The sequence below is a fragment of the Schistocerca nitens genome, chromosome 2 (assembly GCF_023898315.1).
Source record: "Schistocerca nitens isolate TAMUIC-IGC-003100 chromosome 2, iqSchNite1.1, whole genome shotgun sequence".
Lineage (NCBI taxonomy): Eukaryota > Metazoa > Arthropoda > Insecta > Orthoptera > Acrididae > Schistocerca > Schistocerca nitens.
The window spans coordinates 56,253,231-56,325,319 of NC_064615.1; positions in this window are offsets into that span (position 1 = coordinate 56,253,231).

A 72,089-nucleotide genomic window follows, 5' to 3' on the forward strand; every position below is an offset into this window, starting at 1 on the left:
TGACAATTATTTGGCTTTAGGAAAGGTAAAGGCACCAGGGAGGCAGTTCTGACTTTGCACTTGATAATGGAAGTAAGACGGAAGAGAAATCAAGACACGGTCATAGCATTTGTCCACCTAGAAAATGCGCTTGATAATGTAAAACGGAGCAAGACGTTCGAAATTCTGAGGAAAATAGGAGTAAGGTATAAGTAAAGACGATTAATATACAACATGTACAAGAACTAAGGGTGAACAATAACGCTGGAAGAGCAAGAGCGAAGTACTCGGATCAAAAAGGGTGCAAGACAAGGATGCAGCCTTTCGCCCATACCGTTCAGTCTATACATCGAAGAAGCAATGACGGAAATAAAAGAGAGGTTCAAGAATGTGATTAAAATGCAGATGAAAGGATATTAATGATATTCCCTGATAACATTGCTATATTGAATAGAATGAACGGCGTAATGAGTGCAGCATATAGGTCGAAAGTAAACTTGGCCAAGAGCAGTCTACTGGTATGAAACATAGGCCTTAATTTGAGGAAAAAAGTTTTGAGAATGTACGTTTGGAGCACGGTACTGTATAGTAATGATCAAGGACAGTGGGAAAAGCGGAACAGAAGAGAATCGAAGCGTTTGAGATATGGCGTTATAGAAGAATGTTGAACAGGTAAGGAATGAGGAGGTTCTCAGCAGAATTAGAGGAGAAGAGATTAGTGTTTAACGTCTCGTCGACAACGAGGACATTAGAGATGGAAGACAATCGGCCGTCCCCTTTCAAAGGAACCATCTCTACACTTGCCTGAAGTGATTTAGGGAAATCACGGAAACCCAAATCTTGATGGCCAGAAGCGGGTTTCAACCGTCGTCCTCCAGAATCCGAGTCCAGTGTGCTAACCACTGCGCAACCTCGCTCGCTAGGAACAAATGGGAAACGCTGACAAGAAAAAGGATAAAATGACAGGGCATGTACTTAGGCATCAAGGAATAATGTCCATGGTACTAGAGGGAACGGTAGAAGGTAAAAACTCTAGGGAAAGACAGAGATTTGAATATATGCAACAAATAACTGAGGACCAAGGGGCCGTATGAAACCAGTCAAGAAAACCAAGCTGGAGTCAGCCAGAACAAACAAGTCTCATCACAGAATGAAGTTTTCATTCTCCAGCGGAGTGTCGGCTGATACGAAACTTCCTGGCAGAATAAAACTGTGTGCCGGACCGAGACTCGAACTCGGGACCTTTGCCTTTCGCGGGCAAGTGCTCCACCGTCTGAGCTACCAAAGCACGACTCACGCCCCGTCCTCATAGCTTTACTTCTGCCAGTATCTCGTCTACTATCTTCCAAACTTCGCAGAAGCTCTCCTGCACACCTGCCAGAACTAGCACTCCTGGAAGAAAGGATATTGCGGAGACATGGCTACATGGCTTAGCCACAGCCTAGGGGATGTTTCCGGAATGAAATTTTCACTCTGCAGCGGTGTGTGCGCTGATATGAAACTTCCTGGCAGATAAATTGACTAAACCAGAGGTTGTACAGAGTTTCAGGAAGGGCATAAGGGAACAATTGACCAGAATGGTGGAAAGAAATACAGTAGAAGGAGAAGGGTAGCTTTGAGGGATGAAGTAGTGAAGGCAGCAGAGGATCAAGTAGGTAAAAAGACGAGGGCTAGTTGAAATCCTTGGGTGACAGAAGAAATACTGAATTTAATTGATGAAAGGAGAAAATATAAAAATGCAGTAAATGAAGCAGGCAAAAAGGAATACAAACTCTCAAAAATGAGGTCGACAGGAAGTGCAAAATGGCTAAGCAGGCATGACTAGAGGACAAATGTAAGGATGTAGAGGCTTATCTCACTAGGGGTAAGATAGATACTGCCTACAGGAAAATTAAAGAGACCTTTGGAGAAAAGAGAACGACTTGTATGAATATCAAGAGCTCAGATGGAAACCCAGTTCTAAGCAAAGAAGGGAAAGCAGAAAGGTGGAAGGAGTATATAGAGGGACTATACAAGGGCGATGTACTTGAGGGCAATGTTATAGAAAGCGAAGAGGATGGAGGTGAAGATGAAATGGGAGATATGATACTGCGTGAAGAATTTGATAGAGCACTGAAAGACCTAAGTCGAAACAAGGCCCCAGGAGTAGACAACAATCCATTAGAACTACTGACAGCCTTGGAAGAGCCAGTCCTGACAAACCTCTACCATCTGGTGAGCAAGATGTATGAGGCAGGCGAAATACCCTCAGACTTCAAGACGAATATAATAATTCCAATCCCAAAGAAAGCAGGTGTTGACAGATGTGAAAATTACCGAACTATCAGTTTAATAAGTCACAGCTGCAAAATGCTAACGCAAGAAGCCGGCCTCGGGGAAGATTCCGTAGAAATATGGCAACACGTGAGGCAATACTGACCCTACGAATTATCTTAGAAGGTAGATTAAGATAAGGCAAACCTAAGTTTCTAGCATTTGTAGACTTGGAGAAAGCTTTTGACAATGCTGACTGGAATACTCTATTTCAAATTCTGAAGGTGGCAGGAGTAAAATACAGGGAGCGAAAGGCTATTTACAATTTGTACAGAAACCAGATGGCAGTTATAAGAGCCGAGGGGCATGAAAGGGAAGCAGTGGTCGGGAAGGGAGTAAGACAGGGTTGTAGCCTCTCCCCGATGTTGTTCAATCTGTATATTGAGCAAGCAGTAAAGGAATCAAAAGAAAAATTCGGAGTAGGTATTAAAATCCATGGAGAAGAAATAAAAACTTTGAGGTTCGCCGATGACATTGTAATTCTGTCAGAGACAGCAAAGGACTTGGAAGAGCAGTTGAATGGAATGGACAGTGTCTTGAAAGGAGGATATAAGATGAACATCAACAAAAGCAAAACAAGGATAATGGAATGTAGTCTAATTAAGTCGGGTGATGCTGAGGGAATTAGATTAGGAAATGAGACACTTAAAGTAGTAAAGGAGTTTTGCTATTTGGGGAGCAAAATAACTGATGATGGTCGAAGTAGAGAGGATATAAAATGTAGACTGGCAATGGCAAGGAAAGCGTTTATGAAGAAGAGAAACTTGTTAACATCGAGTATAGATTTAAGTGTCAGGAAGTCGTTTCTGAAAGTATTTGTGTGGAGTGTAGCCATGTATGGAAGTGAAACATGGACGATAACCAGTTTGGACAAGAACAGAATAGAAGCTTTTGAAATGTGGTGCTACAGAAGAATGCTTAAGATTAAATGGGTAGATCACGTAACTAATGAGGAGGTATTGAATAGGATTGGGGAGAAGAGGAGTTTGTCGCACAACTTGACAAGAAGAAGGGATCGGTTGGTAGGACATGTTCTGAGACATCAAGGGATCACCAATTTAGTATTGGAGGGCAGCTTGGAGGGTAAAAATCGTAGAGGGAGACCAAGAGATGAATACACTAAACAGATTCAGAAGGATGTAGGCTGCAGTACGTATTGGGAGATGAAGAAGCTTGCACAGGATAGAGTAGCATGGAGAGCTGCATCAAACCAGTCTGAGGACTGAAGACCACAACAACAGAACTAATAACACGACTTTAATAGCGAAATCATACGAGCCCTTTCTATAGAACGGTCCAAGCTAGTCTATTGCGATATTCGTTTTAGCGATAGTGCTTAAGAAGAACAGTAATACACGAAAAATACCCAGTACTCCAGCAGGGATTACACCCACCTGGCCTGCGCTGACTGCTTCCACCGTACAGCGGTGCTGCTCAGTCACTGCTGCAGTACTGTTTTTCTTCGTCTGTCCTGTCGCTGTTGATACACATCGATAAAATGAATATCGCACTAGACTGAAGTGGGATCGTTCCACCGAGCTGGTACGTAAAATTCCGCTGTAAAGGTCATTTTGTTCATAAAGGGGCGGTCGTGTGAAAGACGCGAGGAGGAGTACTTGTGAGTGAGGAGGCATCATCTGGCATGTAACTTTCAATTACACGTCTTCTGCATAAGTGCATGGCACATTCGTGGAAGGCAGTGAAAGTACATCAAGTAATTTCTTTTCCCTCCTCGGAACATTCCTGTGTGACTAAGTACTGTAATATTATTACCGTGTGCAAAAAAGGGAGAAAAGTCTGCTCCTGTGACGTTGTATTTGACCCGCAATGGATTTGCGAATTTTATTTGCTGGTCAGTGACCACGAAAAGCGGTCGAGCAGGTGTACGTTAACGGACTCTGAGGCCGACAGCATGAATTTCGCATCGAGAACGAGCGCCGGAGCTGTGTGGAGCAATACGCTCGACCGCAGAGCCGGAAGCCTTCCCGCCGAACAGAACGCTGCGGCGCGGGTTACGGAAAACCGCAGAATCCCCCAGGGAAGTTAGCTCCGCATGGCACCAGTCCCAAAGGACAGAAGCCGACCGCGACGGCCGACGGTCTGCGGAGAACTGCCAATGTTCGGAAACTCGTTGGGGCTACGTGAATGATTAACACATTGCGAAGCTATTTCATTACATGTTATTATGGACAGAGGAGTGAAATACTGTACCTGCAAAGTGACACAGAATCAGCAGTCTTTACCTCCAGCCTGTCACATAATGCTCCACAATAGACTGTTATTATAGTATTTGTCATACAGTAACACTAAAAGCTGCAACATTAAAATGAACACATTTGACTACAGATGAACATTAAACTGCTGATTAGGTTTAGCGGATTACCACTACAGACTTGTACATGACCTTCCTGCAGCGCTGGATCGGAGAAAACGCCATGTCGTGGAATCAAAGAGAGCCTGGATATGTTCTCTGGGTATCGACCTCCACGTCGTTTGCATATAATGCCACAAAATACGCAGGAGGACCGTGGAGAATAAGTTGCCAGCTAGTCATATAGCAGACACATTTTTAACGCGGCAGGTCAGATGTATAGAAAAGAAATCCGGAAGGAAGATCAGAACTTAGGTCCCCATCAACGACGTGGTGATTAGAACACAACTTCTCAGCCGGTCGGTGTGGCCGAGCGATTCTAGTCGCTTCAGTCTGGAACCGCGCGACCGCTACGCTCGCAGGTTCGAATTCTGCCTCGGACATGGATGTGTGTGATGTCCTTAGGTTAGTTAGGTTTAAGTAGTTCTAAGTTCTAGGGGACTGATGACCTCAGATGTTACGTCCCATAGTGCTCAGAGCCATTTGAACCATTTTATGAGCTATTCAGAAAATGTTGAGAATCGTCATCTGATCCTGGCAGCCCAATGACTCTACTGCGTAAGGACAACGAATATAAGATACAAGAAATTCTGGCTAATACGGAGGCATATAGGGCGTCGTTTTTCCCTCGCTCTATTTGCGAATGAAACAGGAATCGAAATGACAAGTAGTGGTACTGTGTACCCTCCACCACGCACCGTACGGTGGCTTGCGGAGTATCTATATTGATGTAGATGTGAGAGTGTGTCTGCGATATTCTCAAGTCACCCACAAAAGAAGAAGTGGACGAGCCGATTCACTCGAAGCATTAAAACGAGACTGAAAACTATCGGCGCCTTTTTTGTTCTTCAATATACAGTGGACTCGTTTCCCTAATTCTTCTTCTTGAAGGAATATTTGGGGAATTCGATAGGTGGGCTAGTGGACCCTTCCTCGATCTTGTCTGAGATGCAGATTTCGTGTCCTCCCATTCTTACACACTGACAGATCTCACGCTATTATTCACATACCTTGAACAGCACTATATCGTTTGAAGATAATCTGTAATGTCATTATGTAATGTAAAAAAAACTGCCAGATGATAAACACAGTCTTCTAGCACTGTTTGCTCCTGTTTCTGATAAAATAACATCATTTCTCAGTACTACCTAAGTAGGACAGTGTGGCAGATCATAAGAGTCCGAATCCAGTAGACGCATGGCGAGATAAAAACCTTTCCTTAAAGAGCTAGACATTCAGTCACTAAGGATCTAAACCTTAAGTAAACATGTTTCTTTTCAATCAGGCAAAGAGTCTTAGGTCTATTCGTAACACTCAGGAAGTTTGTTAATTATATCTCGTATTCTGTTTGTATCGATGACGGCAAGTGCTGTGTTAAGGGACGTGGTGAACTTTCCAACAAAACGAGTACGTCAACTGCCTCACAAAGAATGGATGCCCAATGGCTACCTACTTATCCTCGATTGCAATGCATTCGACCACACTCAAGAAATCAAGGCGAGAAAGTATAACACATGGAAGAAAAAATGGGAAGAAACACGGTGGCAGAAAGACCACTAATACTACAACGTGCAACCTGCTTTCTCCAAAAAATACTGGTTTACTTATTGGATATGAAGTAAGCGATGTATATCCTCAATCACAAGGGTGCGGTTCCATCACGAAAACTTTCCCAGTCGTTTCTGCAGTATAGGTGCCAGAGATTCCACTCATCAGAAGGCGATTTCGTGTGATTGGTGTGGTAATTAGGGTACAACTTTTTGTAGAAGTCTAAGCAGATTGAAATAACAATTTATGTAACGTATAATACTTTGTGCTCTCCGAGTAAAAAAATAAATTAAGTTGTCGCCAGTTCGAAGGTTGGTTTGAACACCACAGAGCTTGTCCTCTTGGAGGTGGTATGCCATTCTCCCACCTTTAATCGGACCTTCCCAGTGAGTTACACGGGGACCTACAGTCTAACGTGGACACAGTACCACGGATAACTTGGCATCTTTCAAGTAGCTAATGATCTCAATGTCGACAGAACGCTAAACCGTAATCTTTCTTCTTTCGGCATTTTTCTCATTAAGAAACACTGCCCGAACTGAAGGAATTGATAAATGACAGGTAAATGTTCTAGGACTGAGCAAACCCGAGACCCCTGGATCGCAGCCAAGGAGCCACTGCCTACGTGCTAATAGTACATTTGTGTCCGTGGGAAGTATTGCTAAAACAATATAATGCTGTCTGCATGGAATGTATATCGAACGGCAATGAAATAAAAATAATACAAAGGATGGAATGATACAAGTACTTAAACCAAAAATAGAGTTACAAGAAAAATGGAGGCTGTAGAAGTGAGCAAAATGTAAATGTTGTTGTTTCCTCTCAGAGGCACACTCACCACAAATGTAGCTTCAGAACCAGGAAGCCACAGTTTCCGGCCTCGTGAGTCACTGCGGCTATCGGGGACATGAACAGCAGATAAAGCTGACCGAGAATTCGCCTCTGTGCGCATATTAAACGCTCCTCAGCGGAAATAAATATGAAATGTTAATATGGATAGGTACGTGTCGTAGTGCCTTCGTTTATAGCATAGAATGCTAATCATCTCAAATAATGGCTTCCACTCTGTAATATAATATGCAGAGAGATTTATTGACACAATATGCCGTAAATAAGTGAAGGAAGGGGGATCAGTACAAAAGATAAAAAGAAAAATATGGGCTAAAGAATGACCATTTATAAGTACTAAATGTGCTAAGTGAACGCTATGCACAAATGAGTTAAGAAATTGAGCCGACAAGTAACTTTCAATCGGATATAGAGCTTATAAAGATAACTATACTGATGTAAAACCATGCTTACAGTCAGCATCTTTCAATGTAAAAGTTTAGTTTATCAAGGCGTATAAAATGTTCAAATAATTTATGGGAATCAAAACGGCTTTTTTGAACATTTGAATTTAGTCCACCCGATTATTCGCCTCACAGTGGAAGTGGAAAAGGTTTGCATGCCTTCCCTTTCTTGATGTGTTGGTCAAGAGGAAGGTTGACGGTACGTTGAGACAGGAAGCCAACCCAAACTGATTTGAATCAACAGGCTGATAGTTGTTGCCGTCCGGCTCTGTATCATCCCATCTTAAAGTCACATTTAGTCAGAATGGTTGTAGTGAAAGACAGACCTGATGCGCGTTGCACTATCGACTAACAGTGAGTCGGATCAGATGTGATAATAACGACGTGGCACGCAAGTCAACGGCCATTTTGCCTTAAGCAGGAAGAATTTCTAACAGTATTGATCGTATTATGCGGAGATATGATATGAAAAGTGTTTTTCGACTTGCATCGAAGATTAGTACCTTTTTAGGATCTTCGAAGGACGACCATTGTTTGCGTAAGGCGGATGTCTGCCGTATTCCTTAGGTCGTAGTTGTGGCCCTTCAGACCATCAGGACCGTGGAGGACCGTTCTACTGAACACAAGCGTCACACACGCGCACAGCAGCCGAGCAAATCTGCTACTGCAGAATACTGCCTTGGCACGGGTCATCCTACGGAATATAACACAGATTCCGCCATGCACTTCCAACTATTGGGATAGTGTTATTAAGGAAGCAGTTGAAATTAAATTAGCAATGACATTATGAATAGAAATGGAGGTTTCTTGCTTAAAATCTGAGCAGACTCCTGCTGTCTCCACGATCAAACAAAAGAAGGGGACAGTCTATGCTACAGGGGATGGACTAAAATATGGAAACACCAAAAACGCAACACATTACCACGTCTAATTCGGTACAGAAAACCCGTTGGCATTCAGAATGGCAAAGTGTGCACCTGTTGAAATATCGGAGGCTACAGAAGTCGTGGCACGGCTTCATTTCCGTGAGTTGTTTGAACATTATGCTTCATATCAGTACAACTGTACTCCTTGCATACTGCAACGTTATTCCGTCTTTTCAAAAGCCAATAAAAATCAGCACCATAAAATCCGTTGGTTTGTCTGCATGAGTTTAGTCTAGAATATGTTCGCCCAAAATACACTCCTGGAAATGGAAAAAAGAACACATTGACACCGGTGTGTCAGACCCACCATACTTGCTCCGGACACTGCGAGAGGGCTGTACAAGCAATGATCACACGCACGGCACAGCGGACACACCAGGAACCGCAGTGTTGGCCGTCGAATGGCGCTAGCTGCGCAGCATTTGTGCACCGCCGCCGTCAGTGTCAGCCAGTTTGCCGTGGCATACGGAGCTCCATCGCAGTCTTTAACACTGGTAGCATGCCGCGACAGCGTGGACGTGAACCGTATGTGCAGTTGACGGACTTTGAGCGAGGGCGTATAGTGGGCATGCGGGAGGCCGGGTGGACGTACCGCCGAATTGCTCAACACGTGGGGCGTGAGGTCTCCACAGTACATCGATGTTGTCGCCAGTGGTCGGCGGAAGGTGCACGTGCCCGTCGACCTGGGACCGGACCGCAGCGACGCACGGATGCACGCCAAGACCGTAGGATCCTACGCAGTGCCGTAGGGGACCGCACCGCCACTTCCCAGCAAATTAGGGACACTGTTGCTCCTGGGGTATCGGCGAGGACCATTCGCAACCGTCTCCATGAAGCTGGGCTACGGTCCCACACACCGTTAGGCCGTCTTCCGCTCACGCCCCAACATCGTGCAGCCCGCCTCCAGTGGTGTCGCGACAGGCGTGAATGGAGGGACGAATGGAGACGTGTCGTCTTCAGCGATGAGAGTCGCTTCTGCCTTGGTGCCAATGATGGTCGTATGCGTGTTTGGCGCCGTGCAGGTGAGCGCCACAATCAGGACTGCATACGACCGAGGCACACAGGGCCAACACCCGGCATCATGGTGTGGGGAGCGATCTCCTACACTGGCCGTACACCACTGGTGATCGTCGAGGGGACACTGAATAGTGCACGGTACATCCAAATCGTCATCGAACCCATCGTTCTACCATTCCAAGACCGGCAAGGGAACTTGCTGTTCCAACAGGACAATGCACGTCCGCATGTATCCCGTGCCACCCAACGTGCTCTAGAAGGTGTAAGTCAACTACCCTGGCCAGCAAGATCTCCGGATCTGTCCCCCATTGAGCATGTTTGGGACTGGATGAAGCGTCGTCTCACGCGGTCTGCACGTCCAGCACGAACGCTGGTCCAACTAAGGCGCCAGGTGGAAATGGCATGGCAAGCCGTTCCACAGGACTACATCCAGCATCTCTACGATCGTCTCCATGGGAGAATAGCAGCCTGCATTGCTGCGAAAGGTGGATATACACTGTACTAGTGCCGACATTGTGCATGCTCTGTTGCCTGTGTCTATGTGCCTGTGGTTCTGTCAGTGTGATCATGTGATGTATCTGACCCCAGGAATGTGTCAATAAAGTTTCCCCTTCCTGGGACAATGAATTCACGGTGTTCTTATTTCAATTTCCAGGAGTGTATATTGTTTAATAAAATTGAAAAATGTAAGTCATCAGTAGCAGCGTGAGTACTACAGGAAAATTGTCAAGGATGTTACGCATGAAATTATGCACATCTCTCTTCTTGAAAATAAATTACGAGCGTTGTCGTGAAAGTGTGAAATCCCTTTGACGATGTTTCCAGGTCTTTCCGTCAGCTGGGTACACTACAGTAGTGGTCATCAGTTACGACTTGTCTTTTCTGGCCACGTCGTCAGCACAGTGCCTTCCTTAATCCCACTACTTTTTCTGCACATGGTGTCACCTTAAAATTCTTTTTCATCGTCGTCGCAAGATATTTCCACTTCATTGATCAACGTAAGATGTTTGCACTTGACTAATGCACGTTGGTCTACGGTTATAATGAGAAAGCTGAGAGGTGTGTCCATCAGACACGTGATCAAAACGTTGCAGTGCCAAACCTTGCTTCGTGCTTTGGGTCAGAATGCACTGCATGCCCTTCATGCTGGGCTGCAATGCAGCCAAAATAAACCTGGAGCGGACGTTGTTGACAAGTTTGATAAGTAATAAGTTACTGTGCTCAAAACTTGGAGACCTTTTCACAGCACATGTAAACTGCCATAACCGACATATTCTTCACCAGAAGATGATGAGTATGAAACTGATCGAAACGTAGCGGCAAGACGACGCCACCACTCGGCTGATAACCCGACAAGAATTCATCTGCCATAATTGGCATCCATAGACAAAGGTCTTTGCTATTTAGATTACTTTATCACAAAATGCCGTAAACATTTTTCAAGCTAGCTTCTTTTTCGCTATTCCGTATAGTGTTCGCGGGACAAATGTTAGCGGTGTCAGTAGTATCAACAAGTTTTCAACACATTGCCTGTTCGCCCATGTGGCAGTCTTCATTTGTCCACTGCTGTAGCTAAATCCATTCCACCTAAACTGATTTGTATAGTTTCTTGATGCCTCCCTCCTTCTCAACTGGATGGATACCATATTCCATCTCTTACTACTTTGTACTAATCTCTGCGTATCTACTACTCACAAATTTATCGATATACGGTTTTATTTAGTTTGGTAACGACTTGTGTATAACATTCTGATGCATCAAGTTTACTCTAACCTTTACGTGTGTAAAGCTGAAAATTTTTAGGAATAAAGCTAACTGCTACTACCTGTAAGGAATTTTCGCAGACTTCTTTCATCGATTTATTTTCTAGTATCCCCTTGTTTCGTACTTTATCAAATGGTTCAAATGGCTCTGAGCATTATGGGACTTAACTTCTGAGGTCATCAGTCCCCTAGAACTTAGAACTACTAAACCTAAATAACCTAAGCACATCACAAACATCGATGTCCGAGACAGGATTCGAACCTGCGACCGTAGCGGTCGCGCGGTTCCAGACTGAAGCGGCTGGACGTACTTTATCTATCGATGTAATTTCTCAAAATTCTTCCATAGTCCCAACTATCTAAAGTTTACAGTATTCTCTTCTCTAATTTTCTCACGGTCTACATTTCAATTTTATGTGGTGTTAATGGTCAAGACGAATGCACCAGACATACAGTTTCGGAAACACATTTCACAGTTACACGTCGATACTTATCCTCAGCACCGCTCTTTTGCTGGAGGAGTGTTAAACGATCTGATCCAATCCGCTTCTTCTGTTATCTTATGTAACCTTATCCGCTACAGAGTGTAGTGTTCTTTCATTTTTTTCTAATATGTGTGCTGCAATTTTTGTCTTAAAATCGTCCATAGAACTTTTTTCCGAAACTTTTGATCACTTTGGTCAGTAGCCTGTTTCTCCTATTGAGCAGCTCATTCAAAAGATCCTTAACGTTTTCGTTAACCGTTATTCTTCAAGGTGTTGCAGTTGTACCCGTCAGCAATGTATAAAAAAGACTGCTTTCGACGGTGTACATTAAAGGAAACACGCCTGCGTAGTGAAATAAAGGAGAAACACTTCGCACCGTTAATCGCAGTTTACCCCTCAGCCTACAGACAACTGAGAACAGCAACCGTCATCGGGACGTCGGGTGGGTTGGCTTGTTTCCAGTCTACTAATTACACGACTTTTGTAAAAAGTTGCCCTCTAGCCATGTCTATTGTTTTAACTCACAAAGCCGCTCCACGACCGTTCTAGCGTCGCTATTCAGCAGCTGCAAATGGAGGACCCGCAAGTTTCGTACTGTAACAAGCATCGTGGAAGAACACCTCCGCCGCTGCTACGGCATTCGTTGTTGCATACTGCGGCGTACATTACCTAGTTCTCATCCAGATCAGTCCAACATTTTATTTTCATTCCTTTACCTAAGCCACTCTGTATATCTCCTATTCAACGGCGTTCAGTTCTTCAAAAACAAATTAATACACTACTGGCCATTAAAATTGCTACACCATGAAGATGACGTGCTACAGACGCAAAATCTAACCGCAGGAACAAGATGCTGTGATATGCAAATGATTAGCTATTCAGAGCATTCACACAAGGTTGGCGCCGGTGGCGACACCTACAACGTGCTTACATGAGGCAAGTTTCCAACCGATTTCTCATACACAAACAGCAGTTGACCGCCGTTGCCTGGTGAAACGTTGCTGTGGTGCCTCGTGTAGGGAGGAGAAATGCGTACCATCACGTTTCCGACGTTGATAGTAGCCTATCGCGACTGCGGTTTATCGTATCGCGACATTGCTGCTCGCGTTGGTCGAGATCCAATGACTGTTAGCAGAATATGGAATCGGTGGGTTCAGGAGGGTAATACGGAACGCCGTGCTGGATCCCAACGGCCTCGTATCACTACTAGTCGAGATGACAGGCATCTTATCCGCATGCCTGTAACGGATCGCGCAGCCACGTCTCGATCCCTGAGTCAACAGATGGGGACGTTTGCTAGACAACAACCATCTGCACGAACAGTTTGACGACGTTTGCAGCAGCATGGACTATCAGCTCGGAGACCATGACTGCGGTTACCCTTGACGTTGCATCACAAACAGGAGCGCCTGGGATGGTGTACTCAACGACGAACCTGGGTACACGAATGGCAAAAAGTCATTTTTTCGGATGAATCCATGTTCTGTTTATAGCATCATGATGGTCGCATCCGTGTTTGGCGACATCGCGGTGAACGAACACTGGAAGCGTGTATTCGTCATCGCCATACTGGCGTATCACCCGGCGTGATGGTATGGGGTGCCATTGGTTACACGTCTCGGTCACCTCTTGTTCGCATTGACGACACTTTGAACACTGGACGTTACATTTCAGATATGTTACGACCCGTGGCTCTCCCATCATTCGATCCCTGCGAAACTCTACATTTCAGCAGGATAATGCACGACTGCATGTTGCAGGTCCTGTATGGGCCTTTCTGGATACAGAAAATGTTCGACTGCTGCCCTGGCCAGCACATTCTCCAGATCTCTCACCAATTGAAAACGTCTGGTCAATGGTGGTCGAGCAACTGGCTCGTCAAAATACGCCAGTCACTACTCTTGATGAACTGTGGTATCGTGTTGAAGCTGCATCGGCAGCTGTACCTGTACACGCCATCCAAGCTCTGTTTGACTCAATGCCCAGGCGTATCAAGGCCGTTGTTACGGCCAGAGGTGGTTGTTCTGGGTACTGATTTCTCAGGGACTATGCACCCAAATTGTGTGAAAATGTAATCACATGTCAGTTATAGTACAATAAATTTGTCCAGTGAATACCCGTTTATCATCTGTATTTCTTCTTGGTGTAGCAATTTTAATGGCCAGTAGTGTAGTTTCGGAGAAACTGCAATATATTTACACATGAAAACGACTGCTGTCTTCTGCGGAAATTCGTGTTGTTATACGGACCTAAGGCGTCAGGCGGATAGCGTGCTCTGTATTGACACAGTTAAGAGAGTTTGCTTACATATGCGAAGTAGAGGAGAAAAGTTTAAACTCACAGTTGGCTACATGTGTTGGGCCAACACGTCAACCTGAAGACTAAGGGTGTTGTGTTGGCATAAGAGCCAATACCGTGTTACTAAAGGAGGCCGAAATGCACACGTTTTAGCTCACGCAGGCTGACGTGAGAAGGGAAGAACTGTACTGACGTGAGGTCTGGAACATGACAAGGAAGGAGAATTCAGAAAGCGGACATAATTAGTTTGATACTTAACTTTAATCCATTAATCATGAACGTCGCTCTTGACGGTACATGATTCACAATATCAATAGTAACTGAATATGGCGCCTTGCTAGGTAGTAGCAAATGACGTAGCTGAAGGCTATGCTAAACTGTCGTCTCTGCAAATGAGAACGTATGTAGATAGTGAACCATCGCTAGCAAAGTCGGCTGTACAACTGGGGCGAGTGCTAGGGAGTCTCTCTAGACCAGACCTGCCGTGTGGCGGCGCTCGGTCTGCAATCACTGATAGTGGCGACACACGGGTCCGACGAATACTAGCGGACCGCGGCCGATTTAAAGGCTACCACCTAGCAAGTGTGGTGTCTGGCGGTGACATCACAAAGGGCGTGGCGTCTAAGGATGAGTCAACGGTTAACTATGGTAACAGTTCTACTCTGGTTTCTGCAAGTGTCTGGAAAGGAGAGTACACGTCAAAAAGTGAATCGATTTGTAGAACAGGAAACTGGGGTATAAAGGTTTTTAAATAATAACTTCGCATCCTGAGTTGTCAACATAAACATTTACATTCGGAAATAACAAAAGCAGCAACAAGTACAGGGAAATCACAAAACAACACTTCTCTAAAATTCCATTTATGTCAGCAAGTGTTCGATATGCCCACTGTCTGATGCGATGCACTTTTGCTATCGCTGCTGCAAGGACTTCTGTACAGACTGAAGAGATTTCATCGTCATCTTCGTAGGCTTAATCTGTTAATTTATTTCACAGAAATAAGTCCAGAGACGCCAAATTATGTGAAAGTGTAGGCAAGCTGGTACCGCCTTCAAGTCCCATCTAGCGATCAGGAAAGAGATGGGCAGTGAACTGGGCTCTAATCGTGCGGGTACTACATACATCTACGTACTTCAGGTGGTACTTTCCCTAGGACAGCCGGTTGTACTTCAATAATAAATTACGCGTACCTTTCGTCCTTTAAGATTTCATCAGTGAAGTAAGTATCAGTCACGTAGGTTCCAATTATCCCGCAAAAACATCACACTCCACCGCTTATGGGCTGTCTACCTTTGTCAGATGCCTAATAGTGCATCTTTCTTATAGTCAGGCTTCTGTCTTTTGTAAAGGTAGCTTCATCAGTAAAGAGAAATCTCAATAAAGAAGCTACTGTCCTGACGTCACATCAGAATCGAGCGACAGAATTCCGTGCGTCGTCTGCATTTCCGCTCGTTAATCAGCTAGTGAAGTGACAAATGATACGGATGGAAACTGTTTATGCACAAAATGCGAACAACGCTGGCAGAGCTATTAGCAAATTCTTCAGAGCTATCATGTATGTTATAAGCAACAGGTTCCAGAAAGACTACTGGATGGTTATAATTAAAGTGCAATTACTCATGGAGGTCCAGTATGGGCTGTAATTAACGTATGTCAGCGAAATTTGGTGGATACGCTAATGCAGAACCGCTTTACGCTGGAAAAAATTAGTTCCAATTTCGGCCACCAGGTGCAAATCTGGCGCTGTACAATATCCCATCGACGTCTGCAATGGTCATATTGAATAAGTCGTGTGGTTAGCGGTTAATAATAAAACCAACATTATGCCTTTCTCACTTGTTTGACTGTTTCTGCCCGCGTCCCGTTCCTAATCCATTACATATGGAAACATTTCTGTACATCTTTCTTACATTGACAGCGCCACATTCACACATAGTGGCCGAAATTGGAATAAATTTTTTTCCAGCGTAAATTGGTTGCCCGTTTACTTTTTGGAATATGTACCAGGTTTTGCTGCCATACAATAAATACAACCTTCTGTGAGCAGCGGACTTTAATTACAACCACTCAGTATTTCGTTCATACCGCTCATTGCCGGCTAGCTCCTTCCAGCGTCCTTCAAATAAGAATTTTTTGCACTTTTGTTCTATTGTCATTCTTGTTAGAGACCGTCTGGCGGTATACTTTCTTGTGACAGCTCAGCTATTCTCCTAGCGCTCCTTCTGCATACCCCATAAAGAAGCAGCTCATCTGGTTGCTCTTAGTTTGTGACAGACATTTAGTTTTTGAACGTAGCCTGCAGTCGACACACGTGAACGACACAGGTACAATAAATGATACGTTTCCTCTGTGCCCCTTTTATATCGGTATTTTTTGTTGGTACAACAATCAGCTTTACGTACAAAAGAAAAATTCTTGATTTTAAACAGTATTTTCTCTCCGGATTTTGACGAGTGAAATGCGTTGAATTTGTCTCTCTTCGAACTAGTAGCAGAAATTACTAAAATCCATTTGAAAAAGCGAAGTTGGTACCGATAGCCCTGTAATTAAGCTGCTATGAAAAGAGATTGTACTTCATACGGTTGAAAACAGAATTAAGATGTGTTAGAGGATTGTAGAAATATCTGAGATGAACTATTCAGTTGAATCATCGTGTAAATGCGCACAATGGATAGGGGCACATCTGGCGCTTCAGTATGGTTCCTTCTGAATAATACGTACATTAAAATTGCACTGCAGAGCTCTTCTTAGAAAAATTACACTGCAGAGCTCTTATTAGACATATGAAAGGGCTTCATAGGATCGTCACGAAACTTCCGTGGGAAAGTTTTTAGTAACTCACTTCAGGCATCTGAGTCGACATTATAGCTCCTCAGGAGTAAGACATCAGTCTGCCCTAGAGCTTCTCAGACACCTTTTGTAAAGATTACGAACGCCTCTAGGACAACCAGACTCTATGCTTATACTGCGTTCAAATTGTAGACGTAATTGGCTATTGTTTAGAAACCATTCTTTTTTTACAATTAGCCGTCATGTAGCGCCACATATGTGTGTGTGTGTGTCTGCGAGCAATAAATATTAGGAACCGAAATCAATGCAAGAGGACCTGCTAATGGGTATCAGAGGTACCGGTGTGTACAGCAATCTGGACCACCACCTCTGAAGGTCTCGCTGTATGGTGATACAACATGCAATGTATGGATTTCATGAGCAATAAAAAGAGCGGAAATGATGTTTATGTTAAAGGATATTGCGGAGACATGGCTTAACCACAGCCTGGGAGATGTTTCCAGAATGAGATTTTCACTCTGCAATGCAGAGATAGTGGCAGAAGTAAAGCTGTGAGGACGGGGCGTGAGTTGTGTTTGGGTAGCTCAGTTGGTAGAGCACTTGCCCGCGAAAGGCAAAGGTCCCGAGTTCGAGTCTCGGTCCGGCACACAGTTTTAATCTGCCAGGAAGTTTCATATCAGCGCACACTCCGCTACAGAGTGAAAATCTCATTCTCGATGTTAATGCTGATCTCTATTCCAATTTTCTGAACAGGTTCCAGAATGCTCGAAACCGAGGTGATGCAAAACTTTTATTGATGTGTGTATGTCTACACATCCAGTAATTTTCTAAGATATACAACAATGAGCACAGGAGAAATAATTTATTGAACTGCTTGAAAGTGCATTTGCTTTTAGTTATTTTTCTTTCAATGAGAAAATTTATTTTCGAAATGATGGATTAGCAATTGGGAATCCTTCATCCAGGACTTTATAAGACATTTTTGTCAGTCATGTTCAAATTAATTTATTTATCGAAAATCCTCACATTATCACTAAAATCATGTATCAAAGGAGATATGTTGATGATACTCTGTTGCTTTACAAAGCATCAAAAGACGAAACAGATACTTTAGCTGCACTATTAAATATTGTTCATCCTAAACTTTCATTCACCATGGAACGACAGAAAAATTAATTCTCTTGATATTACCATTTCTAACCATGATACAAACATTGTTTTACCATTTACGGAACACCAACTGCAACATATATTGTCTTGAAGGCTGCTCCTTGTCAACCACGCAAATATAATAAAGCATTCTTTTAGTCAATGATTCACAGAATACTGAAACTGACGCAAAATTCAAAACAGGAATCGTTATTTTTAAACAGATTGCTAGGATGAACCCTTTCAATACTAATGAATTTGCTGTTTTATTCAATAATCAACGGATTATCTTGACACAATTAATTTAAAATTCCCAAAATGACCTATGTGGGTATTATTTCTGAGAGAATAAATAAATTGCTTAAGTAGACTGACGTTGTTGTATCTTTCTCTAATAATAACCTTTTGCAGAACAGGCTCAGACATACGACTGGCAGTTGCAATAACAAATACTCCGATTCTCGGGTTTACAATGTTCTTTGTGATGACTGTGACAAATAACGGAGAGAAGTCTTCCGAAGTAAGAGTGATTTCAGGTGTGCCGCAGGGGAGTGTCGTAGGACCGTTGCTATTCACAATATATATAAATGACCTTGTGGATAACATCAAAAGTTCACTGAGGCTTTTTGCGGATCATGCTGTGGTATATCGAGAGGTTGTAACAATGGAAAATTGTACTGAAATGCAGGAGGATCTGCAGCGAATTGACGCATGGTGCAGGGAATGGCAATTGAATCTCAATGTAGACAAGTGTAATGTGCTGCGAATACAAAGTAAGATAGATCCCTTATCATTTAGCTACAAAATAGCAGGTCAGCAACTGGAAGCAGTTAATTCCATAAATTATCTGGGAGTACGCATTAGGAGTGGTTTAAAATGGAATGATCATATAAAGTTGATCGTCGGTAAAGCAGATGCCAGACTGAGATTCATTGGAAGAATCCTAAGGAAATGCAATCCTAAAACAAAGGAAGTAGGTTACAATACGCTTGTTCGCCCACTGCTTGAATACTGCTCAGCAGTGTGGGATCCGTACCAAATAGGGTTGATAGAAGAGATAGAGAAGATCCAACGGAGAGCAGCGTGCTTCGTTACAGGATCATTTAGTAATCGCGAAAGCGTTAAGGAGATGATAGATAAACTCAAGTGGAAGACTGCAGGAGAGACGCTTAGTAGCGCGGTATGGGCTTTTGTTGAAGTTTCGAGAACATACCTTCACCGAAGAGTCAAGCAGTATATTGCTCCCTCCTACGTATATCTCGCGAAGAGACCATGAGGATAAAATCAGAGAGATTAGAGGCCACACAGAGGCATACCGACAATCCTTCTTTCCACGAACAATACGAGACTGGAATAGAAGGGAGAACCAATAGAGGTACTCAGGGTACCCTCCGCCACACACCGCCAGGTGGCTTGCGGGAGTATGGATGTAGATGTAGATGTAGATGTAGATGTATCAAAGTCGGAAGCGTGATGGTACGCATTTCTCCTACTTACACGAGGCATCATAACAACGTTTCACCAGGCAACGCCGGTCAACTGCTGTTTGCGTATGAGAAATCGGTTGGAAACTTTCCTCATTTCAGGACGTTGTAGGTGTCGCCACCGGCGGCAACCTTGTGTGAATGCTCTGAATCATTTGGTTATTACAGCATCTTCTTCCTGTCGGTTAAATTTCGGTGTCTGTAGCACGTCATATTTGTGGTGTAGCAATTTTAATGGCCAGTAGTGTAACTTATGTTCAGATCAACACACACACCCATTCCCGAGGGAGGACTCAAACCTCCGGCGGGAGGGGCCACGCAGTCCGTGACATGGTGCCTCAAACCGCGCGGCCACTCCGCGCAGTTGATAGGATATCATCTAAAGGTTTTCACTTTGTTGTGTGCTTTCGAGATCTTTCAAGCAGTCAAGAAATATTAAACTCGTCCGAAATAGCTACTCCCTCCCCACCAGCAACAGCTGCTAGCAGTCGTAAGACCTGCAGTGTCACGTGCTCTGATGTACGCTCCACGGGCTGTCTTTCTCGGGGGCCTCGGTTCATTGTGTGCACAACCTAATCCTGCAAGGATAAAGTCAGAAGAGCGCTGCGCAAAGTAAGGCAGACTATAGTGAAACGCACTACACTGAAGAGCCAAAGAAACTGGTACACCTTCCTAATATCGTGTAGGGCACCCGCGAGCAAGCAGAAGTGCCGCAACACGACGTGGCGGGGACTCGACTAAATTTTGAAGTAGTGCCGAAGGAAACTGACATCATGAATCCTTGAGGGCTGTCCACAAATCCGTAAGAGTACGAGAGGGTGGGGATCTGTTCTGAACAGCACGTTGCAAGGCATCCCAGATATGCTCAATAATGTTCATATCTGGGGAGTTTGGTAGCGGAAGTGTTTAAACTTAGAGGAGTGTTCCTGGAGCCAATCTGTAGCAATTCTGGACGTGTGGGGTGACGCATTGTCCTGGTGGAATTGCCCAAGACCGTCATAATCCACAACTGACATGAATGGTTGCAGGTGATCAGAGAGGATGCATACATACGTGTCACCTGTCAGAGTCGTATCTAGACGTATCATCGGTCCCATATAACTCCAGCTGCACACACCCCACACTATCACAGAGCCTCCACCAGCATGAACAGTCCCCTGCTGACACGCAGGGTCCATGGATTCAGGAATTTGTCACCATACCCGTACACGTCCATCCGCTCGATACAATTTGAAACGGAACTCGTCCGAACAGGCAACATGTTTCCAGTCATCAACAGCCCAACGTCGGTGTTGACGTTCTCAGGCGAGGCATAAAGGTTTGTGTCGTGCAGTCAAAAAGGGTACACGAGTGGGCCTTCGGCTCCGTAAGTCCATATCGATGATGTTTCGTTGAATGGTTTCGCACGCTGACACTTGTTGATGTCCCAGCATTGAAATCTGCAGCAATTTGCGGAAGGGTTGCACTTCTGTCACGTTGAACGATTCTCTTCAGTTGTCGTTCCTCCCACTGTTGCAGGATCTTTTTCCGGCCGCAGCGATGTCGCAGACTTGATATTTTATCGGATTCTTGATATTCACTGCACACTCGTGAAATACTCGTACGGGAAAAACCCCACTTCGCCGTTACCTCGGAGATCTTGTGTTCCATCGTTGGTGCGCCGATTATAGCACCACATTCAGACTCACTTAAATCTTGATAACCTGCCATTTTAGCAGCAGTAACCGATATAACAACTGCACCAGACACTTGTTGTCTTACATAGGTATTGCCGATCGCAGCGCCGTATTCTGCTTGAATTCATGTATCTGTATTTGAATACGCATGCGTATATCAGTGTTTTTGGTCCTTCAGTGTGCATGTCCATGAGCACAACAGAGCTGCATCCCCGCCGTAATCATTGCTCAATACTGAACTTCCAAAGGACTCCTTCCACGTCCCAGCTTCACACGAGGAAAAGAAGTATTATGCAAGTGCTGTTATTACTTTCTAAATATGTTTATTTCCATGATTTGTTCATTGAGGTATTTGTCCTTTGGCCGTCAATAAAATAAACTTTTATTAGTTGTGTACCAATTGTTTAAATTTAACATTTCTTTGGATGATTGTCTTGCCATTTTAATTTATTGAAATATAATAACTAGCCATCGATATAACGATGTCTACTTCTACATCTACATCTACGGGATTACTCTGCAGTTCACAATTGAGAGCCTGCCAGAGGGTTCAACGAAGAGCGCGGGAAAGACGAACCCTTTAATCTTTCCGTGTGAGCTCTGATTTTAATATGATATTCATTCCTCCCTATGTAGGGGGGCACCAACAAAATATTTTCACACTCTGATGACAAATTTGGTGATTGAAATTTCATGAGAAGATCCTGCCGCAGCGAAAATCGGTTTTGCTTTAATGATTGCCACTCCAATTCGCGTATAATATCCATGGAATTCACTCCCCTATTTCGCGATAACACAATACGAGCTGCCCTTCCTTAAACTTTTTCGATATTCTCCGTCAATCCCACACCGCACAGCAGTACTCTAGATGAGGGTGGGCAAGCACGGTGTTAGCAGTCTCTTTAGTTGACCTGTTTCGTTTTCTAAATGTTCTGCCAAAAATGGCAGTCTTTGGTTCGCTTCCCCCACAACATTATCTATGTGATCGTTCCAGGTTAAGTTATTCGTAATTGTGATCCCTAAGTATTTAGATAATATTACAGCCTGTCTTATCCTGTAACCGAAATTTAGCGGATTCCTTTTTGTACTCATGTAGATGACTTCACACTTTTCATTATTTAGAGTCAACTGCCACTTTCCGCACCATGCAGGTATCTTGTCTAAATCGTTTTGCAATTTGTTTTGGTCACATGATGACTTCATCAGACGGTAAATGAGAGTATCATGTGCAAACAGGCTAAGAGGGGTGGTAGTATTGTCTCCTAAATCTTCATTTTGACGGTTACTACTTTAGTGTGGACTTTGTTATTTTTATAGAAAGATTAAATGTATTTTGTGATTTATGCTTTTTTTATATTTTTGCTGTTTACAGAAGTGTACCTACAGATTACTATATCTTTGTCTGTGTGTGTGTGTGTGTGTGTGTGTGTGTGTGTGTGTGTCCTTTTTTTGTTATTTCCCATGATTCGTCATTCACTGTGATTGTCATTATCGACAGATGGTATCGCTCTTGCTTGTCGGGTTCTATGAGTGACATTTGTTGTTTACATCATTAGATATTTCTTGAAACCATTCTTGTTAGTTGAATACTGCAAGTGTCAACTTCGTGCCGTTGGTGTGGTTGCCATCTAGGATGAGGCTACTAGCAGTACTTCAAAGCACGCAGGCGATGGAGTGTAAGAATATTTTGGTAGCTATGTAAGCATAGATGGGAAGTATGGGAGTAGATTATGAAACAAGAATCTCGAGAAACGTAAGGCAAAACGGAAAGGCTGTCCCTAGGATAATCATCACCCCCCCTCCCACTCTATCCCCTTGTCCCAATTTGGTCAAAAATGATACACAATGACCCATTGTCCTGTTGCCATAGGTGAACATTCTGCTGCATCGCTGGCTGACAGTGCTGCGGCGTCAGAAAGCGTGCACCAGTCCAACAAACGGCACCACACTGTGTATACTGCCAACAAACAGCAAGTTACGGGGAACCTACATCTACATCACTGCTCTGCAATTCACACTTAAATGCTTGGCCGAAGGTGTAATTAATCACTTTCAAACTATTTCTTGACCATTCCACTCTCGAATAGCTCGTGAAAAAAATGGGTACTTAAATCTTTCCATGTGAGCTCTGATTTCTCTTATTTTATTACTGTGATCCTTTCTCCCTATGTAGTGGAAGTCAACAAAATATGGTGACATGAGGAGGAGAAAGGTGGCACTAAAATTTCGTGAAAAAATCTTGCCGCAACGAAAAACGATTCTTTTTTAAATGATTACCACCCCAACGCGGCTATCATATCCGTGTCACTCTCTCCCCTATTGCGCGATTGTACGAACGAACTTCGCTTCCTTGAACTTTTTTCATGTCCCCCGTCGATCCCACACCGTGCAGCAAAACTCGAGCAGACTTTTTGCATCTCGTAAGTGATCTGCCAGTAATACGCAGTCTTTGGTCTGCTTTCCACACAATATTTTCTATGTGTTGCTCCTAATTTAAGCCGTTCGTAATTTTAATGCCTAGGTATTTCTCGAAAGAAATAATTCACCGTTGTAGACCGTAAAATTTTCCGTTTATTTGCCGGCATTGGCCAATTTCTACTGTGAAGTCCCTGCCGCCGTTGGATAAGCAGCTGTAGCAGCAAGTCGTATACTCCTAGCTCACTCATTTCTTACATAGTTTAATTCTTAATTTCTTTGCGTGTTTTTGGTACTTGCATTGTTTGGTACATAAATTTCGGGCGTATTATAGTATTTGAGAGTTGTAGCATCGCGTTTTAATACCTGAATAGTGTAAATTCGCGTAGTCGTTTGTCTTTTGTTTTTGTTTTGAACGGCCAGTGTCGGTTGGTCACAGTCAGTGTGCTCCCTGCCGCCGTTGGATAAGCAGCTGCAGCAGCAAGTCGTATACTCCTAGCTCACTCATTTCTTACATAGTTTAATTCTTAATTTCTTTGCGTGTTTTTCGTACTTGCATTGTTTGATACATAAATTTCGGGCGTATTATAGTATTTGAGAGTTGTAGCATCGCGTTTTAGTACCTGAATAGTGTAAAATCGCGTAGTCTCCTTCCGCTGCCGAGCAGTGTGTCAGCAGTGCGCAAGTAGCAGCATTACTGCATTTACTAGGCAATCTTGTATTTTAATAACCGTTTAAATTTTGTCGATTTGTTTGCGCTCTCTGTAGATTAGTTCAGACGTTCTTTGCAAAACAGTTTTTAGCATGGATAGGGACTGCAACTGCTGTGTTCGGATGCAGGCTGAGTTGGCATCCCTTCGCTCCCAGCTTCAGGCAGTGTTGGCTTCGGTCACACAGCTTGAGGCTGTTGCCAATGGGCATCACTGTGGGGGTCCGGATGGGGGTTTGTCGGGGACGGCCAGCTCGTCCCTCGCATCCCCCGATCGGACTAAGACTGTGGTTGCCCGGGATACTGCCCGCATTGAGGCTGATCCCTCACCTGTGGTAGAGTGGGAGGTCGTCTCAAGGTGTGGCAGGGGGCGAAAGACATTCCGGAGGGCTGAACGGAAGGCCTCTCCAGTTTGTCTGACGAACCGGTTTCAGGCTCTGTCTCAGGCTGATACTGATCTTCGGCCTGACATGGCTGCTTGTCCTGTTCCAGAGGTTGCCCCTCAGTCTGCAAGATCCGGGCGGTCGCAGAGGGTGGGCTTACTGGTAGTTGGGAGCTCCAACGTCAGGCGCGTAATGGGGCCCCTTAGGGAAATGGCAGCAAGAGAGGGGAAGAAAACCAATGTGCACTCCGTGTGCATACCGGGGGGAGTCATTCCAGATGTGGAAAGGGTCCTTCCGGATGCCATGAAGGGTACAGGGTGCACCCATCTGCAGGTGGTCGCTCATGTCGGCACCAATGATGTGTGTCGCTATGGATCGGAGGAAATCCTCTCTGGCTTCCGGCGGCTATCTGATTTGGTGAAGACTGCCAGTCTCGCTAGCGGGATGAAAGCAGAGCTCACCATCTGCAGCATCGTCGACAGGACTGACTGCGGACCTTTGGTACAGAGCCGAGTGGAGGGTCTGAATCAGAGGCTGAGACGGTTCTGCGACCATGTGGGCTGCAGATTCCTCGACTTGCGCCATAGGGTGGTGGGGTTTCGGGTTCCGCTGGATAGGTCAGGAGTCCACTACACGCAGCAAGCGGCTACACGAGTAGCAGGGGTTGTGTGGCGTGGACTGGGCGGTTTTTTAGGTTAGATGGCCTCGGGCAAGTACAGAAAGGGCAACAGCCTCAAAGGGTGCGGAGCAAAGTCAGGACATGCGGGGACCAAGCAGCAATCGGTATTGTAATTGTAAACTGTCGAAGCTGCGTTGGTAAAGTACCGGAACTTCAAGCGCTGATAGAAAGCACCGAAGCTGAAATCGTTATAGGTACAGAGAGCTGGCTTAAGCCAGAGATAAATTCTGCCGAAATTTTTACAAAGGTACAGACGGTGTTTAGGAAGGATAGATTGCATGCAACCGGTGGTGGAGTGTTCGTCGCTGTTAGTAGTAGTTTATCCTGTAGTGAAGTAGAAGTGGATAGTTCCTGTGAATTATTATGGGTGGAGGTTACACTCAACAACCGAGCTGGGTTAATAATTGGCTCCTTTTACCGACCTCCCGACTCAGCAGCGTTAGTGGCAGAACAACTGAGAGAAAACTTGGAATACATTTCACATAAATTTCCTCAGCATGTTATAGTCTTAGGTGGAGATTTCAATTTACCAGATATAGACTGGGACACTCAGATGTTTAGGACAGGTGGTAGGGACAGAGCATCGAGTGACATTATACTGAGTGCACTATCCGAAAATTACCTCGAGCAATTAAACAGAGAACCGACTCGTGGAGATAACATCTTGGACCTACTGATAACAAATAGACCCGAACTTTTCGACTCCGTAAGTGCAGAACAGGGAATCAGTGATCATAAGGCCGTTGTAGCATCCCTGAATAAGGAAGTTAATAGGAATATAAAAAAAGGGAGGAAGGTTTATCTGTTTAGCAAGAGTAATAGAAGGCAGATTTCAGACTACCTAACAGATCAAAACGAAAATTTCTGTTCCGACACTGGCAATGTTGAGTGTTTATGGAAAAAGTTCAAGGCAATCGTAAAATGCGTTTTAGACAGGTACGTGCCGAGTAAAACTGTGAGGGACGGGAAAAACCCACCGTGGTACAACAACAAAGTTAGGAAACTACTGCGAAAGCAAAGAGAGCTTCACTCCAAGTTTAAACGCAGCCAAAACCTCTCAGACAAACAGCAGCTAAGCGATGTCAAAGTTAGCGTAAGGAGGGCTATGCGAGAAGCGTTCAGTGAATTCGAAAGTAAAATTCTATGTACAGACTTGACAGAAAATCCTAGGAAGTTCTGGTCTTACGTTAAATCAGTAAGTGGCTCGCTACAGCATATCCAGACACTCCGGGATGATGATGGCATTGAAACAGAGGACGACACGCGTAAAGCTGAAATACTAAACACCTTTTTCCAAAGCTGTTTCACAGAGGAAGACCGCACTGCAGTTCCTTCTCTAAATCCTCGCACAAACGAAAAAATGGCTGACATCGAAATAAGTGTCCAAGGAATAGAAAAGCAACTGAAATCAATCAACAGAGGAAAGTCCACTGGACCTGACGGGATACCAATTCGATTCTACACAGAGTACGCGAAAGAACTTGCCCCCCTTCTAACAGCCGTGTACCGCAAGTCTCTAGAGGAACGGAGGGTTCCAAATGATTGGAAAAGAGCACAGGTAGTCCCAGTCTTCAAGAAGGGTCGTCGAGCAGATGCGCAAAACTATAGACCTATATCTCTGACGTCGATCTGTTGTAGAATTTTAGAACATGTTTTTTGCTCGAGTATCATGTCGTTTTTGGAAACCCAGAATCTACTATGTAGGAATCAACATGGATTCCGGAAACAGCGATCGTGTGAGACCCAACTCGCGTTATTTGTTCATGAGACCCAGAAAATATTAGATACAGGCTCCCAGGTAGATGCTATTTTTCTTGACTTCCGGAAGGCGTTCGATACAGTTCCGCACTGTCGCCTGATAAACAAAGTAAGAGCCTACGGAATATCAGACCAGCTGTGTGGCTGGATTGAAGAGTTTTTAGCAAACAGAACACAGCATGTTGTTATCAATGGAGAGACATATACAGACGTTAAAATAACCTCTGGCGTGCCACAGGGGAGTGTTATGGGACCATTGCTTTTCACAATATATATAAATGACCTAGTAGATAGTGTCGGAAGTTCCATGCGGCTTTTCGCGGACGATGCTGTAGTATACAGAGAAGTTGCAGCATTAGAAAATTGTAGCGAAATGCAGGAAGATCTGCAGCGGATAGGCACTTAGTGCAGGGAGTGGCAACTGTCCCTTAACATAGACAAATGTAATGTATTGCGAATACATAGAAAGAAGGATCCTTTATTGTATGATTATATGATAGCGGAACAAACACTGGTAGCAGTTACTTCTGTAAAATATCTGGGAATATGCGTGCGGAACGATTTGAAGTGGAATGATCATATAAAATTAATTGTTGGTAAGGCGGGTGCCAGGTTGAGATTCATTGGGAGAGTGCTTAGAAAATGTAGTCCATCAACAAAGGAGGTGGCTTACAAAACACTCGTTCGACCTATACTTGAGTATTGCTCATCAGTGTGGGATCCGTACCAGATCGGGTTGACGGAGGAGATAGAGAAGATCCAAAGAAGAGCGGCGCGTTTCGTCACAGGGTTATTTGGTAACCGTGATAGCGTTACGGAGATGTTTAGCAAACTCAAGTGGCAGACTCTGGAAGAGAGGCGCTCTGCATCGCGGTGTAGCTTGCTCGCCAGGTTTCGAGAGGGTGCGTTTCTGGATGAGGTATCGAGTATATTGCTTCCCCCTACTTATACCTCCCGAGGAGATCACGAATGTAAAATTAGAGAGATTAGAGCGCGCACGGAGGCTTTCAGACAGTCGTTCTTCCCGCGAACCATACGCGACTGGAACAGGAAAGGGAGGTAATGACAGTGGCACGTAAAGTGCCCTCCGCCACACACCGTTGGGTGGCTTGCGGAGTATGAATGTAGATGTAGATGTAGATGTAGATCAATCATCTACAAACACAAACCAACCACGGTAGAGCGGAAGTCATACCTTGTATAAAATTCCAAAAAATCTTAAATAATGCATAGTAGAGTCGTGAATTCGGCGTATGGCATTCAGTTGAATCGACAACCTTTAAATTTATGTGATTCACTGGGTAACTACAGACGCACTTGTGGACGAGATATTGCTGTTACTTAGTGTTTTATCAACCACTAAACTAAAGCGACCAATTCTCAATGGCCATTTCTCAATTGGAAAGCCGAAGGATTTATCAGAAAAGAGGTAACCATGCAACAAGTGTGGAATATCGCAACGTTTGCGTAGATTCGACAGACGTAGCGAAATCGAGGCTCTGTTGTCGGTATATGGGCGACATAATAACATCAGTACATATGATTTTTTTCGTGATCTTATACTTTCGAGTCAAGGAACAGATGAATATCTGAAAATGCTCCTAGTGCAAAAAGAGAAGTTTAGGAACCAGCTGTCATATACATAACAGTATGTGGTAATGCCGCCATATATGAATAATTTCAGAGGAAGTTACTCGCTACGTGCTGGTTGACATCCTCACCGTGTTATCAATCTTCCATCGGCATACTGGGTTTGCTGCTGCTGACCACGCCCGTCTGTCCTGTGCAAGTTTCTTCATCTCTGCGTAACTTCAGCAACCTACTCCTGTTTCAAGCCAGTTATTATAGTCAAGCCATGGTCTCGCTCTATAATCCGACCCCCTCTCCACAAACACACTTTCCTCAATTGTCAAAAACGCGATTTCTTGATGCCTCAGGAAGTGTCCTATCAACCCTCACTTTCTTTTAGTCAGACTGCGTAGAAAAAATTCTTTTGTCTCCAGTTCGAGTGAACACCTCTTCACTACCTAGCCGTCTAATCTTCATCAATCTTCTGTAGCACCCCCTTTCGAAGACTTTTATTATTTTCATTCTAACCGCAACTGTTTACACGTTTCATTCCTTACAAGGCTACACTCCAGACAAATATTCTACGTCAATGATTTTTTTCTTTTTCGGAAATGTTTTTCTTGCTATAACCAGTATGCGTTTTACATTCTCTCTACTTCGGTCATCGTCAGTTATTATGATGCCCTAGCAGCAGAACTCATCTATTACTTTGGTGTAATTTAATTCACTCAGTATTGACTGATTTGATTCGATTATATTCCATTACACTTGTTTTACTTTCGTTAATCTTCATCGTGTAACTTTTCAAGACACTGTGCATTCCGTTCAGCTGATCTTCCTAGATCTTTGAAGTCTTTCACAAAATTAGAATATCATTGGCGAACCTCAAAGTTTGTATTTCTTGACCCCTCCAAATTCCTCCTGAGTGTCCTTCATTGCTTGCTCAATGTACAGACTGAAATAACAGCGGCTAAAAGCTAATCCTGCCTGGCACCCTTCTCACCTACGTCGCATTCAACTGTTTCTCAATGACACTGGGTATAAGATAATCAAGTCTCACTTCCTTCTCACGTACTACCCATTCAACTGTTTCCCATTCATGTCTTTCGACTCTCTTCTCTGTTTAATTTCTCGGTAACAGCCGTGAAACTGTAAATAATTAATGGCCTGTACGAAGTCTTTCATGAATTTACGTGTCTGGACATGGATACTTGGCGGACACCTTGATAGTGAGATCGAGGTGGTAGCGTGGTGCTAGGCAACGAAGACACTCTTCCGCACAAGTGCAGAGCGTTTATTCATGATAAAACCAAGTTCATAGAAACATTCCAAATACTCGATGAAGTCCAGGAACGAAGACTACTTCATCACAAAGGCGGAGGCAGGCAGAGCACATGAAAATCTCCTTTTGAGAGATCCGAAAAGTAAAACCACCCGCAGAAGAGTAGGAATGGCGGAACAGATGACTGATCGTAGCCGCTTGGAGTAAAACTTCGTCAATGAACCTTTGGTTAACTGTGGACGTTGCTGATGTAAAACTGATGTCTGTAAGACCTGGCCCTAACATGAACATACCGAACAACGGTTCGATATAAATGTAATAGGCTACGGGCTTCGAAATCGATCACGTTGAACTAAAATGATAACCATTTAATTGTAGTTCGAGGCAGCGTCTTTTTCTCTAAAACATATATCAGTTTTTCTTTATTCCCTTCACGATTTGAGATCTTATATACCAGTTGTTACGTGTTTGTCAGTAACACAGCAGCCATCAGTAATACTTGAGTTTATTGCTGGAGAGAGAAACGCTCCTGTAAATGAAATAATAACATTAGCCGCATTCTTAACATACCATTAACAGCAATGTGTGACGTGGACACATACCACACATCTACAAGGCGGTGACCCGAGAAGGTGACGGCGAAACTTCCGAGAGCGTGTTGCGCCATGCCATCTGAGGGAGCCGGAGCTGTGTTTTCTGGGGTCACGGGTGTTTCAAAACGTCCAGAGAGACTGGTTCCGAGCGCGACACCTACTGTGGGCCAACCACACGCACAGGTCTGTAGGCTGTCGTCCGTAGATCCGTGTGCACGAGTTCACTATGATTTCTGCTAGATTAGATAGCTTCTACATCAAACTCCTGTCTTCAACTTCTTCTGAAGCTACAATTAAGTATACAGTCGTGGTCGTGCGGTAGCGTTCTCGCTCCCCGCGCCCGGGTTCCCGGGTTCGATTCCCGGCGGGGTCAGGGACTTTCTCTGCCTCGTGATGACTGGGTGTTGTGTGATGTCCTTAGGTTAGTTGGGTTTAAGTAGTTCTAAGTTCTAGGGGACTGATGACCATAGATGTTAAGTCCCATAGTGCTCAGAGCCATTTGAACCATTTTTTATAAAGTACGTAAGTTTGGTGGTCCCTCGTTTTTTGTGCATGCACCATAATTCATTTTCGAAATGCTTTATTTCTTCAGCTTTTGCTATTGCTATTGCTGTTGCCGTGTAAGTTTTTTTCTTGGCGTTGCTTTCTCTTGATTTTGGTCATTACCTACAGAAAACAATTTGATATGTGAAATTTTTTTCGCGTACCGGTTTTCCAATTCAGTTTTCCATTCGAACATATCTGTATTCAGAGTATAATAATTTTGCAAGTAATACAGGTTGTGTACAGATTTTTGCAGCTGTAACAAAAGTCTTATTAACGCCATATGCGTTACGTTTTATTTCAGAGCTTCTTTCTTTAGTAGGCACATTTTTGCTTTCTGATTCATTCCAAATGTTCTAACACATATAGGTCATCGATTTTTACCGCATTGCACTTCACTGACACTCGATATATTTACGTTCTCATATTGTATAGAAATGTAAAGATGTAGAGGCGCAATTCACTAGGGGTAAGATAGATACTGCCTACAGGAAAATTAAAGAGACCGTTGGAGAAAAGAGAACCACTTGCATGAATATCAAGAGCTCAGATGGAAACCCAGTTCCAAGCAAAGAAGGGAAAGTAGAAACGTGGAAGGGGTATATAGAGTGTCTATACAAGGGCGATGTTCTTGAGGACAATATTAAGGAAATGGAAGAGAATGTAGATGAAGATGAAATAGGAGATATGATAGTGCGTGAAGAGTTTGACAGAGCACTGAAAGACCTAAGTCCAAACAAGGCCACGGGAGTAGACAACATTCCATTAGAACTACTGACAGCCTTGGGAGAGCCAGGCTTAACAACACTCTACCATCCAGTGAGTAACATGTATGAGACAGGCGAAATACCCTCGGAATTCAAGAAGAATATAATAATTCCAATCCCAAAGAAAGCAGGTGTTGACAGATGTGAAAATTACCGAACTATCAGTTTAATAAGCCACGGCTGCAAAATACTAACACGAATTCTTTACAGACGAATGGAAAAACTGGTAGAAGCCGACCTCGGGGAAGATCAGTTTGGATTCCGTAGAAATGTTGGAACACGTGAGGTAATACTGACCCTACGACTTACCTTAGAAAATAGATTAAGGAAAGGCAAACCTACTTTTATAGCATTTGTAGACTTGGAGAAAGCTTTTGACAATGTTGATTGGAATACTCTCTTTCAAATTCTGAAGGTGGCAGGGGTAAAATACAGGGAGCGAAAGGCTATTTACAATTTGTACAGGAACCAGATGGCAGTTATAACAGTCGAGGGACATGAAAGGGAAGCAGTGGTTGGGAAGGAAGTGAGACAGGGTTGTAGCCTCTCCCCGATGTTATTCAATCTGTATATTGAGCAAGCAGTAAAATTTGGAGTAGATATTAAAATCCATGGAGAAGAAATAAAAACATTAAGGTTCGCCGATGACATTGTAATTCTGTCAGAGACAGCAAACGACTTGGAAGAGCAGTTGAACGGAACGGACAGTGCCTTGAAGGGAGGATGTAAGATGAACATCAACAAAAGTAAAACGAGGATAATGGAATGTAGTCGAATTGAATCGGGTGGTGCTGCGGGAATTAGATTAGGATATGAGACACTTAAAGTAGTAAATGAGTTTTGCTACTTGGGGAGCAAAATAACTAATGATGGTCGAAATAGGGAGCATATAAAATGTATACTGGCAATGGCAAGGATAGCATTTCTGAAGAAGAGAAATTTGTTAACATCGACTTTAGATTTAAGTGTCAGGAAGTCGTTTCTGAAAGTATTTGTATGGATTGTAGCCATGTATGGAAGTGAAACATGGACGATAAATAGTTTGGACAAGAAGAGAATAGAAGCTTTCGAAATGTGGTGCTACAGATGAATGCTGAAGATTAGATGGGTAGATCAGATAACTAATGAGGAGGTATTGAATAGAATTGGAGAAAAGAGAAATTTGTGGCACAAGTTGACTAGAAGAAGGGATCGGTTGGTAGCGCATATTCTGAGGCATCAAGGGATCACCAATTTAGTATTGGAAGGCAGCGTTGAGGGTAAAAATCGGAGACCAAGAGATGAATACACTGAACAGATTCAGAAGGATGTAGGTTGCAGTAGGTACTGGGAGATGAAGAAGCTTGCACAGGATAGAGTAGCATGGAGAGTTGCATCAAACCAGTCTCAGGACTGAAGACCACAACAACTACAACATTGTATAGATGCAGTTATACCTCGTGTAGCACACGAGGGTGCATTACGTGTTCACACTTCTCGCCATATGTGGGTACGTCCAGCATTTTCGAACACGATCGTTTTGATGGTCCAGATGTTGTCGTGTGGGGGACGTAATGTTGCATGAGCGTAATGACATCTAAATCTTTGAATTTGGTACATCTGCCGGTCAGCATTATTGTGACATTGTACCCCTTCCCCATGTGCGTCTCCTCAGGGATGCGTTCGGTCCTAACCGTCGTTTTTATGCACGACAGTGCGCGAGCGCATCGAACGGCTCAGGTGGAGGACTTTTGGGACGAGAGGTTATTCGGCGAGCAGACCCGTCCCCCCGACTTAAATCCCATCGTCTACGTGTGGGATGCGTTGGAGAGGTAGACTGCAGCAACGTCCACGTGCACTAACGACCCTCCAGCAGCTGTCAGTCGCACTGATCTCGAGGAACAGAACGCCCTGCCACAAGGCTGCCTTATCAATCATGTGGCCAGCTTGGGAGCACGTTGCAGAGCATGCATTTCCGTCTGTGGTGATAGCGCACCCGGTTAAGAACGATGTCCTGCCTTCTGTAACATCCAGGGGACCATAAAAATCGCTGTGGCTTGAGAGTAAGTACTGTATTTGAAGAAAAAGTCTCGTTCCTATTCGTTTCAATCTGTATTTCTTTCAATTAAATTATGTACTATGCTGCAGCAGTTCTTTCTGTGTATGGTCCGAGTTTCATCGAGTGATGTTACCTGGTACGAGGGTCACGCCAAAAGAAATGCACACTATTTTTTTAACTCCTTCTTTTATTCTACATGTTTGAAAGTTTTACAGTGTGTACATACATCCTTTAGGAACAATATTTTTATTTCTCCACATAATTTCCATCCCTCTCAAATGCCTTACGCCATCTTGGAACCAGCGCCTGTATACCCGCACGGTAAAATTCTGGACCAACCTGTTGGAGCCACTGTTTGGCAGCGTGCACAAGGGAGTCATCATCTTCAAACCTTGTTCCACGAAGAGAGTCTTTCAGTTTCCCAAAGAGATGATAGTCACATGGAGCCAGGTCAGGACTGTAAGGCGGGTGTTTCAGTGTTGTCCATCCGAGTTTTGTGATCGCTTCCGTGGTTTTTTGACTGACATGTGGCTGCACACTGTCGTGCAACAGCAAAACATCCTGCTTTTGCCGATGTGGTCAAACACGACTCAGTCGAGCTTGAAGTTTCTTCAGTGTCGTCACATATGCATCAGAATTTATAGTGGTTCTATTTGGCATGATGTCCACAAGCAAGAGTCCTTCGGAATCGAAAAACACCGTAGCCATAACTTTTCCAGCAGAAGGTGTGGTTTTTAATTTTTTTCTTGGGTGAATTTGCATGATGCCACTCCATTGATTGCCTCTTCGTCTCTGGTGAAAAATGGTGGAGCCATGTTTCATCACCTGTCACAGTTCTTCCAAGAAATTCCTCTCCACCATTCTCGTACTCTTCCAGAAGTTCGCAGCATACCGTTTTTCTTGTTTCTTTGTGAGCCACTGTCAACATCCTGGGAACCTACCTGGCACAAACCTTTCTTAACGCCAACACTTTCAGTATTCTGCAAACACTTGCTTCCCCTATCTTAACGTAGCGTGACAATACATTCACTGTTATGTGTCTGTCAGCAGTCACCAAATCGTTAACTGTCTGCACATTGTCTGGAGTGTGTGCAGTACGAGGCCTGCCGCTGCGAGGACAATCCTCAATATTGCCATGCCCGCTTTCATCACGTAACCTGCTTGCCCACCGACTAATTTTACTGCGATCGACAGCAGCATCCCCATACACCTGTTTCAACCTCTTGTGGATGTTTCCCGCTGTCTCGTTTTCACAGCACAGGAATTCTATGACAGCACGTTGCTTCTGACGAACGTCAAGAGTAGCAGCCATCTCGAAGACATGCTGTGACGGCACCACTCACGGGAACAGGTTGAACTAGTCATACAATGAAGGCTTTCACGACCGGATGGTACTGTTGTTGATAATTCTTCCGGGTTATATGCCCGTGGTCCATGGAATTCTTCTATTCCAAACGTTTCGTCCAATACTACGTTGGACATCTTCAGAGATATGGCTGGTCCTGCTCAGTCCTGCCGACTGACGAGTCGGGCGTCGGAGAGCGGCCTAAATACCGAGGAAAGTGGGCGTGGTCTAGCTTGCATATAGTAGCAGAGAGAAAACTAGTCAATGATAAAATGTAACTATCGATAATAGTCCGTCATAGATAAAAATCACTCATCGATTCTCTAACGCCACTGTCCATATCTCGCTTAATTTAAAGGCCTCTTCTTTTCTATTAAAATTATCTTCATGTGTATAAATTTCAAATCAATGGAGTCTATAATGGAAGTGACCACCAATAGGCATAGGCATAAGAAGAAGTTCAATATAATAAGATCTAATGTACAGAGTACTAATAACACTGTAATGGCAGAGACTGTTATTAACAAATCGTCGAGAGCATTGTCTCAGGATGAGATTTCAGTTCTCGCAAAAGGAGGTAATTATGCTGTTACTCCTACGCATGTACCAGTGGAAGAGATTATTGCGAACGTGGAAGCAGGGATTCGAACCCTCCCTTAAGCAACTGCTAATGCAATTCGTATTGAAATCACAAGGGTCTTATGCCATAATAAGCCATTGGAGAGTAATTTAACTAAGGGGGAGAGAAAGGCCCTCAGGGATTTAAATGCGGACGAAGGGATAGTTGTTCTTCCATCTGATAAAGGCAATGCCACTGTGGTACTACAGAAGTAAGATTTTGGATCTATTATTGGCGGGACATTACAATAAACTTAGAAGAGACCCGACGGCTGTTATTTTGAGGAAAACTAATACGTTGATAAAGTCTTCTGCATCCATTCCACAGAAGGTTCAAATGGTTCAAATGGCTCTGAGCACTATGGGACTCAACTGCTGAGGTCATTAGTCCCCTAGAACTTAGAACTAGTTAAACCTAACTAACCTAAGGACATCACACACACCCATGCCCGAGGCAGGATTCGAACCTGCGACCGTAGCGGTCTCGCGGTTCCAGATTGCAGCGCCTAGAGGCCGGCCGCGGTGGTCTAGCGGTTCTAGGCGCGCAGTCCGGAACCGTGCGACTGCTACGGTCGCAGGTTCGAATCCTGCCTCGGGCATGGATGTGTGTGATGTCCTTAGGTTAGTTAGGTTTAACTAGTTCTAAGTTCTAGGGGACTGATGACCACAGCAGTTGAGTCCCATAGTGCTCAGAGCCATTTGAACCATGTTTTGCAGCGCCTAGAACCGCGCGGCCACTTCGGCCGGCTCAACAGAAGAATAAAAAAGTTTTGCTACGGAGTGAAGCTAAGTGTCCCAGACTTTATGGTTTACCTAAAGTTCACAAAATAAATCTCCCTCTGAGACCCATTGTTAGTGCGATTGGTTCCCCTAGTTATCAAATATCTAGGTATCTAGCGACTCATCTACAACCATACATTGGTAAGACTGATTCTTATGTGAGGGATTCACGTCATTTTATTGAGAAAATTGAAGGTCTAACCTTGGCTCCTGAAGACATTCTGGTCAGTTCTGATATTTTATCTCTGTTTACTATGATTCCGGTCAATAAAGTTATGGTTTACATAACGGAAGTTTTCCCTGAAGATTTGACCGCTCTGTTTAGACACTGTCTCACATCTAGCCAGTTTCAGTGGGATGAGGAGTTTTATGAACAAGCGGATGGTGTTGCCATGGGTAACCCTGCGACTGCCAATTTTTACATGGAGAAATTTGAACAATTAGCGTTGAATAACGCAAATAAGAAACCATGTTGTTGGTATCGTTATGTAGACGACACATTCGTGGTTTAGACACACGGTAAAAAAGCCTTAGGCGAATTTTTTGATTATCTTAATAGCATAAACCCTAAAATTCGGTTTACCATTGAAGTGGAAAAAGACAAGGCTATTTCGTTTCTCGGTGTCTTAGTCATGAGACAGACCGATGGCAGTCTAAAACATAAAGTGTTTCGGAAGAGCACACATACTGATAGATACTTACATAAGAACTCCAATTATCACCCACAAAAAAAGAGGTGTAATCAAAAGTTTAGTGGACAGGGCAAAACGGATTTGTACGCCGGAACATCTAGATACGGAACTGAATTATCTGGAACAGGCCTTCGAAAAGAATGGGTACTCAAACAAAGAAATAAATAGAGTTTTAAGACCTAATTACAGCAGGCCAAAGGACAAGGATGGTACACAGCAATGGAAAAACACGGTGTCTTTACCTTTCATTAGTAAGGTTACAGATCGAATCGGCAAAATTTTGCTGAAACATAAAGTGAAACAGGTATTCAAACCTACCAGAAAAATAGGACAAGTACTTCGTTCTGGTAAAGATGGAAAGCCACCATTATCATCTAGCGGTGTGTATAAAATCCCGTGTACTTGTGGCAAGCTCTATATTGGTACTACGAAAAGAAGTGTGAATACGTGGGTAAAGGAGCATAAAAGTCTTTGCCGACTGGGAAAAATAGATAAATCGGCCGTTGTGGAACATGCACTTCAGTCCGGTGACCATGTAGTTAAGTTTTCTGAAACTACAGTTTTAAGTGCTACCACGAACTATTATCCACGACTGTATAGGGAGGCTATTGAAATTTATAAACATGAAGATAATTTTAATAGAAAAGAAGAGGCCTTTAAATTAAGCGAGATATGGACAGTGGCGTTACAGAATCGATAAGTGATTTTTATCTATGACGGACTATAACCCGTCCATATAACCCGGAAGAATTGTCAACAACAGGTTGAACTAAGTTTGAAAACAAGCGGTAAGGATGTATCTACACACTGTAAAACTTTCACAATTTTACAAAAATAGTGTGCATTTCCTTTGGAGTGACCCTCGTATAGTGCGGAAGATACTTTCGTACTTAAGTTCCGCACACCACTGTAAATACACCGCGTATCCTTCCTAAGAGTCATCAGCAGGATTTTCTCTGGTAGTTCGACACATCAGCAGAATTTCACGTGCCCGTTCGATAGAGCGGTCCGATATCAGTCTAGTGCGATATTTGTTTGATCTATGTATGTTAACAGAGACAGTAAAACACGAAGAATAACTACACTCCTGGAAATGGAAAAAAGAACACATTGACACCGGTGTGTCAGACCCACCATACTTGCTCCGGACACTGCGAGAGGGCTGTACAAGCAATGATCACACGCACGGCACAGCGGACACACCAGGAACCGCGGTGTTAGCCGTCGAATGGCGCTAGCTGCGCAGCATTTGTGCACCGCCGCCGTCAGTGTCAGCCAGTTTGCCGTGGCATACGGAGCTCCATCGCAGTCTTTAACACTGGTAGCATGCCGCGACAGCGTGGACGTGAACCGTATGTGCAGTTGACGGACTTTGAGCGAGGGCGTATAGTGGGCATGCGGGAGGCCGGGTGGACGTACCGCCGAATTGCTCAACACGTGGGGCGTGAGGTCTCCACAGTACATCGATGTTGTCGCCAGTGGTCGGCGGAAGGTGCACGTGCGCGTCGACCTGGGACGGGACCGCAGCGACGCACGGATGCACGCCAAGACCGTAGGATCCTACGCAGTGCCGTAGGGGACCGCACCGCCACTTCCCAGCAAATTAGGGACACTGTTGCCCCTGGGGTATCGGCGAGGACCATTCGCAACCGTCTCCATGAAGCTGGGCTACGGTCCCGCACACCGTTAGGCCGTCTTCCGCTCACGCCCCAACATCGTGCAGCCCGCCTCCAGTGGTGTCGCGACAGGCGTGAATGGAGGGACGAATGGAGACGTGTCGTCTTCAGCGATGAGAGTCGCTTCTGCCTTGGTGCCAATGATGGTCGTATGCGTGTTTGGCGCCGTGCAGGTGAGCGCCACAATCAGGACTGCATACGACCGAGGCACACAGGGCCAACACCCGGCATCATGGTGTGGGGAGCGATCTCCTACACTGGCCGTACACCACTGGTGATCGTCGAGGGGACACTGAATAGTGCACGGTACATCCAAACCGTCATCGAACCCATCGTTCTACCATTCCTAGACCGGCAAGCGAACTTGCTGTTCCAACAGGACAATGCACGTCCGCATGTATCCCGTGCCACCCAACGTGCTCTAGAAGGTGTAAGTCAACTACCCTGGCCAGCAAGATCTCCGGATCTGTCCCCCATTGACCATGTTTGGGACTGGATGAAGCGTCGTCTCACGCGGTCTGCACGTCCAGCACGAACGCTGGTCCAACTGAGGCGCCAGGTGGAAATGGCATGGCAAGGCGTTCCACAGGACTACATCCAGCATCTCTACGATCGTCTCCATGGGAGAATAGCAGCCTGCATTGCTGCGAAAGGTGGATATACACTGTACTAGTGCCGACATTGTGCATGCTCTGTTGCCTGTGTCTATGTGCCTGTGGTTCTGTCAGTGTGATCATGTGATGTATCTGACCCCAGGAATGTGTCAATAAAGTTTCCCCTTCCTGGGACAATGAATTCACGGTGTTTTTATTTCAATTTCCAGGAGTGTAGTACTCCATCAGCGACGGCAACTCCCTGGCTCGCGCCTTCTGCTACTGCCAAGCAGCAGCGCTGCTCAGTCGTTACTGGAGTACCAGTTATTCTTCGTGTAAAATCGGTCCCTGTTAACATACATCGATAAAAGAAATATCGCACTAGACTACCCACTCTACTGAAAGCGCAAGTAAAATTCCTATTTAAATATTATTTTGTTCTAACGGGAAACAAGCCAAAGGTCTCTGCCAACATTGGGCGTCGCGTGAAATACGTGACGCGCAGTATTTGTTTGGGGGTGACTCGAGCTACACAGCGTACAAACGGAAGTGTATGTATGTGATGAAACACCAGAGAAAATGCGGCTGACGACTCTTAGGAGGGACATCCGTTGGGCACAGGGTATAAATGATAAATGCTCACATCGCGCCACCTTCCTTTAGGGGAACTCGAGATGAATAATTTCATATAGGACAATTGCGGACTATCAAGGCGGGAAACAATCTAAAATTAGCCTCCAAAAGCCACCGAAGTCGCAGTGCATATCCTCTCACTCTTTTACGCCACCGGCTTAGTCGGCTATTTAGTTAACATTGTTAATTCAAACTTCCCCGGGACGATAATGAAAGTTAAAAGACTTTGGCAAACGTTATACAAAAACCACTTAGGTTTAAGATACAATAGCTGTATTAATTAACACACAAGTGATCCAGAAAATTCATGCACACCAAATGTAAATGTATTTACAAAAAGAAACTACCTGTTGTTCGAACTAAGGGTGCACATAGTTTTATAATCATTTAACAAAAATGTTCACATTGCAGAATAAATAAAAACGAAAACCCACTGATGATGGCACAGTGGTGCCGAAACATGTTTGGGTACTGCGAGAAAACGGTGTTTTGCATAACTGGCGTACCTCACATCCAACAGTTTTAAGATACAATGTTGCTGTGGTCACACAGACGAAAGAACATCTAGAGAAGGTCCTCAACACAGTAAAAAGGATTATCTGTAATCAGTATGGTATGAAAATAAGCAAGCAAAAGACTAAAGTAATGGTATGCAGTGCTGAAGAAGAATATGAACCTTTAAGAATAAGAATTTGAAGAGAGAAGCCAGAAATGACAGACGAATTTACTCACTTGAGAAGCAGGATTACAAGGAATGGTAGAGGCTGAAAAGAAATTGTGAACAGAATACAGTCCAAAATTGCATTTAATTTAAGTAATAACTTATTCACTAGCAAGGAAATCAGTCTGGAAATAAAGAAACGGGCTATGAAAGCATTTGTTTGGGATGTGGCCCTATACGGGTGTTGAACTCGAACAAAAGGGAAACAAGAAACGGCTAGAAGCCCTAAAGATTTGGTGCTGCAGGAAGATGAAGATTAGCTGGACATATAGAGTTACCAATGAAGACGTGCTGAGAAGAGTGCAGGAAATTGGATCTCTGTGAAGGCACATCCAAAGAAGAAGAGACAAACTCGTAGGATACCTTTTAAGACACTATAACATCATTGTAACAATAACAGAGGGAGCTACTGATGGAAGGAATCGCCAGGGATGACTAAGGATGTCATACATGCAGTAGGTTATCAACGATGTGAGATGCACTACTTCGCTGAAATGAAAAAGAAGGCACACAGAAGAAGGCACTGGTGTGTTGATGCAGACCAACCTCAGGGATGAACACTAATGACAGAGATTTCAACTAAACTTAATCCTTACAAGAACAGTATGTCGTAGTAAGAAGTCCAGAAAAACAAAACAATTTAATTTTATGTTGTTATAATTCATAATATTTTGAAGTAAAATGTTTTCAAATGTCAATTTTACATCTTGCAAGTGCAAGCGCAATGAATTTTTAATGTACAGTTTCGAGGAAGATTTTAGCGAAAATCTAGCGCAGCACATGAGCCCCGTGGCTTAGGTCGCTTTTGTAGGCCAAATGAGGTTGTTTCCAGGCTTGATAAACTGCAAGTGCCCCCTATCAATTTATTCGTCTCGAATTCACCCGCACCCTGGATATAATATCTGTAAAATACATAGAGTGATTCAGCTACCCCTACCGCGCCGGCCGTTGTGTCCGAGCGGTTCTAGGCGCTTCAGTCTGGAACGACGCGACCGCTACGGTTGCAGGTTCGAATCCTGCCTCGGGCATGGATGTGTGTGATGTCCTTAGTTTAGTTAGGTTTAAGTAGTTCTAAGTTCTAGGGGACTAATGACCTCAGATGTTAAGTTACATAGTGCTCAGAGCCATTTGAACTATTTGAACCCCTACCGCTGTCGCTTTATGACGCAATGTCGTAGCTGGCCTTCAGAAGCCACGCGCGAGACTATCACATTCACTCGCTGGTTACGCGCAGGCTACTGGTACTGCTGAAAGAAATCAAGAGGACGTTTTTGTAGTAAATTTAATGTAGTTAAGCTTTGTAGCGGGGTACGTTTCCGCTAGAGGCCGTAGTTATCGAGTTATCCAAAAAAAAACATAAAGAAGTGATCTTCATACGCGCCACCAGTTCCACACTCGGCCTCACCCATCAGGAATTCCAGTGTGTGACGCTCCCTCCAACTACTGCACAAATATTTGTGACTGCACGGATTATTTCCCACATTCGACCTTTTTTGGTAGTCACTGACTGGCCTTACTACGCTACCGGCTTAGTCGAGCCCTTACAAATTGCAAAACTGACGTTTGTGTACATTTTATATAACAATTTTGTGAATTTTAACAGCATAAAATAAACGATTACATCACTGTATCCATCAGGTCTTCTACTATGATACCACTGTGCTTGTAACGGTTACGTTTAGATCTAGTTGTCGACGCAGTTATCTTGGCGTAACATTTACAAAAGTGGTTTTTCATTCCTAGCCCTCAAGAGCACGTTTAAATTGAGTATGTTAACTAAGTAGCCGACTAAGCTGGTGGAGTAACAGTCAAATGAATAGAGACTAAAAAATCTCCAATATTGGGAATAGTTTGAGTAGTAGGAAATTTTTGTACAGTGGTAGTAAGGAGTTCCACAAACAGTACACTAGGAATCCCGAATGATGAGGGATGAATGTGGTGTGGACGTGCCTTTGAAGGTCATTTTTGTACATTTTTCTGAAATAACTCGAAAACCGTGGCCTCCAGCGAAAACGGATCCTGGTACAAAATCTGACTACATCAATTTCCTACAAAAAAGATCATGTTCATTTTTGTTGTAGGACTAATAATTTTCGCGTAGCGAACGAAAGAAAATGAAAATCTCGCGTCTGGTTTAAGTACTGTTATAACACTGCGGGTTGCGTAAAAGACAACGGTAGGGAAAGGTAATTCACCTTTTTTTATCTACTCCTATCTTCTTTATACGGTTACGCCGAAATGTTAATGATTCGACGGTAGATAATGGAAACCTCGTAACTCCATTTTGTTAAATTTTGCAGGAGAAGCAAAAATAGTGTTTTTAAACATAATATAAACTGATAGAGATACGTTGCTACATGTATAACTATATAGGGACAGAAAGCTGGCTAAAGCCGGAGATAAATTCTGCCAAAATTTTTACAGAGGAGCAAACCGTGTTCAGAAAGCACAGATTAAATAAAGTAGGTGGTGGTGTGTTTGTGTCTGTTGGTAGTAGTTTATGTTGTAGTGAAGTTGAAATAGATAGTTCCTGCGAATTACTATGGGTAGAGGTTATACTCAACAGCCGTACCAAAATAATAATTGGCTCCTTCTGCCTACCCCCCGACTCAGATGATACAATAGCTGAACGGTTCAAAGAAACTAGAATCTCATTACAAATAAGTAACCCACTCATACAGTTATAATTGGTAGAGACTTCAATCTACCCTCGAGTTGTTGGCGAAAATACATGTACAAAGCTGGTGGTAGACAGAAAACATCTTCAGAAATTGTACTAAATACTTCCTCTGGCAACTACTTTGAACAATTAGTTCATGAGCCCACACGAATTGTAAATGGTTGCGAAAACACACTTGGCCTCTTAGCCACAAATAATTCTGATCTAATAGAGAGCGTCATGACGGATAACGGGATTAGTGAACACAAGGTCATTGTAGCGAGGCTCAAAACCATATCAACCAAATCCACTGAAAATAAACACAAAATATTTCTATTTAAAACAGCAGGTAAAAATTCGCTTGATGGATTCCTAAGAGAGAATCTCCATTCCTTCCAAGCCAATTATGTAAGTGTAGACAAGATATGGCTCAAATTCAAAGATGCAGTACCGACAGCAATAGATAGATTCATTCCGCATAAGTTAATAAGAGACGGAACTGATCCACCATGGTGCACAAAACACGTCAGAACACTGTTGCAGAACCAACGAAAAAAGCATGCCAAATTCTGAAGAATGCAAAATCCCCAGAACTGGCTAAGTTACACGGAAGCTGAAATTTAATGCGGACGTCAATCCTAGATGCTTTTAATAGTTTCCACAATGAAACATTGTCTCAAAATATGGTAGAAAACCCAAAGAGATTGTGGTCGTACGCAAAGTATACCAGTGAAAAGGAACAGTCAATACCGTCACTCCGCGATAGCGATGGAAATGTTACCGATGATGGCGCCACTAAAGCGGAGTTACTAAATACAGTTTCCCGTAAGTCCTTCACGAAAGAAGACGAAGTAAATATTCCAGAATTCGAAACCAGAACACCTGTTAACATAAGTGACATAAAAGTAGATATCTTAGGTGTTGCGAAACAGCTCAAATCACTTAAGAAAGGCAAGTCTTCCGGCCCAGATGGTATACCAGTCAGGTTCCTTTCAGAGTATGCAGACACAGTAGCGCCTTTCTTAGCAGTCATATACAACCGCTTACTTGACGAAAGGTCTGTTCCTGAAGACTGGAAAGTAGCACAGGTCACACCAATATTCAAGTAAGGAAGTAGGAGTAACCCATTGAATTACAGACCCGTATCACTGACCTCAATTTGCAGTAGGATTTTGAAGCATATACTGTACTCGAACATTATGAATCACTTTGAAGAAAATGACTTATTGATACATAACCAACACGGATTCGCAAAATATCGTTCTGGTGCAACGCAGCTAGCTCTTTATTCCCATGAAGTAATGAGTGCTGTCGACAAGGGATCTCAGATCGATTCGATATTCCTAGATTTCCAGAAAGGTTTTGATACCGTTCCTCACAAGCGACTATTAATCAAATTGCGTGAATGTGGAGTATCGTCTCAGTTGTGTGACTGGATTTGTGATTTCCTCTCAGAGAGGTCACAGTTCGTAGTGATAGAAGGTAAATCATCGAGTAGAACAGAAGTGATATCTGGCGTTCCCCAAGGTAGTGTCATATGCCGTCTGCTGTTTCTGATTTACATAAATGATGTACGTGATAATCTGAGCAGCTCCCTTAGATTGTTTGCAGATGACGCTGTAATTTACCGTCTAGTAAAATCATCATACGATCAATTTCAATTACAAAATGATCTAGAGAGAATTTCTGTATGGTGCGAAAAGTGGGAATTGGCACTAAACAAAGAAAAGTGTGAGGTCGTCCACATGGGTACTAAAAGAAATCCGATAAATTTTGGGTATACGATAAATCGCACAAATCTAACAGCTGTCAATTCGACTAAATACCTAGGAATTACAACTACGAACAACTTAAATTGGAAAGACCACATAGATAATATTGTGGGGAGGGCAAAATAAAGACTGCACTTTATTGGCAGAACACTTAGAAGATGCGACAAACCCACTAAAGAGACAGCCTACATTACACTTGTCCGCCCTCTGCTGGAATATTGCTGCGCGGTGTGGGATCCTTACCAGGCAGGATTGACGGAGGACATCGAGAAAGTGCAAAGAAGGGCAGCTCGTTTCGTGTTATCGCGCAATAGGGGTAAGAGTGTCACTGATATGATACGAGTTGGGGTGGCAGTTACTGGAAAAAAAAGGCGGTTTTCTTTGAGGCGAGACCTATTTACGAAATTTCAATCACCAACTTTCTCTTCCGAATGCGAAAATGTTTTGTTGACACTCACCTACGTAGGGAGAAATGATCATCATAATAAAATAAGAGAAATCTGAGCTCGAACGGAAAGATTTATGTGTTCCTTTTTTCCACGCGCCATTGCCTACCATTGACTTGCACATCCAAGTATCTGGCACTCTTTTTGTCAGTCAGTCGTTTGTTGTGCGTCGCCTTCACGGTGTTGCAATTTTAGCGGTCAGTTGTGCATGACGAAAGACGTACCATCTTAAATGAAGTTTTACAGTGATTTGGTTGGTTGGTTTTGGGGAAGGAGACCAGACAGCGTGGTCATCGGTCTCATCGGATTAGGGAAGGATGGGGAAGGAAGTCGGCCGTGCCCTTTCAGAGGAACCATCCCGGCATTTGCCTGGAGTGATTTAGGGAAATCACGGAAAACCTAAATCAGGATGGCCGGACGCGGGATTGAACCGTCGTCCTCCCGAATGCGAGTCCAGTGTCTTACCACTGCGCCACCTCGCTCGGTTTACAGTGATTTTCAGTGTGCAAATACGAATGTAGACGTTGCGCAGGAAGTTGAGGACTCGTTACCGAAACTCCGGCCTACGAACTGCTAAGCTGAATGACCTTGCTGGCGGCCTTATAGAGACGGCCAGCCGTTAAGAGACGCTCTAGGAGAAGGCGACGAAACGGAAAGGGCGGCTACTCGCGGGCAGCGAGGCAGTGCAGGCGACGCAACGCAACGCAGCGCGCCGGCCAGCTATGTGTGTCACCGGGCGTGACGAAACGCGGCCTCCAGAGGTCAGCCGAGGCGCGTGGCGGCCGTGCAGTCAGGTGGTCACAGCGCACAGCACCGCCCACGGGCCGCGCCGCAGGGCCAGTCAAACGGCGCGCTGCACTACCGCCCACCTGTCCAAATGGCGGTGACCTCCAAACGTCGCCCACATATAACAGTCTACAAAATGTGACACTGAACTAACGAATAGGCTGTTCATAAGAATTCTAAGTTTATATGACGCCCACGCACGTCTTTCTTCAGGTCGCCAAAGCTGTGAAAGTCACAAGGTGAAAGGCCCGGGTTGTACGGAGGTTGCTGCAGCGTTTCCCAGCCAAATCGCTACAGTGCAGCCTTCGCCCGAGTGGCAGTGTGGGGGTGGGTGTCATACTGCAAAAGGACGGTCCCGTCTGGCAGCATTCCGATAGACCGAGGGCAAACGGCAAAGCCAACAGTGGAAACGTCCCACATCTCCTTCGCCAAACAAATCCAGAGCTGTTCACATGAAGTTCCGGTTTGGTCACGATGTACGTCTACGTCGGCAGAGGCTCTCTGCTCTTCCAGTTCCTCGAGCGTGGATCCACAATCAATGCCCAGCGCTATGAAGACATTTACAGAAATTGCAATGCGCCGTAAAGTCAAAACGCCCAGGAATGCTGACGGACGGAATCATTCTGCTGCGCGATAACAGCCGTCCCCAGAGTGTCAATCGGACGAAGGTTATGCATCAGCAGTTTGTCTGGGAAACATTGCGACATCCTCTCTAGCGCGCGGGTCTTTCACCACTAATTATCACATCTTTGGCGACCTGAAAAAAAGTACTTGGACGTCGGTTTCAGTCGGACGAAGAAGTGCGAGAGTGGGTACAGTTGTGGATCAGTCAGCGACGGACTTCGTTCTACTAAACAGGAATTGATCATCACACCTTCCAGGGATTAAATGTCTTAACGGGTGTGATGATTACTTTTGAATGAAACCACTCCACAGTCCCGTCTGGTGGGTTTATCCAAACGTGAAGGAAATCGGTAGATGTGATGTACAGTCTTAGACATAAAAACTGACCGCCGGCCGGCCACCACAGAGACTAAGTCCGAGTCGTTCACTTAACGTGGCCAATAAAACTGACCGCCCCTGACAACTCTAAGTCCGGCCATCTGCACAATCTGGCAACACTGTAAGATGGGGAAGTGTTAGGAGGTTATTAGCAGCGGGCTATAGTATGGAGCATCCTTTGTCGTAACGGGACGACTTCCTATTATTCTGTTTATGTAGCCGAAGAGGAACGGCCTTCCTTTTATCCATTTGTATAAAAATAAAATAAAATAAAAATAAAAAAGCAGAAAAACAAACCTTCCAAAATCATTTTTCCCTTTAAAAAAAAAAAAAGAAAAAAAGGGGTATGATTCTCGCTTAGGGTGCGAGAGGTCCCGGGTTCAAATCCCGGACGAGCCCGAATTTTTGTACTTCGTTCCTGCCCTCTTAAAAAAAAAAAAAAAAAAGGAGGAAGTGTTGTCTACTTCCGCGTCGATATGGATGGGGTGAGCCAGTGGACTAGCGGTAACCGTCGTGCATTCTAAACTTAAAGTCGCATGTTCGCGTCCAACAGTTTTTTTTTTTTTTTTCAACATTTCGGTCTAAAGTTATGAGTCTGATTGAACATCGAAGACAATTTTCTTAACATTCTACCCACCCGCAATAACAAGTACTCCAGAAACAATTCCGCAGGACAGCTCGCGGCTGCGCCGCGATCATAACAGCTTACGCTCGAGCGTTTCCTCGCGCTGCAGCGGCTACCGGCCACCGGCCAGACGCCACCCGCCGCCTGAAATCCGGCGCCGCCCATGTGAAGGCGGCGCCAAGCTGTCAGTGTCTGTATCAACGCCATTTTCGAATTTGAAGTTCTATTACCATCTTGCAGCTGAGCAATGGATTTTGCATACTTTGTAAGTAGGCTGTTTAGGTTTTTTTATTGGTAACGCCACGTAGCGCTCTATATGAAAATCACTGACTGTGCTGTGTGCAGTCTGAGGCTGGTCGGCATTGTTGCAATAATCGCTATTGTAGTGTTGGGCAGTTGGCTGGTAACAGCGCGTAGCGTTGCGCAGTTGGAGGTGAGCTGCGAGCAGTGGTGGATGTGGGGAGAGAGATGGCGGAGTTTTGAGAGCGGTTGATCTGGACGTGCGTCCATCAGACAGTACATTTGTAAGACTGGATGTCATGAACTGCCGTATATATTATAACCTTTGAACACTTTTAAGGTAAATACATTGTTTGTTCTCTATCAAAATCTTTCTTTTACTAACTATGCCTATCAGTAGTTAGTGCCTTCCGTAGTTTGAATCTTTTATTTAGCTGGCAGTATTGGCGCTCGCTGTATTGCAGTAGTTTGAGTAACGAAGATTTTTGTGAGGTAAGTGATTCATGAAAGGTATAGGTTAATGTTAGTCAGGGCCATTCTTTGTAGGGATTTTTTAAAGTCAGATTGCGTTGCGCTAAAAATATTGTGTGTCAGTTTAAGAACAGTCATTTATAATTTTTCTAATGGGACGTTACGTATGTCGACCCTTAGCCGAGGATACCTCACTGGAATCTTCTGATTTTTTCTGTTGTAGTTTCTGTAATTAGTGTAGCTATTGTTTATTGCTAGCGCGTAATTATAGAGAGAATTTCCTTTGTAGTTGTAGTTTTTCATTGTTGTACAGTAAAACAGCTGTGGCATACATGTAGATTTGCACCAAGTATTTCGCAGCTGCGCTTGCAATTAACGAGATATTCTTTTCAGTGCTGTGTTAATGTGTTTTCTTATTTTTCTCTTCAAATTGTGCTTTTCTGTGTTATCGTGTGAAATATTGTGACAATAATGGCTTGTGAAAAACGTAACACTGGGCTCCAAAGTAAACTGAGAAATGACAGTGAAGACGAAAGCAGTGTGTTAGCGCCACTGTGTAATGAATTAACTAATATTCAAAGTAGTAATTTGGTAACTGTCCATAGGGAAATGGAGAGGGCTGCAAATAATGGTGTAGACAGTGAAACAGTTAGTGGACAGGGAAGCATTATCGATCGATCGGTCGGCAACAGCTCGCCTCAGGAATCCGAAATGACAGGACACAATCTTGCGAAAACTGTAGATTCAGGTTTTGCGTCCTCACCGTTTTCTCAAATAAGTCAAGACACATTTTCTGCTTTTCAAAATGCGAATATTGCCGGTTCAAATGCACTGCCGAATAGCACTGAGGAACATGTTTCAGACACCAGTGCATTGTTGTTACAGTTAATCCAACAAATGGGACAAAGGCTACAAAAGTTAGACACAACGCTTGAACAAAATCAGAAACAAATGGAACAAAATCTTCAAAAGTTAGACACAATGGAACAAAATCTTCAAAAGTTAGACACGATGGAACAAAATCTTCAAAAGTTAGACACCATGCTTGAACAAACACATGAAGATTTAACTGCTGAGTTCCTTAAAATCGAATCGAAATGTCAAAAAGTGTGTAATGACGTAAAAACACAAATTTGTGAGCATTTTCAACCTATTTTTTCGCGTCATGGAAATGCATTACAGAATCACGAAGCAGCCATAAAGGAACTGCAAACTATTGTTCATGAAAATCACGACACCTTGCAAGCTAAAATTGACTCAGTTACATCTACCGATTCGGTTACGCAACTTGCAAAAACTCAGGAAAACTTAAAGGACACAGTAGATACGATTTCAACACAAATGGACACTCTGAAACTTGGTTCAGAAAAACACACTGAGGAAATAAGTTAACTGTCGGATAAAGTAGCCGAACTTTCGGCCGGCCGGAGTGGCCGAGCGGTTCTAGGCGCTACAGTCTGGCACCGCGCGACCGCTACGGTCGCAGGTTCGAATCCTGCCTCGGGCATGGATGTGTGTGATGTCCTTAGGTTAGTTAGGTTTAAGTAGTTCTAAGTTCTAGGGGACTGATGACCTCAGACGTTAAGTCCCATAGTGCTCAGATCCATTTTGAACCGAACTTTCGGATCAGTTCACTAACTTATCTACAAAGGTAGATGATGATCTGAATGACACAAGACCTGTAGCCTTCACTGACACAGATGAGTATGAACAAATTAGTAAATTCAAACAAAATCAAAATCAAATCAAAACACAGTACAAAAGAGAAATCCGGGAACTACAAGATCAGTTGGCACCAGTAATACAAGAATTACATATTTCAGAGGACACTCGCGCTCCAACACGGGAAGAGGGACTCAGAAATACGGAAAAGTCGCAAAATAATAACACAGGGCATTTCGGAAATTATGAAAGAAATTGGCAAGGTGCACCGAATTTTGAGATGATTTACACTATAAGCTGTTAATTACTACACGTAAATTCAAAACATTTAAGAATTCTGGCAACGACATTCATCCACAAGCGTGGCTTCATCAATTTTCTCATTGTTTTTCCTCCCAACTGGTCATTAGAGCACAGATTAGAATTTATGTGTGGTTACTTAGAGAATGAACCAGCTGTAAGAATGCGATCGGTCATTCACGATTGTCACAGTGAAGGAGAATTTTATCATGCCTTCCTCTCAGCATATTGGTCTCAAGCTACACAAGACCGAGTAAAACATAGCATCATAATAATGAAACATTTCGAACATTCTGAATTTTCCAGTCTTGTCAAATATTTTGAAGACATGTTGCACAAGAATCAGTACCTGTCAAACCCTTACAGCCCCTCAGAACTCGTCCTCATTTACTTAATCAAATTGCCTGAACATTTACGACATATTATTTTGGCAGGACGTTGCAAAGACGACATTGAAGCTTTTCAGGGACTGTTACAAGAATTGGTAATTGACACTGACAATCACGGAACACGAAAACGGAGCACAGCAATTACAGGTCACATCTGTCACAATTTCGCGATGAAAGAAATAATAACTGGACACGACAAGGCTATTCTTACAACGTAAATCGTGACCAAAACAGACACCACCTGTATGACAACCGTTGGCAGAGTAGTTATAATTACAGGGAAAGATCACCTCTCCTCGGTAATGGCTATCACAGAGACAATGAGAGAAACAGACAATATGGGAACCAAAATAATTATTATCAAGGGAGACAGAATAACTTTAGACACAACGGTCCACCGCACAGTTACGACTCAGGGAGAAGTTCTTCACCACGTGACCGACAAGAAATTAATTACAGAAATTACCGACATGACGGCAGACAATGTAATCGTAACGACAGACCTGAATTGCATCAGAACTGGCGGGGTTCAAACAGGGCAGGGCCCTCTCGACAACGTGAATTTGTAGAAGTTAGGTCTCCTAATCGCAATAACGACGCACGCCAACAAAGAGATAGCAGACAATGACTCGCACCACAGGCAGCCACGTGCGCCGGCTGGCTCAGAGAAAAATAACATAGACGCTAACCTTGAGAAAAATTTTAGCATTCCTTACCGACGTATACAACATGATAATTGCTCTGAAGTTGAAACTCTGCGTACTAGGAAGAGTAAAGGATTGCACCACATTTCACATGTAAACCCGTTTATTGAGAGATAATCTGTTTTTTTCACTTAGTCTTTGCTATAAAATTTTTCACTTCACATTACTAGTACTCTTTGTCACACTTAGAAACTGTTAACATGCAACTATGTTTTAAAATAAACTATCCAGTCTAGAACCTAGGGAACATATTTAGACAGTAATTACCAATGCATTGTTATAGTGAACAGACGACACAGTGTTATTGTGTGTGTACATTCTTGCTTGTTAGTTGCACGATTACGTAACGACTATAAGGCTTACATACTTAGAACATATACAGGTACTGCAAATGAGATTTTACTGTAACATTTTGGTTTACTTGAAAATACAAAGTGCTTTCTGAGAGATACCAGATGACACAGTAGTTAGTTTATTTGACAGCTACATGATTATATCATGACACTACTAATGTGTGACACAATTTACATTGTTGCTTTTGTGCTGTATCTGCTTCACATCTGCACAGTTTTTATTAATACTTCTGGAAAGTAAAACATGTTTTAGTAGTAACTTTTGTGGTATAGCTACAATGTGACAGCCTTTTTCGTAACACAACAATACGTTACAGTGTAGTACTTTCTTGATCATGGTACTGTACGTAATAACTACGATATCTATAGGCATAGCATTTCGCTTTTGTTTATTACAAGGTAAGTACATTGACTTCCACAGAACTTTGCTTATGGACGACGATAGTTACGACACTTGGCACATTTTTTACCCTTAAGTAATGACAGAGATTATGTTACAACAAGATGCACAATTTACCATGTCAGTACACGTATTTGAGTGATTAATTTTGTACTTCAAACTGTCACTGAAGCAGAAACTGATGTCGTAAATATTTCGGTAAGGAAGGTAGGTCACCTTGACGTAATGCACTGTAAGCACCCAGCTGCGCCTGGAAAAAAGCCATTAGTGTGTGCCTTTCAGAGGCATAGGTGGAGAAAAAAAAAGGCCATTATCCTCGCTATTGACATTTCTTTGTAGAAAGCATCGCAAATACGACACGCCCAAACTTGAAAACATGTGATTACACTGTGGAGCTCGTAATTTATGATATTTGCTAAATTGCCTAATGAAATGATGAGAAACATTTTTACATCTATTGTCTTTCTAGTTGAGAGATTTTTTACTGCCTTTGGAAACGCCATTTGCCTAGTGAATGACGTTTCACACATTGCTTTGTATATATTTGCTCATTTCGTTTAATATCTAGTTTCTAGCTGCACTGCAGCATTGGTTAAAATAAAATTTAATAGATGTACTAATATAGATATTTTATGCCTACAGATCCAGTAAATAATAATTTTATGATCTACTTCCAAAAAAACGAGGGAGCACAAAAAGACATTTCCACTTCACAGGAATTGCATACATAATTTTTGTCAGTGACTTGGTAACTTGTCTGCTAGAGTAAGTTACAGTGATGCATCACTCTAGTGGTAAGGTGTAACATAGGTATTAGACATGGCCATCTTTAGTGTAATATTTTTTCTGCTTGAGCTTTGTCATGTTTAGATATAAGTTATTGCATTTGCTGCTGCTGTTTGCCAGGTATAGTGCTACTGAATTTCACTTTGTATTACTCTGTTAAGCCAGTCTTACTACTGGTTTATTTTTCTTTTTGCTGCACATTGGCTCATATTGGTGATAATGTAGCATTATCTTTGATAATTTATATATATTGCTGCTTGCTTTGCCAATTTGCATTTTTTTGTCATTGCTGTTTGTGTTAATTGTTTTGTACTGCTGCATTGCCTCATCCCTTAGTATATATATCTGAGCTCAGTATATTTAAGTTAGCTTAAGAGGGGGTAGACTATATAAGAAACTAACTATGGAGAATAGGGAAAGAATGCATTGAGAAGTTATATGAAAAAGATTTGGGCCAAAATGAGTATTGTACACTGAGAAATAATTATTTTGAAAGAAATATGAATAGAATACAGAAAGCAGGTATAGAGAGGACTATTTGGGAATAATGATGAATGAAGGGAGATCTCCAAGGAGTAAAGAAAGTTTTGTTTGCAAAATACTGCAGTAAAACGAACGCAGACCTTTCCTTTTATGTTATTCCGCTATATGTTTGTGTACCCTTGTGTATTTGTGTTTTTCCTGTCTCTTTGTTTTTAGCTAATAAGATTTATGTTGTAGAATTTTTCTAATACTCAGCTACCTTCACTATGATGTGGAATACTGTTATCTTCAAATATAATTTGCATTTATAATATGTTATTTACTTTGTAAAGATGTTTAGACATTATTTATTCTGTTTTGTTTCAATGCTCATGTGTGAAGTTGATGTTTCGAAAGTTATTCTGATCTTTTATGTATGTACTTATGTCATAATTCCTGTAACACTGTTGTATCTGTTTATTTCTATTCTTTTGTAAAGCTTGTACTACTACAAATGTTATCTATATTGTTATGTTCTTTAATGATGTATTTTGTACCTTTGCAATTGTATTCTTATGTTGCAAATTTATAATTAGACACCAGTTCTTAAAATTAAGTTTCATTTCACTGCACACGTTTTTGTTGGTCATAGTACACACAGAATATGCGAAACAAAAGGGACTGGTAGCATTTGCACGTGAGTTGACAATTCAGCAAGGGACTAGTTAATAGCATTGCTGGTTCTAAGGACAATTCCAAAAACTTTGTGAGTGCAGAAGTGGTGGTTTATGGACTTGCTATATTTTCTGCAAGACTCTTCGATGGTGATTGTGCACCTGCACAGTCACAACAGATGGCTGCTGGCCGTCTCTACAAGGACTACAGTGGGTCTGCATCTTTGATGGCCCACCAATACCATTATCTCTACAAGGACTACACTGGGTCTGCACTTTGATGGCCCACCAATACCATTATTTCAACAAGGACTGCAGTGGGTCTGCACCTCTTGTGGCCCACCAATATCGTAATCTCTAACAAGACTACAGTGGTCTGCTCTGTGATGACCTACTTACCAATATTCTTCAGCTTCGACTGACTCTGCTGTGGGTTTACTCTGTTATGGCCCATTACCTGTCTGCATGTCAAGAGTCAGCACTGTCTTTCTGTTGGAAGGACAACACTACTTCTCCAACACTGCATGGAAATCCACTACTTCTGTGCTAAATTTCTTTTACTAATGAGACTTTGTGAAAAAAACTGTAATTACTATTGTGATAAATGATCAGGACTGTCTTTATGAGAACAATTTTAGCTTTTGACCAACAGTGTATCAATAAGTGTGTGATTTTGGTATATTTGTTATTGTAACTATGAAAATTTTTTTCAAATCTGTGTTGGCCACTGCCCAAAACAATTTGTAAAATTTTTTGTGGGGAGCTTGGGAGCTATGTAAGCAGGCTGTTTAGGTTTTTCTATTGGTAACGCAACGTAGCGCTCTATATGAAAATCACTGACTCTGCTGTGTGCAGTCTCAGGCTGGTCAGCATTGTTGCAATAATCGCTATTGTAGTGTTGGGCAGTTGGCTGTTAACAGCGCGTAGCGTTGCTCAGTTGGAGGTGAGCCGCGAGCAGTGGTGGATGTGGGGAGAGAGATGGCGGAGTTTTGAGAGCGGTTGATCTGGACGTGTGTCCATCAGAGACAGTACATTCGTAAGACTGGATGTCATGAACTGCTATATACATTATGACCTTTGAACACTTTTAAGGTAAATACATTGTTTGTTCTCTATCAAAATCTTTCATTTACTAACTATGCGTATCAGTAGTTAGTGCCTTTAGTAGTTAGAAACTTTTCTTTAGCTGGCAGTATTGGCGCTCACTGTATTGCAGTAGTTCGAGTAACGAAGATTTTTGTGAGGTAAGTGATTCATGAAAGGTATAGGTTAATGTTAGTCATGGCCATTCTTTTGTAGGGATTTTTGAAAGTCAGATTGCGTTGCGGTAAAAATATTGTGGCAGTTTAGTGTTGATCAGAATAGGTAAAGAGCAAAATGTTTAAGTACGTTCAATTCTGCTCAGCTGTTTGAAAACCAAATAATGTAAGAGGTTTATCAGCACAGGAATTCATTAATTTTTCTAAGGGGACGTTACAACTTGAATATCATGAACCACGGTTAAGCATTGTAAAATTGAGTCGCAAGTGGAACAAGGTGTAACATCTGCAAAACAACGTTTACTTTTGGTATAACAGAGGGATGAATGTAGAGGAGGCAGCTAGAAAGATTTGAACTGTGCGTGGAGTGAATGGTTTTGGGAAAAATACGCCAAAAAAAGATATTCTTGTTTCAACAAAGATCGTTCTGGCAGGAATGATTTTCCACATTACAGAAGTCTCGACTACTGATATATGTGACAGATTACCATTTTACCATCATGCGACATTTGTATTCAACAGGCAAAGTTCAGAAGTCTGGTGTAGGAGTACTGCATGTTCTAATTCGAAACAACAAAATTCTGCCCCAAGGGGTGTGTGCAAGACAGCTGGAATCTGTTGTCAACAACTGAGACACCTTTCGGTCGCAGTGTAAGAAAGTCGAGCAACAAAACTACATCACCTATGCTGCTGCATGATAACTCACCCTGTTGATTTGAGAAACAAAACTGTCCATGAGATTGATAGGAAAGTCGTCTCTCAGACACTTGTATTGATAGGGAAGTCCTCTCTCAAGCACTTGTCCCTCTCGTCATATATTCGTAAAATTTTACCTTTCCCGCTCTTGATCGATCAACCGCCAAGGCAATTCATTTCTAGACGAAAATACTCTTAAAACTACACTGGTTTAATGACATCGTTAGAACCAGTGGGTTTCTACAGGCGTAGAATTGCAAACAACTTTAGCATAGTCAGATTGTTGTAGATATCGTGAAAGAAAATTCGGCTGCTGATTAATTTCTCTTTGATGATTAATGTTGCGATTAGTAAACTAATGGAAAATGCAATTAAAACATTCCCTGTACTAATACAAATTAAATTCAGCTTACTACAGAAACATCACGACGGCAATCTATCTTAATAAAGCATTATTTGTCTGTAAGACGATTGAGCCTATTTTAACACGAATTAGTAGAATATTACCGAGTTTTGACTTCGAAAAGATCTGTATTTACTTCATTACCTGTACCATTCGCAAGTATTATGAAAATGTGTCATTTCATAGATAAAATTATGTATTCACAACAACAACAAATATGTCGGCAGAAAACAAAAGTGGTATTATGAAATTGGTAGTACCGTAAGGTTTTCGCTCTGACAGCCTAAGGGTTACTGAAAGTACCAAGACGAATTTTGCTCGAGCGCTGTCTTACGATTCCGTTATTGAGTTTGCTCTTGAAGATGCAGTGGTTTCCGTAAAGCAAGCTTTCATTGTCAGTTAGTCGTGGTTCTTGAAGAGCAATGATGAGAATTTTTTGTCGGTCGATTTATTATGTTAGATTATTTAGGTCATAAGTCACTAAGCTTACACACAACTTAAATTATCCTAAGCACAAACACACACACACACACCCATGCCCGAGGGAGGACTCGAACCTCCGCCGGAACCAGCCTAACAGTCCATGACTGATGACTGCTGCGACCTCGACCGCTTAGCTAATCCCGCGCGGCGTGTAGTTTTCAAATGCATGTTTTCTGCTTGTAGGGAAATTTACCAGAGATCTTCGATATTCTCTGCCGTGATAACCTGGCCTCCCCAGAATCCGAAATTCCAACTGCCGCCTGTCGACAGTTTGCACAGTTCATGTTTGCTTGTGTTTCATTGGTTTGGCCTGGGTGATTCCAGGACCGGACAGGACCAGAGGGCGTTGAAGCCTTTGGAAGCAAATATTTTCAGCCGAGCTAATTGAGCTAACAGACGGTGACCAGAGTAGCGGTGGTTTTCACTCAGACGTGCGTGGATTTTGAGTTCAACGGATTGAGTAGTCGTTGAGGATTGTGTTAGTATTTTGTTCACCCGAAGTATTTGATTTCCTCGGTACCACCCATATGGGGGAGTGTTTCCCCTATCGGCCCCACGGGTTTATTATTATTATTATTATTATTGTTATTGTCACTATGTCATCAGCAAATTCGATATGGTGCATCTACCCACCACTGAAATAGATGTGCGTTGTTCGACTCAGTATTTCCATCACATAAATATGGGTTATAATTACGTTACATTGCTGCTAGCAGACATATTTCTCACTTTTTCTTGGGCAGTTGCTACCTGTTACTCCATCATAGGAATTTATGTGCCCAGCATTGTTGCAACACAGACGTTAAAATTTTCCGATTTCTGTAATTTCATTTCGATACCAGATCGTTCTAATCGGATTCAGCCAGCCAGGCTTAATGTGGATATCCGAATACGCGTCTCATCATTTGATAGACTGGGTAAACCACTTTCTTAATCGGACGGTTGATTCTAGATCACTTATTTATGACAGGGCCTGAATTCTTAAACACTGTGAAAAATAATAATACAATGTGATTATTACTAATATTTTATTTAAATATAAATATATGAACGAACGAGGTAACAGTTTATTTACAGGACCAGAGCCCCATCCATCATAGCAGAGCAGTGCGAGATTGGTTTCACGGCCAAGAGAGGATAAAGCTGTTGCCGTTTGTTCCACGATCACCGAACATCAACCAGATAGAGAAGATGTGGCCAGAGGTAACAAGGTCATTGCCATGTGTCCCTACAAATGCAAGCGACCTTTGGACGAATATAGAAAACGTATGGTGGGTAGTAAACCATCACGCTACACTGTCGACGACTTAATAAAACGCCCTACGCCTTCCAGAAATCTTACGTAATGATGGTGGGTGCGTTGGTTACTAAAAGTATACTCGTCCACAAAACCAATGTGGACAATTACCTGACAGTCGGTCAAGCTTTGCTTTGTCGCAGCTCTTTAGATACAAGTCCATTTACTTTCAGTCTCCTCCTTACAATTCTTGCAATGCAAGGTAATTGAAAAATCTCATCCACTCGACGCCAACTGAGGAATTGACTGGTGCATGTGTTGTTCAACACACAGTAGTGGTCACCCTCACTGGAATCAATGACTGTGTGTGTAAGTGTGTGTGTTTTCGTGTTCACGCACAATCTGAATCAATACTATTAACATTAGAGAGACAACCAACAATAAATATTGCATCGAATATGACTGTGAAGTATTTTAATGCGATGAGAAGTTACAAACCGAATTATTACCCAACCCACGACCTGCATATTACGTTACGTTAAGTAAGATGTATTAACTCCTTAGTATCGTTAGCAGAGACAGAGCGCTTTTGTTGTCGAGACCCGCGACAAGTGCAGCTATTAGCAGTGCCCAATGCCGCCGCGATTTGTTTATGTTGGTTGAGCGTGGACACTGCAGCAGACGCTTCGCCATAAACAGAAAGAAATCAGCTTGGCTCTGACTGCAGTGAGCGGATATCACTGCCTGTGTGTTCTTATAGCAGCCAACGTGAAACTCTACTCACAGGTGCCATGCAGCAATTGCAACGGGTATCATGTCATTAGTCATCAGAATATTAACCAGTGATGAAATGTCCACTCTATTTGAATCCCAAGAAAATAGGAACCTTCTCACAAAGAAATATGAGGTGATATCAAAATTTATCCAACATACAAAAAATAACTGCAGGGCTTTCATGTATGCAGTATTAGCACACAAGGAAATATTATGTCTTGGATGCGTATATTTCATTTCCTCTTCTCATATTAACGCCCTTGTTTTAGTATCAAGTGAAAAAAACATGAAAAACTAAAGTTCCTGAGAAGCATATCAGTCATTTCCTCTTCTCATATCATAACTTTTATTTTAGTATGAAGTAAAAAAACAAACAGTTTAAGTTTGTGAAGCATAATATGACACAAGATTCTTATCGTAGGCGCTATCGGAAACGCAAAAAGCAGGGAGCTGTCCATTATTTTGTCCAACAGTCTGTCTCCTTTCATGCATTACTCTCGCTGGGAGATTCTTATTTAAGGACTTGTGGGCATCAAGTTTTTCAGCAGAACAAGCCTTATGTTATTGTGAATTACGGTATGGAGAAAATGCAACAAAGACGATTTCCCCTACAGCAGTGGGGATATTTGCAAATGTCTGTATTCAGCAATGACTGCCAGCTGCCATAGCACTTCACAGAATCCATGCGGCAGGCAACACAACTGTGCGTGCACTTCAGACTTCATTCAGTAAGACGTCAGGAGATGGTTGAGAACTTCAAATTAACGTCGCTTTCCGAGTCGTATTCAATCCAGAATGAGGTGTTATTAAGGTAGTTGAGCGTTCTAGCAATTACACTTTTATAATTCCCATATGAGTATTCCGATAGCCAAAAGAACACGTTAGTGTGAAACTATCGGGGAGGAGGAGGAGATTAGTGTTTAACGTCCCGTCGACAACGAGGTCATTAGAGACGGAGCGCAAGCTCGGGTGAGGGAAGGATGGGGAAGGAAATCGGCCGTGCCCTTTCAAAGGAACCATCCCGGCATTTGCCTGAAGCGATTTAGGGAAATCACGGAAAACCTAAATCAGGATGGCCGGAGACGGGATTGAACCGTCGTCCTCCCGAATGCGAGTCCAGTGTGCTAACCACTGCGCCACCTCGCTCGGTTAAACTATCGGGAACTGCATTAATATCAAACTGCAAGAACTTGAGACAATACGTGGACTCTTCTTTTCGCTGGGGGACCTATTACTGTTATTTATCCGTCCTAGGCGTAATGCAAATGGAACTTCAGAGGCGCTTTCCGCTTTTCTTGACAAATATCAGCAATTTGTAATCACTGCGAATTACAACTGCGGGATGATATGGCTCAGGTTGTCAGTAGTTGTGATGGTGTTATGCTGTCAACCTGCTTACAGTGACGTTAATGGTGGCACACATAATTTAGCGCTGACTACCTACTTGAGTAAAGATAGTGTTGTGGTGTCGTCGCTTCTCTTTATTTGGCCTCAGCTTGAGTAATCCGATTTAACGAACATAGTACTCCATTCGCGGGCTGCTGATGATACAGTATGTGTACAGATATCATAGTGCGAGTATTACATTAGTTCTGCAAAAAATTGCTTAACAAATGTTACCCTCAGCTATGCAGCTGGAATGACTCATTACACAGGTACTCTGTGTTGCAGTTGGTTAAGGGATCAGTTCACTGCAGTCCTGCTTCTACTGTTCCTAAATACTTGTATACTTCATAAATGGTTCAAATGCCTCTGAGCACTATGGGACTTAACGTCTGAGGTCATCAGTCCACTAGAACTTCCAAGGGAACCTCCCCATCGCACCCCCCTCAGATTTGGTTATAAGTTCGCACAGTGGATACGCCTTGAAAAACTGAACACAGATCAATCGAGAAAACAGGAAGAAGTTGTGTGGAACTATGAAAAAAATAAGCAAAATATACCAACTGAGTAGTCCATGTGTAGCATAGACAAAATCAAGGATAAACTGAGCTCACGAGCGCCGTGGTCCCGTGGTTAGCGTGAGCAGCTGCGGAAGGAGAGGTCCTTGGTTCAAGTCTTCCCTCGAGTGAAAAGTTTACTTTCTTTATTTTGCAAAGTTATGATCTGTCCGTTCGTTCATTGACGTCTCTGTTCACTGTAATAATTTTAGTGTCTGTGTTTTGCGACCGCACCGCAAAACCGTGCGATTAGTAGACGAAAGGACGTGCCTCTCCAATGGGAACCGTAAACATTTGATCGCAAGGTCATAGGTCAACCGATTCCTCCACAGGAAAACACATCTGATACATTCTATAAGACACTGGTGACGGCATGTGCGTCACATGACAGGAATATGTTGTCGACCCACCTAACTTGTACACTTGGCGCCGGCCGCGGTGGTCTCGCGGTTAAGGCGCTCAGTCCGGAACCGCGCGACTGCTGCGGTCGCAGGTTCGAATCCTGCCTCGGGCATGGATGTGTGTGATGTCCTTAGGTTAGTTAGGTTTAAGTAGTTCTAAGTTCTAGGGGACTGATGACCACAGATGTTAAGTCCCATAGTGCTCAGAGCCATTTTTTTTTTTGTACACTTGGCGAATGGGTAAAAAGATTCTTGCCCAGTTTAGGTTTTCTTCTGGATGTGACAATCACTTTGAAAAAAGTGATGAAAATGTAAGAGTTTGTCACATAAACTGCAACAAATGAATGCAACAGTTTCACAGTCGCACAGTTTTCCCTGTGCTCTGTCAAAACATATTTTTTAACGTTTTCAAATTTTTCCGTGTGTAGACCGTCAAATCCTGCATATGTCCAAGCAAATCTGAACATGTCCTGGAATTTTGGAGAGCGAAGTTGATTATGTGTGAGTGCCTGAACTTTGATAATTGTCTGAAAATAAAAAGTTAAACTTTTCACTCGAGGGAAGATTGGAACCAAGGTCCTCTCGTTCCACAGCTGCTCACGCTAACCACGGGACCACTGCGCTCCTCAGCTCACGTTATCCTTGATGTTGCATATCTTGGTCATGGACTACTCAGTTTGTATGTTTTGCTTATTTTTTTCATAGTTCCACACAACTTCTTCCTGTTTTCTCGATTGATCTGTGTTCAGTTTTTCAAGGCCTATCCACTGTGCCAACTTATAACTAAATCCGAGGGGGGTGCGATGGAGATGTTCCCTTGTTAGAACTACTTAAACCTAACTAACCTAATGACATCAGACACATCCATGCCCGAGACAGAATTAGAACCTGCGACCGTAGCGGTCGCGCAGTTCCAGACTGTAGCGCCTAGAACAGCTCGGCCACCCTGGCCGGCATACTTGTATACTGACCATTCGTTATTTGACTAAATATGAACTACCATCTGATTCGCATATATATGACATGGGTTAGCGCCGGCACAAAGTAATGACTAAGGGTTGGATACCGTTGAAGTCCCGTTACGCTGATGGCAAGACAAATGTTCGCAAATCACCTCTATTGCCTCAAAAAACAATTGCATCTGAAATATCGAAGGACAGACGTCCACACTGTCACAGCGCGTTGAAATACAGCTAAGACGGCTGATGAATATTTGTGACCGACTGGGCTTCGAACGTGGACCTCCTGCTTACTAGACAGACATGCTGATCACTGCACTATTATTTTTTTTTTTTTTTGAAAAGAGATGACTTTCAGCACCAGGTAGGTGGAGGCAAAGAGGGCAGGGGTCGAAGATCCGAGGCCTCGCCTCAATGCCTCCCCCATACCTGTCACTGAGCAGCTGCATTATTCCCATGTATTCAATGTTTGCACCCATATATACCTTTAAATTGTGGAAAAAAATTGAAGTAGTAATTAAGGTAAAATAAATTACAGATTGCCGCCTCCAATGGCGTGCGTTCCTTGTAGAACATAACTTATAATAGTGGAAAGGGTGACGGAAAAATACATAACAAACATTCATTCAGAAATATATCCACAATTTAAGTTACTATGCTCTTAACCACAATCCGAGTTGGAGTCTCTCTTCAGTTACAGCTAACCAGTGCGCTCCTATTGCACTATTGTAAGAACCGAGATGCAGTATTTAGGATTTAAAATTTTGTAAATTCGTTGTAAGAACTTATGAGACCAAGCTGCTTAGGTCATCGGTCCCTAAGCTTACACACTACTTAATCTAACTTAAACTAACTTACGCTATGGACAACACACACGCCCTTGCCCGAGGGAGGACTCGAACCTCCGACGGTGGGCACTGTCGGGACGCAGCAACCAACCTCCTTTCAGCAGCTATCTACACACGCTCCTCGACAGACGCGAATTCCCATCTTTGCCGCATACCACATGCGCGGCTCTTTCGGGAATGTCCGAAAGAAAAGACACTACGAATCCGGGTTCGAACCTGATCAGACACAAATTTTCATCTGACGCCGTTGTTCTATTTTAATGCGCATGACAGCCTGGACATCTGTCCTTCAATCTTTAATTGATTTACAAGGCTGTCTATTTCGATTCGTAGTGTCTGTTCTTTCGGGACACACACACACACACTCACACACACACACACACACACACACACACACACACATACATACACATTTTTATCTTAAGTGCTATTCGGAAAATGTTTGGCAAATCAGTGATAGTGCCGGACTGGAGCTGCATCAACCTACTCATTTCACTAGATATAGTCGTAATTTTCTGAACAATTCCTGTTTCATAAGTGACAGCGATGGTATCTCTAATCGTTTACTTTGTCGGAAACCTGCTTCTCTCTGCCCTAGCCTATACTATAGCAATGAGTGATTGCTCACATTCTTGATACCTCACTGGATGTGCTACTGCAACTGTAGCCAAAGATTGAAATCCCGCTGGAAAAGTATGTTTCAAGTCAGATGGTTTTGCTCCTCCCGTACTGTCATTGAAAACGGTCACAACGACATTAAGTATAGGTATCCCATGAAACCCTTGAGTTCATACTGTGGTGCTGTGAAGATGAAAAAAGTAGTTTTTCACAATTATCAAATGACAGATGGAATTTGTCAAATTCCACTACTTATGATTGCATTATTAACTGTTGATTCACAGGCGCTTTTCTGCCGCTTATTGTAACTGTTATTTGAATGTTAGAGCTGGAAGAATAGAAACATCAAATTTTCGCCATATGGAATGTTCGAATTCACCCTATGTCTTCACGTTTCGAACAAAGGCGGAATATCCGTCAGGCCATGCCTGTCTTCTGGTGGATGTGCCAATGACAGTGATCTCAATAACAATAATGTACAGAAAATATACATTGCCAACTCAACCACTGGAGAAGTTCCAAAACTGTGAATCGCATCTGGTGAATACGCTTTCAAGGTTTCTGTCCGATTAAGTCAGTAAAACACAAATAATTGCCGCAGTTATTAATTTATGACATTTAGTTTGCATTCAGTGCTTCGATTTATTACAAGTAATTGTACTCTATCATCTAAACCTAGTTACAGAAATGCGAATAAGACTCATTGACATATAATGAGGATCTTGCGGCCCTTGCCACCCGCAACTTTGAGACGAAGCTATAGTCACTTCCGAGGTCACTCACAGAACACATCAGCTGGTATCCTTCCTGGCGGTATAACTGAAACTTGGCAACAGCGCAGAATATGCTTGGCAACTCTGTGACCGACGAGTTACTTCCTTGATGGCACAGAACTATCCTGCTAAATTCACTAGATATTATCGTGTCATTTCAATTTAATAGTGAGTGATTTTCGCTTGAGACGTGACATAAGGATATCAGTTAATCCTTTTGAGTCCACGAAAGTCGTTCCACATGGGAAATACAACTACTGTCGCCTCTTATGCTGCGGTTTATCTGCCATAGCGCTTACTGGGTCAATAAGTAAATAGAAGACGGCGCGCCTATTCGCTAGCTCGTAGGTAATGTGCTTGCCTGTCAAATGCAAGCTGCCTGTGTTCGCCTTTCGAGCCTCGCCGAAAGCTAGATTTTTAATTGTTTTGTACCACAGCTACAAGCAGGCAGATACAAATTCCATGAGGGAATCGTAAGACAACGATCTAGCAAAATTCGTCTTTGCTTCTGGTAGTAACCCTTAGTGTCAAAGCGAAAACCTTGAGGTACTGCTAAATTCATAATGCCACGTTCTTGTTTTCTGCCGACATATTTTTTGTTGTTGTGAATACATAATTTTAACTATGAACTGCCACATTTTCATAATACTTGCGAAGCAAATCATGTGAAGTAACACTTCACCAACTTGTTGGGAAGGTGGAAAAAGCACTACCCTTTCTGGATCCTCTCTGTCTGTTCCTGGCCGGCCGCGGTGGCCGAGCGGTTCTGGCGCTGCAGTCCGGAACCGCGGGACTGCTACGGTCGCAGGTTCGAATCCTGCCTCGGGCATGGGTGTGTGTGATGTCCTTAGGTTAGTTAGGTTTAAGTAGTTCTAAGTTCTAGGGGACTTATGACCTAAGATGTTGAGTCCCATAGTGCTCAGAGCCATTTTTTTGTCTGTTCCTGGATGTCGAGTACTACGACCTTCGAGTAAATGGTTAGAGATGAAGAACCTAGTGGCGAATGAACTCATAGATGAGCTGAATGCGGGAGACTACTCTTGAAAAGAATAAGTAGACGATCTATTCACAGTAAGACTTAGAAAATTTGCTAGTACTGTTAAACCTATGTGCACTGAACATTGTGAAAAAGTATTTAAAAACGAGCCCCAAGAAAATTGGTGTAGTATTATTTATGCGGAAGCATGTCCAGCACACATATTGAAAAATTATGTTTCTCGATGAAACTTTAGAGAGGGTTGTAGTGTATCTGGAGGTAGCCCTGGATGGAAAACTATTATCAACACCTCACATAAAGAATATTTTCCACTGCGAAAGATAATCTTACAAGCACTAGAAGCTGCTGTAGGGTAAACTGGGGTCTAAACCCAGTACATACTGGATATACATCCCTGCAAAAAGACCAATGATAATTTATTGGCCTATAATACGAACAAAGTCGAACAGAAGGTGACTGCTAGGGAGTCTGGCAACGTGCAGAGATTGGCCTGTTTTCACAAACAGATGGAATTAGCAGGATATCCACTCTTGCAATGGATATTATGCTAGACATGCCCGCCTTACACCTGTGGCTTAAAATGGGGGCAGCGGCAGGGACATAAAGGCTAAAAATTGGAAATAACTGGATATAGTTAGAATATACGGAATCCCAAATCAGTAAGGCGATGGCTGAGGAAATGCCGACTAACTACACAATAACTTTTAGCTGTTTCAATAAACTTTGCCATGTAACAGTTGGAAGCAGGGAGCAGTGGAAAAACGAACCACAACACCGTGCAGGAGACATAATATAGTGGTTTACTGACAGGTCGAAAACAGATGAAAGTACTGGGTCCGGTGTACTGCCTAGAATCTCTTTAGGGAAGATGGCCACAGTACTACACGGTATCTTCTATCAGCACGTGCACGGAGGAGAATTAGAGTAGACCCTACAAAAATCGTAGCATCTACTTTTATTCAGACAGCCAAGCAGCTCTGAAATCTGTATCAGCCCCTGCAACTAGATCGAAGGTCGTTGCAGAATCCCATGAAGCATTTTCTTTCGGACATGTCCGAAAGAACAGACACCACACATATATCCATATACAGGGTGTTTCAGGAGGAATAGTACATATTTTAGCAGGTGGTAGTACAGACGAAAAAAATGCCATATAAATGCGTCCACTTTTTATTGAGTACAGAGATACAGCTGTTAGTACGTAACGCTAACAAACTCAAAGCAAAGGCAAATGAGGACATTCAAAGTTGATTTTCAAAATTCACAAACCAACTTCAATGCACATTTCACTTCTCTTGATAACACCATGTGTAGCCTTACTGAGGTCGTCTTTGCGTTCTTTTATGAGGGCTGCACTATTCATAACCCGAACGCTCAAATCGGCTCTTGGGTTTACTTTTTATTTGTAGACTTCGCCTTTAACCATCCCCGCAGGAAAAAATCAAAAGAGATAAGGTCCGAGGACCTCGAAGGCCAAGAAAAGTGCCCATATCTAATGATTCACCTTCCGGGAAATGTTAGGTTTGGATAACGTGTCACCTGACGACTAGAATGTGCAGCAGCCCCGTCATGCTGGAGGAACGTACGCATTCTTGTATCCAAATGAACCTGCATCTCGGTCCTTACAATAGTGCAACAGGTGCGCACTGGTTAGATGTAACTGAAGAGAGGCTCCAACTCGGCTTGAGGTTAAGGGCGAATCCCAAGCGCATGGCCACGAACAATTGGGAGCGGAAACATAATGTCATCGGAACCTTGTTGAAGGACCATGACATGCGATTGTTAGACCGACTGCAGAAAGTTCACTTTATAAATACATACATACTTAGCAAAATATGTCGTGTCGCAGCAGTCTTACCGATACTTCAGGTCATTGCACATAAAATATTAGCTGTAGCCTCTTGGTATGTGTGGAAACAAAATATCTTCAAAGTATCCCTCCACACGGCGACTTTGCAGAGGCAAAATGGAGGACTTGGAATTAAAGACGTGCTTTTAAACTAATACATGCCACTAAGACAGGCATCACGAAACTTCTGTTCCTCTCGTTAGATCCTGGGGATAGGAATGCTCCTGTTAATGTAGCATGCCAGCCTAGATTACGTCCGAAAGCACTATGGCGTTTGGAGCTGTATAAGACTTCCACCAGCACAAACCAACACTAGAACCGTCTATGATTATATTACCACACATCGTCTTCACAAACCAATTCCGGTAAATTAACCTACAAAAAACTGGAGGAACGTCTGGAAAAATATCAACAATAAAATTCTACCAACTAGAGTCAGTGCCGTATGGTGCGACGTTGTAAACGAAACCATACCCTCAGCGGAACGATTATGGAAAATCAAATTGAGACCATCTCCATACGGCGACAAATGTCGGCTTGTGGAAACTGTAGCGCACCTCTTCTTATGTGAAAATAGAATCAGAATTTGGAACTGGACTAGGAAGAAGTTAGCACTATCAACAGAACCGCAAATCGTCATATACCGATAACTGAAGCTTTACAACCCGACTGGAAACGTTACCCGTCCACAAAGAATAACAGTTATTCGTGGCTTCTGGGACAGTTTGTGTTTTACGTCGTAACAAACAGAACTTAGAAGAGTACATGTTTTATATTCCAGAAGAACATTTTACGCTGAAGAAGAATAACAAATATAAAGCATGGTTTCAAATTTTTTTGTCTATTGCTTTATGTGGGCTACGAAGAGGTGGACAGTTTTTTGATTAGAAGCAGAATACTGTTCTTTCACTTTTTTTATTCCTAGAATATTCTTTTACGTTGGTTCTAAAACCAGAAATGTTCTAATTTGGCAAAACCCCTCCGACTCCATTTTTTTTTTCATTCTCAATGAATGTTTGTTATATATTTTTCCATCACCCTTCTCGCTGTTATGTTCTATAAGGAACGCACGCCATTGGAGGCGGCAATCTGCAATTTATTTTACTTTAATTACTACTTCAATTTTTTTCCACAATTTAAAGGTATATATGGGTGCAAACATGCAATACATGGGAATAATGCAGCTGCTCAGTGACAGGTATGGGGGAGGCATTGAGGCCAGGCCTCGGGTCTTCGACCCCTGCCCTCTTTGCCTCCGCCTACCTGGTGCTGAAAGTCTTCTCAAACTTTTCAAAAAAAAAATAATAGTGCAGTGATCAGCATGTCTGTCTAGTAAGCAGGAGGTCCACGTTCGAAGCCCAGTCGGTCACAAATATTCATCAGCCGTCTTAGCTGTATTTCAACGCGCTGTGACAGTGTGGACGTCTGTCCTTCGATATTTCAGATGCAATTGTTTTTTGAGGCAATAGAGGTGATTTGCGAACATTTGTCTTGCCATCAGTGTAACGGGACTTCAACGGTATCCAACCCTTAGTCATTGCTTTGTGCCGGCGCTAACCCATGTCATATATATGCGAATCAGATTGTAGTTCGCATTTAGTCAAATAACGATTGGTCAGTATACAAGTATGCCGGCCAGGGTGGCCGAGCTGTTCTAGGCGCTACAGTCTGGAACCGCGCGACCGCTACGGTCGCAGGTTCTAATTCTGTCTCGGCATGGATGTGTCTGATGTCATTAGGTTAGTTAGGTTTAAGTAGTTCTAAGTTCTAGTGGATTGATGACCTCAGAAGTTAAGTCCCATAGTGGTCAGAGCCATATGAACCATTTATGAAGTATATAAGTATTTAGGAACAGCAGAAGCAGGATTGCAGCGAACTGATCCCTTAACCAAGTGCAACACGAGTACCTGTGTAATGCGTCACTCCAGTTGCATAGCTGAGGGAAATATTTGTTAAGCAAAACATTGCAGAATGAATGTAATACCCGCACTATGATATCTGTAGTCATAGTGTATCATCAGCAGCCCGCGAAAAGGAGTGTAAGTAGGCTGTTTATGTTTTCTTATTGGCAACGTTACATAGCGCTCTGTATGAAAATCACTGGCTGTGCTGTGTGCAGTCTGTGGCTGGTTGGCATTGTTGTAATACTCGCCATTGTAGTGTTGGGCAGCTGGATGTTAACAGCGCGTAGCGTTGCGCAGTTGGAGGTGAGCCGCCAGCAGTGGTGGATGTGGGGAGAGAGATGGCGGAGTTTGGAAATTTGTAAGACTGGATGTCATGATCTGTTATGTATATTATGGTTTTTCAACACTATTAAGGTAAATACATTGTTTGTTCTCTACTAAAATCTTTCATTTCCTAACTATGCCTATCAGTAGTTAGTGCCTTCCGTAGTTTGAATCTTTTATTTAGCTGGCAGTAGTGGCGCTCGCTGTTTTGCAGTAGTTCGAGTAACGAAGATTTTTGTGAGGTCAGTGATTTGTTAAACGTATAGGTTAATGTTAGTCAGGGCCATTCTTTTGTAGGGATTTTTGAAAGTCAGATTGCGTTGCGCTAAAAAATATTGTGTGTCAGGTTAAGCACAGTCTTATGTATAATTGTTCAAAAGGGGACGTTTCATATGTCGACCCTTAGCCGAGGATACCTCACTGGAATCTTCCGATTTTTTCTTGTAGTTTGTGTAATTAGTGTAGCTTTTGTTTATTGCTAGCGCGTAATTGTAGAGAGAATCTCCTATGTAGTTGCAGTCTTTCATTGTTGTACAGTAAAGCAGTTGTGGCATGCATGTAGATTTGCACCAAGTATTTCGCAGCTGCGCTTGCAATTAACTAGATATTATTTTCAGTGCTATGTTAATGTGTTTTCTTATTTTTGCTCTTCAAATTGTGCTTTTCTGTGTTATCGTGTGAATTGTGACAATAATGGCGTGTGAAAAACGTAACACTAGGCTCCAAAGTAAACAGAGAAATAATAGTGACTACGAGCGTAGCTTACCAGCACCACTGTGTAATGAATTAACAGACATTCGAAGTAGTAATTTGGTAATTGTACATAGGGAAATGGAGCGGGCGGCAAATAATGGCCTAGACTGTGAAACAATTAGTGAACAGACGACACAATGTTGTTATTTGTACATTCTTGCTTGTTAGTTGCACGATTACGTAATGACTATAAGGCTCACATACTTAGAACATTTACCAGTACTGCTAATGAGATTTTCATGCAACATTTCGGTTTACTTGAAATTTGGTGTATCATGAGGTAAGTACATTGGCTTCTGCAGAACTTAGCTTTCGGAGGACGATAACTACGACACTTCCACAGAGATTATCTTAAAGCAAGACGCACATTTAGCGCTACAGGACACGTACTTGAGTGATTAATTTTGTACTTAAATCATTTATTTTTAAAGATATTTGAAGTACAATGATACAAAGGTTTTCCGTGATACATTTCATTCCATTGCTGTAATCTGTAACACCTCAGGGTATAATTACATTAATCCCCAGGGGGGTACACGCCTACTTTGTGTACCATGTGTTTGGCAAGCACAAGGAGCCCTAGCTAATGTGGTATTTGCTTATACAACTTTACACTTCGGTACCATATTCCTCTAACACAGAGTTACACAGCTATCTGATTATTTAACAGAGAAACCAACATTTTTTTTACTACATCAGTGACACATGTTTACGCAATTACATCGTTGGATAACTTCACACTTACGAAATTGTATTTTGTCTGTACTTTGTAAACTGTTCATATTTTTTCGGACCCATTGTGATATTATGAGAGCTTTGAATGATGTATTTGGCATGGGATCATGGTTTTTAAAGTACGTTTGAGGTAGAGGACACTATTGAAATGACCTCATGAGCAGAGAATTTTTTTTGGTTTTGAAATTATTGGAGGAAGCTACGACGATTTTGAGATTTGACTGAGGTGTTATGATGTTATTATTACGATGACGATGTGTATTATGCTGTTGAGGTATGTTTATCATCAATAAGCTGATGTTATATGATGAATTTGATTATGCTACGTATTTATTAAGATGAAATATTGAAGAAGTGTCGACGAATATGTATATGTGTAATAAGGTAAGGAATAATGAGTAGTGGTTAGGAACTCTGGTTTGTGAAACAGGTTGTTGGAAACCAAGAATCGTACTTTAAGAGCTATGAAATGTATGTAAATGCGTGAATGTATTACAATGCCGACGAAAATTTTTTGGAC